Raw genomic sequence first — 52,662 nt, 5'->3', positions numbered from 1 at the left:
CAAGTGTTCTACCTCTTGGCTACACCCAAGCCCTGCCAAAGAGCTTCTCTACCATTTTCCCATCTACACTCTATGCATATCATTTTGAGGGCCAGCAGGTCCTTTGGGGATCCCAATTCTTCCATTTTTTTTACCTAAATTATTTCCCCAAATTGAAAGTCTGAGATTGAAACCAGTAATTAATTGTGATTATTATTAAGATCATGTGGAGGACAAATGACTCTGAATTGTCACATCTTAATCATTTTGCTGTTGCACCTGTACAACATACAAATAACTGAACATTAGGTAAGCGTTGACACTTGGCGTTGTCAATATCAGGGTACAAGGGCATGGAGAATAGCAGATGTAGTTGTACAGTGACCCAGTAAACACTCTAAAATGAAGACAGGGTGTTCTCTAGATCCTGTGAAAATGGGGAAAGGTGAGAAGAGGGCAGAGAAGGCATCCCCAATAGGATAAGGATGTGAACAGTGCCATAGAGGGGGAGGACTGCAGATGACAACATGTACAGAGAAATAGCACCAAATTGCCATCACATTTATGTTGAGTGTAAAACAACGTGTGAAAGCTAGAAAAATAATAGGAAAGCTCATACTATAATGAAGGAATATTTAGTAAAACGTTGGCATGAATATGGAACTCAGTAACTTTTTGAATGTTACATGGAAGCATCCAGACAGTCAGGAACATGTGTGGCAGAGAAGCAAATGCATGGGAAAATGTATTAGGATCAAGTCGCTTCACCACAGATTTCAGGTTAAAATGCTGTACAATACTAGTCAAGAACAAACACAGCTCCATGAGGGCCAGGCCCTCTTCTACACATATCTGTTTTCCAGATGATAAAACACAAGGACTGTGACTCTGATGATCACTCTGTTTCTAACCGGCACTAAGAGAATACACAGTAATTGTTTGAGGAATAATTGGATGGATGGAATTATGGCTGGACAGCCAGATAGGCATAAGTGCAAAGGATGACAGATTGCTAATTATCTAATATTTCATCTTTTTATAAATATATTTTTGTATTCTTTTTAGATATACATAACAGTAAATTATATTTGACATGTTATATACACAAAGTATAACTTATTCTAATTAAGATGCTAATTAAAATTTTATTCTTGTGGTTGTACATGATGTGGAGTTTCACTGTGATGTACTCATATGTGAACATAGGAAAGTTATGATTCTTTCCTCTGTAACATTTCATCTTAATAAGTGTAACATTCAAAAAGTTACTGAGTTCCATATTCATGCCAACATTTTACTAAATATTCCTATGTTATAGCTGCTCTTTTGACATTTCAAGTTTCCAACTATATTTTCCCAGAAACACAACCACATTGCTTGTGATTCCTGTTCCCAGTCGAATGTTTCATTAACCTTTTCCTCATCTTTCATACCCTCTATGCACAGTCCTAGTTATACCTACATTTTATCTGTCTGCAACACACCAAGTACTTTACATTGTTGTATCATGCTGTTCCTTTTGTCTACAATGCACTTTTCTTACACAATTGCAACATCCAGGTCAAATTTCATTTCCTCTTTTCATTCTTTGTGATTCTCCCAAACAATAAAATGTTACCATCATTAGTTTTCCTCAACATAATATTTATGATTTCATTGATGCATAGAACATCTGGACACATTGATTTCCATTTATTTGTTTATCATCCTGTTGTGTTGAAATGTGATTTGAAGAGAGGTCTCTGTCCTTGTGATTGTGGTATCTACAATGCCTGAAGTAGAGCAGGCACTGAAGTGGCAGAATCAAGGAAGGAGATTCTATGGCCAGAGACTCAGCACACACAATGCAGGTGTGCTGATCCAGTATGCATGACACATGCTCATCACTGGAAGAAGAGAAGTGTGCTCTGTGTTCATTTCAGGGTGTCCTGGTACATCCTGACCTTCCTGATTGAGAACAAATATCCTCTTCTTGAGGTACAATTACACTCCAAAATGCTCTGCCTTTTCTTCTTTTCTATTCTGTCCCTTTTGAGGCAGCTCAGCTGTCATTTATACTATTACAGTGTTGCTTGATCCATTTTATGCTTCATAGTGGCCTATGAGAGGGTGCAAACCTGGTGTCTTCTCACATATAACTGCCTCTACCCCAGCAATCTGTGTGTAAGGGTCTGGCGAACGACGGAGGAAGAGACCACTAAGAGACTGACTCATGCAATTGCAAAAGGGGGTTTATTGAAGAATCCAGCGTGCTGGGGCTCCGTGCTCACTCAACAAGGGAGAGCAGCCCAGAGCCCTGAGCAGGGGTTGAGCAGTGCTTAAGTACACTTTTTGGGGAAGGCGGGGGCTTTGTATACATCAGAGCAAATCATCATGAGGCACGGGAAAATCAAACAACAATTCTCAAACATGATTAGTACATTCATTGGCAGGAACAGATCGGGTGGGAGCGATAGATCAATCCTAAGGAGGGGGATACATTCAAATTGATTGGTTTGGGCCCTGAGATGCCTACGTGCCAAGCTGCACAGGGTCCCAGGTTGTTAAACAACTAGGTGGTCAGGGGAGATTATCTAATGGGCAGTCCTGGGAATTGTTTTAACAGCTACAGGAATTTCAGGTTTTGGGGGTAGCAGAGGAACTTAACAATACCTGGTCCTTTACATTTTAACTCAGGCTTTGCAGCTTAGAAGCTTTACAATACCCGGTCTTTTACACTTTAACTTCAATTTCTTCTACTCTTACATGTGCTCCCCTCTGTCACAGCACTAGTTCTATTGAATCTCAGTGGACTGATTACTCATCTGCTACCCCAACTGGGTAGGAGGTTATTGGTGCTGATCTCTGCTATTGGAGACTTTTATATCCATAGCTGAGCCTGGGTTATGGGTAACACTACTCCAAAGAATCAAGTTGTGAAGTGAGATCCTTTCTCCTAATGAGTGAAGGGAGCCTTTATGGGTTTTACCTACTAGGGGAGACTTTTGATACCTCTGTGATGTATATAAATGAAGGATACAAACACTTCACACTCTAGCTTTCTTAATTTGGGAGCAATGTGTCATGTCAAAATTAAACTCCCACTATTCTGACCCATCTCTGAGGATGGATCATCATTAAGGGAAGTCCATGGGCATTGGAGCATGCTCCTAATCATCTACAAAGAATAATTCTACTAGATCCAAGGGGGCACCATGTAAATTCCATCTGATTCCAGAAAGATATCCGAAGCACTTGGAAATTAGTTTTCATTACCTGATGAGGAAGGTATGAAGTAGTCACTTTTTTTTTCTTTTCATTTTGTCTTTTTCTTTTAAAAAGAAAAATTTTCTTTCAGACAGGTTTAGTGCATCCATGCTACAATGAAGGCAGGTTTCAGCAGTTTTATTTCAAGCCTGCACTGATATATAAATTTTACATTATTTGGGAATGTTTAACATCTCCTAAAACATAGATTCAATCCAATATTACACCAATTTTTACATTTATTGGGGATTCTATATTAGTACTAGATGTTAAATTTTCATCACCAAAAATGAGAATAACCTTAGAGCTACCTACCATGGTAATAAGCTGTAAAATAAGTTCTCTAGTGATGTTTTGAAAATGTATCCCCAGGTTGTTAAGATACATTCCAACTACACCCAAATGTATCTAAGTGGGATTCAGTCATCATTAGGGTTCACTTGATTGTTACAGCTCTTCTATCTGACCCCGACCCATTAAATGCCTGATTAGAAAGTGTTGAAGAGCTGTGAGATAACAATTCTTGTCAGTATTCCAGTGACAGAAGAATATCATAGAGATAATTTAGTGTCTACATTCTACCTGTGACTGTTCATTTTATCTCTTAATTCTGAATCAAGGCCAGAAGTGTGACAGCATTCTGACTGCCCAGGGAGAAGGATCAATACTTTCTGAAAAGAGATGTGCAGTGACTGAAATTCTACATTGGTTTCATGTATAATATCTCAAACTTAACATTTATTTGACATTCCAAAGACACCATGAAGTATTCACAAGATGTAAGGAAATGTAACAAGACCCACATCAGGGAACATTTATAACAATTTTAGAAACTAAGCATTATCTTGACATCAAGAATCTGACAAGATGATTTTGAGAAAGAAAAATTATAGAGCAAAATACCTTTGGATTCTAAATAGAGTTGTCATGAACAATGTGGATTGGATCAAATTCAATTATGTATATATACCTAAAATATGTGTATTTACTGAGGAAAAACAGCCAATATACACAATCATGATAATATATACAGAGAACATATTTGATAAAATTGTACACACACACACACATATCCAAAAGTCATATAAAAGTAAGAGAGCAAACTTTCTTAATCTGATAAGGAATATCTATCAAAATCTACTTAAAATATCATTTTAAGCATTGATATGTTAAACTTCCATGCCTTCCTTCAGATCAGAAATGAAATAAAGTTACTTCTATCATGAATTCTGTTCACTATTATGCTATAAATCCTAGCCAGGGCAACAATGCCATGAAGAGAAATTAAGACATGAGAATTAGAAAATAATAAATGAAAATATAATCCTGAGAGCAGGAAAATGCACTTTGAAATTCCAAACACTTCTACAGATAATCCATAAATTTCACAAGGATTCTAAATGTGAGATCAACTGAATGATTAAATCAATCATGTTTCCATATACCAGGTAAAGAGAAATGGCAAAGCCATTGTAAAAATTATAATAACACTTTTTTTTTCATTCCAGTAAATCCTAATAGAAAACTTACAAGCCACCACACTGAAAACATAATGTTACAGAGAAAATGACAGGAAGCCCAAATGACTGGCAACCACCTTACTCATGAGTGAACAAAACCATTGGTTTAAGATATCAGTTTTTTTCAAGTGCATGAACAAATTTACTGTCACCATGATAAAAACCCCAGCTGAGTCCTGGGGAAATGGACAAAATGAATGATAAACATTCATTTGAAAATGTAAACACTTAAGAAGACCTAAAATAATATTGAAGTGGCAGAACAAACATAGAAGATTCATACTGCCAGATATCATCTCCTATTATAAAGATTTATAGCCCAATGTAGAAACAGCACAAAGTCCATTATGCAGACAAAGATAAGGTTGGTAAGGTTTTGACCCTTTGATCTTATGTAGTAGAGGTTTGGAATCATACTGTGAATTTGGGGACATGGAGAGCATTGTAGTGCAGCATACAAGAAACCCACACTGGGAATGTAGTCATTTCTCAATTTAATATTGGAAGTCCCTGCATTGGAAGTCCCTACATGCGGCAGACCAGTAGGAATGAAGTCAATGTATCTCTGGATCTTTTGCAATATAGCACCTGTCTAAGGCATGTGGCTTCTGCCCTGCATTCAGGGAATCCAATGTCTGCTAATCACATGGACAGTCTCTTTCTGCACATTAATGATAGGACACAAGTAAGAAATAATAGGACAGGGCAAATATATCATGTTTGTGATAGCACGAAGTGTGACATGGAGTATAATGAAAGATGCCAAACTGTAAATGGAAATGATATGCCCAGATGTACACTTCTACATGGAAAGAAAGTTTCCAAAAAATAGATGCATATTACTCTCCTATAAACTATGCATTGCAAACCATCAGCAAATACCTGTACATCATCATCCATGATGAATAACATAAATAGAGTTAAATGTTCTGAAAAATAAACAACACAATTATGTCAATAAGGTAGAGTCTTGAAAAAAGATATACAGGAATAAGATATTAAATTTTTAGAAAAGTAATCCATGGTATTAAAAATTAAATAATAATGAATCAATAGATATTTGTTGGTTTTGTTTGTGTGAGCAATTTGCAATGGTGCCCCCAAATGTGGTCATGCTGAACCTTCTCTCAGCTGCTTCCAAAACATTCTGAAATTTCATGCTCATATTTTGAAACAATGAGTGTTTCTTATTTGTCAATTTTTTAGATATTTTTTACTGATTTCCTGGTATGGAAGATAAGAATTTTTATCTCTTAATCCATCAAATATAAATACAAATCTACAAATGTACACACACACACACACACACACACACACACACCATAGACTTCCCCTCATCCATTTAGCAGAATCTATTAGACTATAATTTTGTTTATATTAAGACTGAGTGTTTAAACCATGCTGACTACATAAATATTGTTTCTTACTGAGAAAACTAAGATCATTTTCATATTTCTTTGAAAGTTGTCCTTTTGAAGATTGTTGGGTGTTTACTCTTCTTCTCTCCTTTTACCTTCAAAAAGGACCAGTTCTCATTCATATATTTTTATTTCCCTGGAACGCAGAGAGAGGCTGGAAAGAATGCTCTATGTGTGCTGCACCACTGGACCTCTTGAAAAGTGAATTCCGATGGTATATTTTTCATAAAATATAAAATTACTGATCCCTCTCTCTGACATCCTTAATTTCTTGAAATGAACTTATGGAAACATACTTCTGCAGTAATAAAAATTCCTTTAGGTTTATTGTCTGTCTAATGGGGAATAGCTTTATAATGGATCTTAGTTTTTAGAACATTTCTTAGAATGAAAATCATCTAGAAACTCACTAATTTCTCAGATTTTCACTTACACTTCAATAAGGAGAGTTTCCTCTTTTCTACTCCAGAATTAGAATTACCAGAGTAGGGGAAAGCATCTGTAAGAATTCATCTGCTAAACAAAGTGGCACTTTCATAAGAAACCTGATGCATAATCCCTGCTAATTTGGGTCATCTGTGCCAGCCACACAGATGGCACAAATGTGTCCCTTGAAATCCAGACACTGCACCACAGGTCCATTGCCTCTCCTACTGCCATACTCTCTTCATTTCTCTCAGTCATTCTCCTGATTATAGCTGGTGAAACAGAAGGTTGAAAAGTGAAGCTTCTCTAAGACAAACAAGAGGAGCACACTAGCATCATCTTCCCCACATCCCTCTGAAATCCATATCACTCATCATCTATGGTCAAACCTCTGACGTGTGTGCTTCATCAAGAGCAGAAATTCTATTGCTGAGGTGCTTGTTGTCTCTATCCCAACACTAAACACATCATCCACAAGCAATTACCAAACAATCCTAAACAATCTTCAACTGTTGATTGTGCTTTTCCTAAGAATAATTTATTTTGTCAAATTATTTGCCAACTTATGTAACTATAAAAAATCCAAAATGACTCACAGTGATTTACTGGTTAATACAGACCCTGGAGATCACAGGATCAGAAGAAACCTCTATATGGTATGGTAGAAACCGTGATCAGTTGACCAGATTTCATTAGCTTTACCCTTATTCCTTGTTGGCTTAAATTTTTCAGTTAAGAGATTCTTTACTGCTAGAAGTCCCATGAGGACGTTTATTTTATAAAAAGATATAAGCCAAAAAACTATTGGTGTTCCTTCTCTATTTCTCCTTCTCATTTAAATCACAGATAAGATGAGGAGGTAGAATAGACATTATCCTGAAACATTTTCTTTAATCATGAAAATGAAAGTCTACATGCTAAATAGGGAAAGTATAGAAAAATAGAAAGTACTCGATTTCTAATGTTTTGGGCTATAGTACTATTCCTAGAATTAAACATACTGAGTCTCCTTGTATTTGAAGTAAATAAACACAATATTTGTTTAACACTTTAATAACTAGATTTTATTTTATTTTCAGAGAAACAGAAACTTACTTAATAGAAATCAGGAAATTAGGGACATTTCATGCTAGATGTTATAAGCCTGAAACATGAGTCGGCAGTTCTTCTCTCTGTCAAAAATTTAAATGAGCTCAATCTTGTCTACAAACCTATTATGAAGTTGAAATTGAGAAAAAGCTACTAGGGCAGCAAAACCTACAAAGAATCATAGTGTAAAATAATGGGTAACCAACGCAGGATGTGCCACCATTGCTGTGATCCAGGTGGGAGGCCACTGCTACTTAGTCCAGGGAACAAGCACAGGAATAAATAGGAAAATACAAACTGAAGTGACACTCATACACACACATACACACACACACACACACACACACACACACACAAATTTGAAGACAGATAATTGATGCATCAACTGCACAAATATGATAAAGGAAAGAGTAGGAGTGATTCCAATATGAAAGCCAAGGTTTTGTACTGAGAAGGTGATGTGACACAGTATTGTCAACAAGGCTGCTATTTATATAATGAGTACAGGGGAAGATTAACACTATATATATATAATTTTGAAATGATAATTCTTGAATAATGCATGAATTGATAATACTTTTATAACTTCCATTTCACTTGTAATGTGTCCAATATTTTGTAAACCAACACCCTTATCAAGAATTGAACCTTCTCAATATGTGTACTAACTAGAAAGAGACAGTCATCTCCTGTGTTGATGTCAACCTCAAGTAATTTTCTGAGCTCATGGAGTTACTCTGAAAAATTAAGTCAAGTTAAAATTACTTCAAGCAGTGCACTTATAAACCAAGGTTAATATTTTGATCTATTGAAGTGAAGTTGGAGATTGAGCAGTTACAGATATGTAGATTATCATAGTTAAGTTAGGTGAAATCAAATTTGCTGAAAGAAACTAAACAAAATATAAATATGTGGAACTGCATTCCATGCCAGAGGTTGAAATATTAATATCCTTTAGTGTTATTACTAGAGTAATGTCACAAAGATGGTAGATCCAGATATTCAGGAATTTGTCTCTGCACCATATCAGTCACTGACTTCGTGTAAAGAATCTGAAGAAATTATTTTAGGAATGTAGGCAAACATGTACAGCTTCCTGGGCAGTACTTGATGAAGAAAGTGTCTGACAAGTGCCAGTAATTGGGTATCTCACAGAGAGGCTAACATTTCCCATACCCAGCTACATGGGAGGCAGGGTGGTGGTAGTGTACTGTGTTTCTGTTCAGCTTGATGACTTCCAACAAGGCAATGGGGACTTTTTCCTTCAAACATCAAAGTTGCAAGTTTGTTTTTCTTTGTAGTACTGGGGATTGACCCCAGGGCACTGTACTCACTGAGTCACATTCCAGCACTTTTTACACTTTGTTTTGAGACAGGGTTTTCCTAAGCTTCCCAGGATGGCTTCAAATTGCAATCCTCCTTCCTCAGCCTCCAGCATCACTGGAATTATAGGTGTGAGCCACCATGGCTCACTAAGTTTGTGATTTGGGGTTGCTGATGGACCAGCCCAGATACAACCATAGTTTCATACTTTTGCGGACGAGAAACTTCCTCAGTGACATCAAATGAACTATTTTAAAAATTAATAGAATATCTTTTTTTCCCACTTTTCCTATTGGATCCAGGTATGTAAGGAAATTTCCATTAGGTTGCTAACTGGCTGCCAGAATAGAGATTCAGTTGATCACAGATGACAAGAAATAGTCTTTGCAACATATTTGGAAAGTCACTGAATACATGGATTATTGAAGCCTTCATCAAATAATAATGGTAACTGTTGAGAGAGTAAAAATAACTTATTTCTTGAGTTAACTGATCATAACATTTTAAATACCTAGTTCTCAATTATGTCAATAAAATTACACAATACTAAAAAGCCAGTAATAAGGTCTATTTGTAGCTAAAATAAGAATTTAACAAAAACAGTCTGAGGCGGCCAGATACCAAACTTACTCAAAAAATATTCCATCTTCCAAAAGTTGAACTCATCTTGGTAAAGAATTGAAGGGTTTACAAAAATATGACCCCACAACTACTGGGTTTCGGCACTAACGGGGCATGAGCTGGATATTCAGTGACATCAGCTTTGTTATATTGTAATTTATTCATCCAGAGCAATGCACTTCAGGGAGCTTCCTTGATCTTCTGCACAGGAAATGATGGTGTCAGACTACACCCTGCTGAGGATGGCCTTGCAGGCGGTGAACAGTGCCCTGGACCAGGCATTACATACATGGTTAAGTCCTGTTGGGCTTGGCTATGAATTTGTTATGTGACATGGAGCAAATAAATTCTCCTTTTTGTGCCTCCCTCTCCTCATCTACAAAACAAAAGGATTGGCTGAGGGATGTCTAAGGTTTTTTCAAGTCCCATGACCTCCTTTATAAACTAGTTCATCTGTTTCTCTTTCTATCAGGGATCAACATAATAGCATCCCTGACTTCCATCCTGCATGTTGTCAGAGAGTTTCCCAGCCCAGAGAAGTTTGACCCTGGCCACTTTCTGGATGAAAGTGGCAACTTTAATAAGAGTGACTACTTCCTGGCTTTCTCAGCAGGCAAGCAAGCTCTGTTTTCATGTGTGCATCAGGGGTCAAGTGGGGAGAGGGAGGGCTTTGTGTGGAGGTTACTTGGCTATGAATAGTCATTTCTCTGAGGCCAGAGGCACTACTCCCCATATCCAGGTTGTTAGGTTTTTTTCCTCAGTGGTTTGGAGGCTCCACTGATTCTGCTTCCTGGCCATGCAGAGATTCTCAGGAGCTCCTAGAATTCCACTTCTACCAAGACTTTTCTCATTTACCTGAGAAGCCAGTTCAATCAATAACATTACTGAGCACATCATATGTAGCAATCCCAAGCTCAGATCCAGGGCTACAAATGTGAATTAGAAACAGATCTTGCTCCTGAGAGGAAGATGAATGAACAGTCAATGAAACTGCAGTGTGACCAATGCTACACTAGAGGCCGCTGTAGGAGCCCAGAGAGAGGATCCTGCTTCTGCTTGGTCTTTTTGAGGCAGGGGAATGGCAGTTAGAAGGTAGGGGAGATGTTTTTCAGGAAGTAACATTTAATTGTCATCTCGTAATTTGTAAGGATCTTTGAAAGAAACAGGTGGCACACACTCAAAATTGCTAATTGAAGAATTTAAAGAAGCGGCTGTCTTCAAAGGTACGCAAAGGACAAGGGAAGTGGCCAAGTATGCCAAAGGATTCAGTACTAGTATCAGCAGGAAGATGTTACTGTCCCGGGTTGGAAGGTGCAAGGGAAGAAAGGTGTCCCTGGAAACCAAATAGACATTTAGCCAAGATACAGTGGACGCCTAAACTGCGAATGCATGTATTGGTAGATGAATATAGTCACTGCCAGAACTGTGACCTGGGAAGGTGGGACTGAAAAAATAATTACTCTGAACTTTTTAGCACCCGGTTTTCTAAATTCCAAGGATCTGGCTCCTGGCTTAATGTAGTCCCTAGAAGTCAGTTTTCAGAGAACAGGTAGACACAAGGGAAGGAAGGAATGAAAGGAAGAAAAGCAGATTTGTGTAGGAATAGAAGCCATAGGTTAGTCATTTATTGATATATTTATCAATCCACATTTATTTAACCACCCTTTCTTGCAATATAGTCCTGAGAGCAAAAGCTACATCTGACTTTCAGTGAATACCAAAAAGAAAGCACATTATAAATTTAATATTTTTAGTAAAAATATCAGAAATTATTCTAAGACTTCAAAAATATTTAAAATAAAATATAAATCTACTTGCCTCTCACTCCTATGTAACTTTCCAGGGGAATAATTGTTTGATAGTTCATCATGTATATTTTTTTGTCTTTTCCCAATGCACTACTAATTACCCCTGCACTACTTCACAAAGTTTTCTTAGATATGGAATGGCAGCACCACTTTATATAAGTTTTTATTTTCAGAGACAGTGAATATAGTGTATTAAATACTATTTAAGTTTTTTAAATTTTCTATTGTGAATAGAATTAAGAACTATATTCCCAAGCCCTTGTAAATACTGAGGATCAAATTCTTTGGAAGACTTAGTATTTCATGGATTTCTGAAGTAGAAAATCGTATAATCTACAAACTATTTCATTACAATGAAAAAAAATTCTAAAACTAATGTTTATACCTGTGTCAGTATCTGTTTCTCTCTCTGTCTTGCTCCCTTGGTGACTAACACACACACACACACACACACACACACACACACACACACACAAATGAATATTTATTTGTGAGCACAGAACAATAACAAATGTTGTAAGCCTTTTTGGGAAAAACATAACAGAGTGATTGGACAATCCACAAGGGGAAGACTGTTATTTGATGTGATTTGAAATGTCTGTGGATTTGAAATCAGGAGGTAAAACACTTGAAAGACTGACTATAAAATACCATTTGGGAGATTTAGAACTGGAAAATAATTTTTGTTAGATTCTCAAAGACAAAAAAAAAAAAATGGAATTGAGATCACATCAAATAAGAAAAGCAAAGTAAACACCTAGACTTCAGTTGAAGCCTGAAGGTTACTATAAAGGTCAATATCCAAGGGATATATCTCAACTGGAAAGTGCTTGCCTCACATGAACAAGGCCCTGGGTTCAATCCCTAGCACCACACACACACACAAAAAGTCCATATCCAAAAGATTCAGAATAAGCCTGAAGTTGAAGGATCTGAAAACCAGTGTTTTGGCTTAAATAATTGTGTTCACAGTTACATTGATCCACACCTAAACATGCTTCTTGAACCCATGGTTCTGGCAGAAGAAAAGTCATCCTGAGTCTCAACTACTCATTATATTATTTGATGTACAATGTGCAGCATGAAGAATCCCCCCCAAATTTTATCATCCCAATAAAGTTGAAACACTCTTAAAATAATAATCAAAACCTATTTATGATAAACACTTTCAGCAAACCAAGAAGAAAGGGACCTCCATATTCTAAAAGAGGATTTCTTTTAAATCTTATATTTTAATCAATGGTGAAATATTGAACTGCCTATAAAATTGAGATATGGTAAAGATATTCACTCTTATTATTTATACTAAATATTGTAGAGGTCGGGCGAGCGTCGGAGGAAGAGACCACCAAGAGACTGTCTCATGCAACAGCAAAGGGTTTATTGGGGGTCCAGCATGCTGGGGCTCAGAGCTCACTTGAATAGAGCAAAGAGCCCTGAGAACAGCTTAAGCAGAGCTTATATACTTTCCTTGGAGAGAGCAGGGAGGGAAATTACATTCTGCAGTTTGGCAGTTAGGAACAGCACATTTTGGGAACAAGATTAGCAAACAGTTCTTAAGATTTCAACAGTGTTTTGTTAAGCATACAGAAAAACGGAGTGACAAGTACCTATTTTATTAACCTTTCAATATTAGACTGGGAAAAGTCAGCAAAAAATGTGGAAGACTCCTGAAAATTCTCTCCAACATGAAACAATGAGAGCACAGTGAAAATTTTATGGACATTTTTTTAGGCTATTAGAAATTAACCAACTTCCCAGAAACCTTTCAAGTATTTATTCAACATAGGAGAGTATGAGTGAGAAGTGAGAATAGTGATATCATCTTGTTCTAATTTTTCTCATTCCCTCCCTACATCTCCACAGCACTAAAGTGGAACACTAAAAAGAGACAGCCTATCATCACGGGTGAAAGCAGAGGTCTCACACACACTGGAGCTCTATTCCAGAACATTGTCATTACTCGACTCGTCTCCTAGAACTCTGGAAGTTCCCACATTCAGAGCTGTTTGTAGCAACCTGACTCTAAGCTTGGCCAGTGTAAGTGTCATATGTTGAAGACAATTAGAGGTAATTTTTGAGCATTGTATATGCCTGATAGGGTGAATAACAGATGAACAAATTAGTGGGTCAAAAAAAAAAAAAAAGCTTAAAAGGCTTAAGAGCTGTTCATAAGAGATATTGAGAAGATCTAACATATTCCAGGGGAATTAGACAATCTTTTTTTTTTCATTTCTCACCCTATCAGAACCCAAAAGATTTTCCTTTGCTTACTAATATCTAAAATTCCACCATTAGGAGAATCATTGCTTTCTTTAATTTATTTTTAATTTTTTAAAATTTTTATGTTCTTTTTAGTTGTGTTTGATAGTAGAATGTATTTTGACATATTATGCGTACATGAAGTATAACTTTTTCTAATTAGGATCCCATTCTAGTGGTTGTACATGATGTGGAATTTCACTGGTCATGTATTCATATATGAACATAGGAAAGTTATGTCCATTCATTCTACTGCCTTTTCTTTTCCTATTCCCCATCCCTTCCCTTAATTCCCAATTGTATAATCCAATTACCTTCTATTCTTCTTTCCCTACCCCCTCTTATTCTATATGAGCATCCACATATCAGAGAAAACATTCAGTCTTTGGTTCTTTGGGATTGACTTATTTCACTTAGCATAATGTTCTCCAGTTATATCCATTTATTGGCAAATGCCATAATTTCATTCTTTTTTATTCCATAATTTGCATTCTTCTATATTCATTGTGTATCACATCCTCTTTAGCCATTTGTCTCTTGAAGGGCACCTGATTTGGCTCCTTAGCTAAGCTATTGAGAATTGAGCTTCAAATATTGATGTGACTATGCCACTATAGTATGTTTATTTTAATTCCTTTGGGTATATGCAAGGAGCAAGATAATTAGCTCAAATGGTGGTTCCATTCCAAGTTTTCTAGGAAATCTCTATACTGTTTTCCAGAGTGGTTGCACCAATTTGCAGTCTTACCAGCAATGTATGAGTGTACCATTTCCCTCACATCCTCGCCAACATTTATTATTAATTGTACTCTTGATAATTGCCATTCTGACTGGAATGAAAAAAATAGTATAAGATTTTAGTTTTTATATGCAGGAAATAATGAAGATTGATAGAGTAATCCTAAATATATAAAAAAGATATAAATATATTCTAAATTAACCTTTTGTAAAAAGAAACAATCAAAGTATGGCAATATCTGATAGGCCCTTAAATACAGAGATTAATTCATTTATTTATTGGATTTTAATGATATATGAAATATAAAATAAGCTAAGATTTAAGATGATAGATTAGAAGAAGTCTGCATTCCTCATTGCTCTGTGGTATAGGATTTAAGCAACAGGAGTACTACTTCATAGCAGGTGAATGAAAGAGGGATTTTTATTAAACTCAATATTTGTCAGAGTGCCTTGCAGACTCAGAAATATCAAGAACCATGGCATGCATATATTCTACTGGATGATCTGGATGGAACCAATGTAATCACCAAGGGCATGAGGAAAGGGCAGATGTGATGGCTGAGGCTCGATTGATGTGACACAAGACTCACAAGCCAAAGGATTCTGGCAGCCTCTACAAGATGAAAAAATCAGGGAAATGGAATCTCCTCTAGAGCCTCCAAAGGAATCATCCATACTGGTAGAATCATCTTAATCCAAGGGAGATGATACTGGACCTTTGAACCCCAGAATTATAAGACTTTTAATCTCTGTTGTTTTGAGTCATTATATTTGTGGTAATTTGTTAAGGCAGTAGTGGTAACTAATACAAATATGATCTATCACATAGGTTTATGAGAAAGTATAAGTAAAAAAAAGAAAAAGAAAAGCATGCAAAGTGCAAAAGCAGAGTAAGGGGAATTAAAAGATGAATGATGGAAAGTGGTGGTGAAAGGACGATTACAAATTTTAGTAAGATATTAATAGTAGACATTGAGAAATTGACTTTCTGAATATAAGACTGCCTTTTGTTCTACACATTTTGTCACTACTTGATTAATATATTTTCATTTACCAATAAAGAGTGATAAAAATGGATAAAATGTAGTTTTCATTTGCACTTTTTGTTTTTAATCTACTTCCTTTTTTGTTGTTGTTGTTCACAAGTAGTAATCATATGTATTTGTGGGGTACATTTTGATAATGTGATACATGTATGCATGGAAGGTTAATTAAATCAGGCTCATTAACATGGTCATTATCTCATACCCTTGAACTTTCTTTATGGGGAGGATGTTTAATATCTCCCATTTTAGTTATTACAAAATATGCAAGGCATTGTTGTTAACTATAGTTACCATGTTCAGCAAGAGATCATTAGAACTAATTCCTCCTGTCTACATAAAATTTTGTACCCTTTAACCAACTTCTCTTTCCCCATTCACTCACACTGTCACCCCCTTCCACATTCTAGTAACCAACACTTATCACTATTATAAATGTGTAACTTTTTTATATACACATAAAAGTAAAAATCATGTGGTATTTGTCTTGTTGTGTGTGGTTTATTTCACTTCACATAATTTTCCCCCAGTTTTTTTTTTTTTTGATTCAACAGTGATGCCATAGGAAAAACTCACAAGAGTGTTAAAATACAGAATAGCTAATGCAAGTGTTACATACGTAAATAGGAAGCATGCATTATTTGTGAAAACTGAGGAAACTCTCTGGGGGTTTAGTGTTCACTGGATTTCAAAGAAATAAGGTGGTGAGAAGTAGATCAGAGAAGGCATGCCTGATAGGGAAGGAGGTGGAGCATGCCCCAAAGAGGAAATTCCAGATGACAGCAGTAGGCAGACAGACTTCTCTTCTTCAGACAGGAACAAAGCAAAGCTGGTATGTGGGTGGCACAGAGGCAAATCCCCTGGTAACGGGAGTGATGTCAAGATCCTTTAGGTCAACTACAGATTTCAGGTGAAAGTTCTGTAAAATGGTGGTCACAAATAAAAACAGTTCCATCCGGGCCAGGCTTTCTCCTGCACACATTCGTTTTCCTGAAAATAACCAAGAGGGAGAGGGTAAATACTCCTTGAACAGTATTTTTCGGACTTGCATCAGAAGAATGCAGAGTCACTATTTGATGAATGATTAGATGAATGGATAGATGGATGAATTGATTGGATGGATGGATGGATGGATGGATGGATGAATGAATGAATGAATAAAGAGCAAAAGTTGATTAGACTGAAGGTCACACTTGCTATCCTTCTAATATTTTATCAGCACAACTTATTCAACCAATATTTATTGGTTTATACTTATTAGCTGAACTCAAATAACTTCACAAACCATTCCAACATTAAAACTCTTTGGGTTTTTGTTGTTGTTGTTGTTGTTGTTGTTTTGACATTTCATGTTCCTTTCAATCGTTTTCCAGAAACACATACTCATTACTTGTGTTCCCTGTTCCCAGTCTGATGTTCCATGATCTTTCCTCCTATTTATCAGATCTGTTTAGTCTCATCAGCCTAAAACATACAATACAGTTTCAAGCTTTGTTTCATGCTATTCTTTTGACTAGGATGCACTTCTCATACTTCTTTCTGATCTTAGATCAAATGACATTTTCCCATTATACTCTTTATGATTCTTCCAGACAATAATTCTCATCTTCTTTGGTTTTAGTCAGCGATGAAACATAGATTATTTGAATTATTACTTTCTATTTTTCTAGCCTTCTGAAATAGGAGTTCCATTAAGGCAGGGTTCAGTCCTTGTCATATTTGTATCTGCAGTGCAAGACCTAAATGTAAGCTTGAAGAGCCAAAGAATAAATTTAGACAATGATATGCCAGAGACTCAGCATACAGTTCAGGTATGAAAGGCTCTGTATCCAAAGGAGGTACTAGATGTAGGAAGATCAAGGTGCTCTTGTGCCTTTAAAGGATAATCTGTTCTACTCCCAGTTTGCTGACCCTCATTTACCAGTCAGAAAGCTCTGGCATCCTTGATCAAGAGCAAGTTTCCTACTCCTATGATTCACTGTCTCTCTTAAAACTCCCTGCCTCTCTCTTTTTTTAAAATATTTATTTTTTAGTTTTCAGCAGAAACAACATCTTTGTTTGTATGTGGTGCTGAGGATCGAACCCGGGCCTCACACATGCCAGGCGAGTGCGCTACTGCTTGAGCCACATCCCCAGCCCTCCCTGCCTCTCTTATGAGGGAACTCTAATGTCCTTTTTTCTATTTGAATTTATTAAATCCATTTTATGTCTCACTGTGTGGTATGAGAGAACAGGAAAGATGTAGTTTTTTCCTTTGCCATCAGGAACAGCCAATCACTAGTCATAATGGATTACAACAATCCACTATGTTGTAAACCTCAAGTCATAGTGGATTACAACAATCTCTTTATTCATCTGTTTGGCTAACCAGGGTGTAGTCCCTTGGCAGCCCCTTCTGTATTTGCGGATACTTGCATTCCCACAGCTCAGCAGAGGCATAAGAGTCACCACTTGGGTGACATTCAACAAAGTTGTGGAGTTATATTCTTTATTAGGGCAGTTGAAGACAGTGGAGATGAATATAATCTTCTAGAAAGAGTTCTGGGAAATGCAGTCATGTATCTTGAGGCATAATTCAATCCACCCTGTCTGTAGTTTTCTTACTTTGGAAAAACTAGGTCAATTCCCCAAGCCCAATTAGTCTGACTCGGTAACAAAGTATCCTACCTGGGAAAGTGCATAGGCACTGAAAGTGTTGCTCCTATTCATGTGCAAAGAATGTGTCTATCAATCCCAAAACAAGCTTTGTGCAAGTTTACCTGATCCCATGAAGGTGTTTTTTCCCCAGAAGTACCAGTGGAAATAATTTCTATTACCTGTTGAGAAAGGCATGAAGTAGTCACTCTTCTTGAATTTTCCACTCTCATCCAGGAAATGGCCAGGGTCAAACTTCTCTGGGTTGGGGAATTCATTGCTGTCATGTAGCACAGATGTCAGTGATACTATTATAGTTGTGCCCTGCAATGAACAGACACAGATAAACCAAGGTGTAAGTAAATTGTGAAACTAGAGGAAATGTTGGAATTTATTTATGATCAATAGATAAGAGATGTTATGATCTATAGATAAGAAACCCTTGTCCAAAGAAGAGCGTGATATTTCCAGTGAGCCAATCAAGTAATAAAATACATGAGTTGAAAGTCAGTAGCAATGACTTTGCTAAAGTGCCCCCCAATAACATTTGAAGTAGAGAGTATTTGATTACTTGAGCACCAAATCTTCTCTTCTTGTTATCATCAAGCTTGGATGCTGGTGTCTGCCCCTACTTGATACTCTAAACCACTTCAGTTTTCACACTGCTTAATGGAATTCTGGTTTAAAATAGATCTCTATTGAATCCTGAAATATCCAGGATATCTCTCTACAGTTTTGCTGGGAATGTAAAAAGGAAATATCAACTACTAAATGCTTAACATTGTTTCGAAATTTGTGTCTTCTGATTTAGAAATATGGGAGAATTTTTTTCAGATGAATATCCCTCAAATGCAGAAGAGATGGTAATTTTTTGAAAAAACAGTTTTCAATAATTCATTAAAGATTGTTGATTCATGCTAATGTCTTAAAAATTGTTCCCTTTATATTTTAAAACAGTATGTGAAAATGTTTCTTTATTCTGTATTTTTACTAGTGCATCATCATTATATATAATAGTGAGTTTTGCTGTCACATAGTCATATCTGCAAATAGAAATGATATAATTTGATCAATATCGTTTCCCAGTTTTTCTCTGTTCTCTCCCTTGTGCTCTTTCCCTGGTCCTTTTCATCTATTAGATTATTCTCCCTTTGATTTTCATGAGATCCCTTTCCCGTTTTCTTCCTTTTTCTATGTCTGAGAAAAAAACATATGACTCTTAACTTTCTGAATTTTGTTTATCCTACTTGACATAATGCTTTCAAGTTTCATCTTTTTTCCCGAAAATGAAGAGGCTAAGGAAGGAGGATCACTTGAACTCAGAAGTTTGAAGCCAGCCTGGGCAATACAGTGAGATCCTATCTCAAGAAAAGGAAAGGAACACATGCATGACCATTATATTATAGCCCAAATTTAAATTAACTTGAAATGAATCACCAATTAAATTTTAAGAGCTAACACTTTCAAAATGTGATTAAATTGTGGTCTTGTGCTGGCAAATATTTTTTACATAGGTCATAAAGAACAAATTATAAAAGAAAAATGGAATTGATTCTGTGAATTTTGTATAAAGTTTAAAAACTGTGCAATGCTTCCAGTCTTATATATTTATTCAATAGGAAAAGGAAACATAGTCCAACTCAAACTTCACACACAAATGTTCATACTTCTTATATTTAAAAGCGCCAAACTAGAAACAACCAAGAGTACATATGTCCTATGAATGGAGAAAAAATTTCTGGTAATTCATGACTGGAAATACTACTGAATAAGAAAAGAGAATTAACTACTGATACATGAAAATGAAGGTGAATCTAAAACATATTCTTCTACATATTACAGTCAAAGGTACATGAAAATATAAGGGAGACAAGTAGGGTACAGGGAAGGCACTAAGGGGAAGGAGAAGGTAAGGGTAAAGGGAGGTACTGGACAATGAAATTGACCAAACTGTGTGATGTGCATGCAGAATTTTACCCCAGTGAAACCAATAAAGTAATTTTAACAAGATTTATATAAAAATAGTATTGTAGAAAGAATAAATCAAATCAAAATAATCATAGATAAAAGATTTGATAAATTCTGTATGTCAAATTTCATTGTATGATTTGATAAACCAAATCATAGGTACAGAAAACAGATCTATGGTGACCATGAGCTGGAAGCAAGGGAGTGTGATTGGTTGTAATAGGGGGACAAAGAAACTTTACAGGGCGATGGAAATATTATACACACACACACATACACACACAAAAAACCATTTTTTGAGACAGTATCTCACTATGTAGCCTAGGCTGATCTCAAACTCATAGGTTGAAGCAACCCCTCCTAAGTAGTAGAGACCATAAGTGTGCACCACCATACCCATACATGTTTATACCTCGATTGTTGAATAATTACATCACTGTATGTGTTTGTCAAAATCCATGGGACTATACACTTAAGAGAGTGCATTTTCATGCTGGGAACGTAACACAATGGTATTGTGCTTGCCTAGCATGAATAAGACCATAGGTTTGATCTTTAGCATTGCCAAAAAAAAGGAATTTTATTTTACATCACTTTACTTAGAACTCAGTTAAAAGTAGAACAATGCATTGTCTCAAAACTAGATATGGTAAAAAAAAATCTCATTTAACCACAGAACACAATTTGGAATTTCTAGGAACAGCTGTCCCCACCAGTTAGTGATATAATTTTCCCAAGAATATGTTCCTTCACAATTGTTCTATGCATGTAAGTCAAATAGACCTGGATTTGTTTATGCAACTTCTTATTTTATAAAGATCAAATCAGGCAAGTAGCATTGTCACCATTTTATGATTTCTTTGGGGATATTTGTAATCCTCTCTTTTGGTTATTTACAAGATATATAATTAATTGTTGTAAAGAACAATTCTTCTATTGTGCTGCAGAATAATAGATAATACTGTTATCTAACGGTATTTTATTATCCCTCACCCAACCAAAATGAAGTATTTATAATCCTGTTTAGGAAAATCCTAAGATCTGTGCTGTGCAACCCAATAAATTCTTGCCACATATATAAATTTAAATTAATTTAAACTAAATTGAAATTCAAACAATGGAAGTGAAACTAATATGACATAATATAAAATAATTAAACTAAAATTCAATTCCTTACTTGCACTAATTGCATTGGAGTTACTCAACAGGCACATATGGCTAGGGGATATTGTGTGGGGCAGCCCAGAAAGTGCAGTTTTTCTATCACTCAGAAAGTTCCACCCCACCGTGCTGACTCAGGCCAATCACCAGCAAACCACAACCCACCCAAATCTGTCCTCTCATCAGTTCATGTATAGACTTATCTAGGAATTTTAATTGAAAATTTGTGACCTACAAAAATTTTAAAAATCACCATCCACAAATAATGGAGCATACCATCTTCACTCATTACATACAATGACTGCTTCTGCGTCACAGTGGCGGAGCTGAGAAGTGGCAAGACAGACCCTATAGAGTAAAAGACTAACTAGATACTATCTGGTCCATTACAGAAGTTTGCCCAGTTGTCTGATAGCATTATGCCCACCCAGCTGGGTGGCTCAATCCTGTGATAGTAGAAGTTTCATGCAACAGCAGAAGTCTATCATAATCACAGGAATCTATCCTGTGATGGAATCCCTTAAATTATTAAGGGATTCAAATGACTCCATTAAAAACAATGAATGATTAGAATCAGCTACGCAGTGTTGAAAGTTCCTGTATTGAGTTGTCACATGCAGAAAGGAAAAGGCCATTCCCTTGGGTTCTGGGCTCTCTATACTCCACAGAGACCAAGCATCACATCATCTGCTTGCGTGCTCTATGCTGAATTTATTGTATTGACTTGGGAGGCTGAGGAAGGAAGACTGCAAGATCATTAGGTCATTTCTTGGGAAAGTCTGCAATTCTCTTTTCTCCAGAAGATGAAAATAATATTTTTAACTTTCCTAAATTCATATTATTCTTCCCACAATAAAAATAAAACGTTTAGTTATATCATTTATAATTTTCCTTATAATATGCGTTGGGCTCCAGTATAACGGAGTAGCTTGGAGCACACTGACTAGAAAGTCTCTTAAAAATATAGAAACCTTACGTTTGAGTCATTGGAAAGCTGCTGAAATAAAAATTGTTTACAATATTGTACAGCTGGGGAAAGCTCCCCGTTTGGCTGATGGTTACAGGCAATTTTTAACTGTGTTAGTCTTAACAACTCTCGAGTCAAGGCAGGAGGTGGTGTAGCATTCTGACTAGCTAGGAGGGCAAGGAAAAACTCTTTCTGGAAGAAGTTGAATATTATTTGAAGCTGAAGTTTTTATCATATAGCTAAACATAGGCAAATATCATTAGGCATTCCAAAGACAGAACAAAGAGGCCACAAAAAGAAGAATGGGAGGATAGAAAGGCAACAAAATTAGTACAAGGAAGGAAATATGATCTCTCCCTCATTTTATGTGGCCAGCATTGCATAGATTTCAGAAACAAGGAAATTTTAAGAAGAAAAACAGGAGAACAGTCTGACACAAATATGAATACAAATGTCCTTAACAAAGAGTAGAAGATCAAATCCTTTTGTGAGTATACTTACAATTACATATTTAGGGGAGAAAGGGAGACCAAAGCATATGACCATCAGTATATGATCAACAGAGGCAGAGAATCCATTTGACAGAATTGTACAGTAGTGACAAACAAAAATATACATTATGGGGAAATGACAAACAAAATGAAGAAAAGGAAAACTTCCCTCATGTGATAAAGAATCTCTGCCAAAATGTACATAAAATATCATATAAAATAGTGTGATGTTAAACTTTCACCCCCTGCCAGAGATAATAAATAAATAAATAAATAAATAAGCTCAACATATCACTTCTGTTCATTACTATTGGAAATCCCAGGCAATGCAATAATGCAAGAAAGAGAAATTAAGGTCACTAGCATCTGAAAGTAATAAATAAAAAAAGTGCTAATCCAGATAGCAGAGTAGTATACATAAGAAATTCCAAATGAATATAAAGACAAATTATTGCCATGATGAATAAATTTAACAAGAATTCTAGATATAAAGTCATTAAAATAAAAATTATAACTATGTGTCCACATGCCAAAAACAACAAAATGGAAAAGGCATTGCTTAAATTGTGAATTTATGTTAGCTTTTAAAATATTAATTACCTAATTAAAAAAAAACTTTCAAAAACTGTGTAAGCCCTCATTGAAAACAAAATAATACTGGAAAAATAAAGTCCAAATGAAGTGGGAACATATATACTGTTCATAAACCGAAATATTCCACATGTGAAGATGTCACTTGTTTACTAATTGTTCTATAGATTTAATATCATGCTGAAAATATCCCAGGAGAGTGTTTTAGGAAATTAACAAACTGATACTAAAATTTGTTTGGAAGTGTAAAAGCTGAGAGTAGACAAAACAATCTTGAAGGAGCAGAAGAAACTGGGAAAATTCACACTGCCGGATATCAGGAACAGTTATGGAGCTTGATGACCCAAATAGTTTGTTTCCAATAGTTTGTTGGCCCAGCACTGAGTCCAACAAACTACTATGTGGATGAGTTTTTTACTTCTCCAATTTTGTGTTGGCACAGAATTGAGATCATACTGCAAACTTGGGAACTTCAGGCGACTGAAGTGCAACATGGGAGAACAGTCTTAGTCTTACCTTGGGGATGAAGTAGTTTCTGAATTTAATGTCACAGGTTGTTGCACGGGGCCCGCTGGTTGGCAGGAGGTCAATGTATCTCTGGATCTCATGCACGACAGCCTCTGTGTAGGGCATATGGCTCTTGTCCTGCATGCAGGGGCTTCGGTGTCTGCCAATCACGTGGTCAATCTCTTCCTGAACTTTAGCTGATAAGATACAAATAAAAGATGATGGAAAGGAGAAAAAAATAGTATTGTGAGCATCTACAAATGAATTAAAACATGAGCTATATGCCCCACATATACCTGGATGAATAAAAAGACTGACATGTTATCTGTATCTATCTATCTAGGCTATATATACATATATATATTCATTCAAACATATATAATATGAGTCACATATATTTATGAATCTCCTATAAGCTAGATATTAAGACATAGCCATACAACCTAAATCTATACAAACCTAATGTATGATATCAGATAAAAATTGTATGATTAAATGTTTCAAATATGAAATTATCACATAATTAATCCAAGAAATATTGTCATTTCAGAAAAAGCAAGAATAAACTTTAATTTTATACTAAAACAATATATGACATTTTAAAATTAAATTCTACTAAAAGATCTAGATGAGATTGCATATCTTTGTGTGTGCGTGTGTGTGTGTGTGTGTGTGATTTTCAATGGGACCCTTTTCAATCTCCCACTCTCTAGATACAGCCTTTTGAATCATTCTAGAAATATCTTTAGAAATATTTATATATCCAAGTAATCATCTATTTATATTTCTTAATTTATCCAATTTTAGAAAACTCTTAATGATTTCTTGGTAAGGAAGATTAAGATTCATCTCTGCTTTATGCAAAATATACACCACAAATAGACACACACACACACACATACACACACACACACCTTACATACTTTTCCTCCTTACTGCTTCACCTATATATTTTGATAACAATTCCTGGCTATCAATATGCATTGTTTACACTACTAGGCTGGGGCAAAAGGACAATCAGTGTAGGTAATGAATGATTGGGTCAGAAAAATGGGGGCTGATTCAAGAGGAAATAAGTTACTAATACCTCCAGAGCCCCTTTCCCTCCTCCTCCACCTGTCACCCAAGGTTACCTGCCTCCAGGGAATTTTTCCTCCCTATAAGGAGTTGTTAATGAATAATGTCCCCTGTACCGCTCCCTTCCAACTTGTACCCCTGGATGGCTTTGGTCATGTCCTTGGATTATTTCACATTTTGGCCCACCTTTTGGTCAACAGTCACTAAACTTGGCCTTGATTCTCATCACCAATATCATTATGACCTGATAACTAGTTTACTATATGTAATGTTTCATTCTTTGCACATGTTTAACTTATATTTGAACAATTTATACCAATGTATACCAATTCCTAATTTTCTAATTGCTTATTTATATTGTATCCAAATGCTGAGGTTAATGTTTCACACTTCTAGTAATAATTTTATAAATGTTTAAACTCCGGATTATCGCTTTAATTTTTCTTATTTTCTATTACACTTGCTTTATCTACTTAATAGAGACAGGGGTTTATTTCCTAAGTCTCGTGCCCAAGACACTCCCCTAAACTCCCATCATAATATATAAGGTCATCTGATTTCTAAAACCTGTGACATCCTCTGCCTTGGTTTCAAATATTTGAATGGAACATATGTTTCAGTATTTTTCTTTGTCAGTGAAAAGGGGAATGAATTTGTTTAGCAAATGTGGATCTGAAATTTTCCTTCCTTCCTTCCTTCCTTCCTTCCTTCCTTCCTTCCTTCCTTCCTTCCTTTCCTTCATTCTCTCTTTTCTTTTTCCTCTCTCTTGTCCTCCCACCCCAGAGATCAAATATAGAGGCCTTCTACTACTGAACCACACCCAGAGCCCTTTTAATTTAATTTTATTTAATTTAACAAGTTGCCGAGGCTTACTTTCAACTTGCAATACTCCAGCCTCAACCTCCTGAGTAACTGGGATTACAGGCATGCAATACCACCAAGCTTGACTCTTATCTTTTCTCTAACCAAAAATATGGCAGTTGTTCTTAGGAACTCTGATGCCATTCTCATTCATAATGCTTTAAATATGACCTGACTTATTTCCAAAAGTTGAAGTGATTTTAACCACATTATTCCAAAATTCCAAGATCCTCTTTTCTGGAGTGGATGATTTGATTTTATTCACTCATCCAGACACTTGGAATAAATTTTCTACCTTGATGGTGTACATGCAAATATTTTCCTTTGGAGCTATGCATTTTCTGGATTCTTATATCTGATTGTTAAGTTCCAGGAGAGAGAAAAGAGCTAAGAGCATCTGATTTCAAGAAGTGGATTTCTATCTTATTTTCAACTCTGTGCTTTTACCTGTAATCTCTGGGTACTTCAACAGGAGCAGGATTCCATATTTCAGAGTGGAACTTACTGTTTCTGTCCCAGCTCCAAATAGATCATTCACAGTGGTTATCAAGGCTTCAGTGGTAAATTCAGTCTCTTGGTTGTACTTTTCCTAGAAATAATTCAATGCAATTATTTAACAATGAATTTGATATTTAATTATAACAAATACAAAGTAACTCAGATTCTTATAAAGTTAAGCCAACATAGAACATGGAGAATACAGTATTATAAAAAGTTACTGTGTATTGTGGTAAACTATAGAGGAGTTGATCAAATCTTCATTTCCTACTCTTTTACTCCTTGTTCCCTAAGGATTCTGTTTATAGCTAGGAAGGCTATGCAATATATTTCTTATGAATAAAATGTTTGTTGGCACCACTTATCTTTCCTTCTTTTTATTCAAAACATAAATGCAAGATATAGGTAAGACAATAATCATTTTGTGATAGCAAGATTTAAGCATGAAGGTAAAAGGTGGTATATTATGTTGACATTTTAGTTCATTTTCTGGTGCTATAAAAGACTACCAGAAAGTGGGTGAATTATAAAGAATAGAAGTTTATTTTGTCCCAGCCCCTCTTAGTTCTGTTACTTACAGAAAACTTTCAGTATTATTTTTGAATGAAAAAAAAAAAAACCCACATCCAAACTATAGCATATGGTGAAGGAAAATGTAAGGCATCTGAGTCTCTAATGTTAATGGACTCCTGTACTAACTCTGTTCTGGCCCATTATAAGACTGCATTTTATTTTAGAAGAATAAATTCACTATTTCTAAGGTGCTAGCATTGTTTTTATTATTTGTAGACAAAGATGATCATAATTGACAGAAATATGTAAATTGGTCCCATATCATAGAAGATATAATAATGTAAACCAAGAATATGCAGTTTTCTTCTACTGATATGAAATTTAGTTAGACTCAGGATTTCCACACATTGTAAACTTGAAAATGTGTAAAAGCTAATATATCAGAACATAATAAAATAGAGAATCAATTGAAAAGACAAAATGGGCCTAACAGTTGCTGTATTTTTATTTTGAGGTAAAATGTAACTTGACTTATAAAAAAATTATAACAATGAATTTACCATTAAATTAACAGTCTTCCCAATGTTCAGTTTTAAATGGCATTACAAACATGAGAACAGAAAGCTTATTATTAACTGTGTGCATAGGATTAAGAAAAGAGTAGGTAACATGCAGATTCTGAGAATAAGAGGCCTATCAAATAGAGCTCTCATACATTGGACATTGTAAAAGGAAAGCACTTGATAAGAACAAATAGGGTTGGTTTAGGATGAGGGGATTATTTGGCACAAAAATGACATCAACAAGAGTTATTTAATATTGATTAAAAGAGATTTTATAATATAAATATGAAAAACAATAATACAGGAACTATATGTAAAATAATAAGTTTTATAACCAGACCATAGGCAAAAGTTTATTTAATGGGGCTTCCATCTCCAGGCAGACTATAAAGTGCCTAAAAAGACACAACCAACATTTAGACAAACATTTACTCAATAGGTTCATTTCCTAGAAAAAGTAGCATTTCAAAAAAACTAACTAAAACAGAAATTGGTACCAAGAGTGAGGTCATTGCTGTGACTAACATAACCTGTTAGGTTCAAAAGACTTTGGAATTTTTTGGAATTTGTTGGAGAAATTTTGAGATGTGTAGCAGTACAAGCTGGAAATGCTATAGATTGTTGTAAGCAGAGCTTAAGGGCCAACTGTGGTTTGATCCCAGAAGACCAGCATTCCAATAGGACTGTGGATACTAAAGACATTATTCAAAAGGTTTTAGAGGAAAAGGAGGACACTATTTGTAATTGGACTAGAGGCCATTCGTGTTATGTTCTGGATGAGAAGTTGTCTGCATTTTGCCCTTGTCCTGAGACTTCCTGTGAAGCTAATTTTAAAAAGTGAAGGACTTCTTAATCTGGTTGAAGAAATTTCTAGGCAGCACAGCATTTGGACAGAGGCCTGGATATTGCTGGTGGCTTTTATCCAAGTGTATTGTGTTAATCAGGAGCAGAAAGCAGAGCAGAAAGACTTGAAAAACTTGGACTTGAAAGCCTAGATAAAACTGGGGCTAAGGAAGTTGCAGGTGTTAAAGACATTAGCACCACTAAATGCTAAGGACTTTGCTCAGAGACAGTAAGAAAGATGGCTTGAGGGCATTTCAGGAATTGGTAAGATCATATCCATCTCAGACTCAAGGAAATAAAAGAAAAAACTCTCTAGAGAAGACATAAGAGAGGCACAAGGGAGCCTAGAATGTTTTTCAAGATGCTCAGTCACCTAAGTACTCAAAGGCTACTGCAGCCAGGGTCCCTGATGCTCAGCTACTGCTCAAGATGGTGACAGACCTTGGCATCATCCCTGTGAGGCTGGTTCTGCAGGAATGCAGGATGCTAGAATTAGGGAGTCATGGAGACTTCCACCAAGATTTCAAAGGAAGGCCTGGGAGGCCAGGCAAAGTGAAGCAGGCTGTCCCTGTGGACAGCCCCTGAAAGGGCCATGAGTGGAGATTTGAGAAGAAAGCTCAAAAAATTCAGTGGAGACCTCTGAAATTAAGAAATGCCAGTAATGTGGGACATCATCCTTGGAAAAATGCAGAAATTGAGCAGAGACAAGACAACATAAAGGTCACTTGAGCTGCAACCAACAGGGCCACAGAGTGGATGTAGACAAGCCTTTTGGAAAGAACATAATGATGCCAAATATCCCAGATTCCAGATGTGGAGCTACAGAACTTGCTTTCTTAGCTGTATTTCAGTCTTGCTTTGGTCCTATTCCTTCTTTCTATGCCCCTAATTTTGTGAATGGAAATGTTTACTGGGTACCTTTATATATTGGATACTTGTAATCACCTTTGATTTTTACAGGTGCTTACAACACTCAAAACTTGTCCTAAGTCTCAGAGGAGACTTTGAACTTGAACTTTTGAACAGTCTTGGAACTATTGAGACTATGGGGACTCTTGGAAAAGGACAAAATATATATTGCATTATGAGACAGTTATGAGCTTTTGGGGACCAGGGGTGGAATGTTATGATTTAGATGCAAGGTGTCCCCCCATATCTCACTGTGAAACAATGCAAAAAGGTTTAGAAAAGAAATAATCGGGTTGTGAGAGTTTTAAATCAAGTAGTGGATTAATTCCCTGTCATAGATTAACCGAGTAGCTGAAGGAGGATACGGTGTGGCTGGAGGAGGTGAGCATTGGAGGTATGGCTTTGGGGTATATATTTTGAATCTGATGAGTGTAGTCTCTTTCTCTCCTTCTGAATCATCATTGTGTGGGCACTCTTCCACCGTGATGTTGGCGGAAAAGTAAAGCAGGGTGGAAATGGAGCCCTGAGGAATGGAGCCTGCTGTCTATGGACTGAGACCTCTGAAACCATGAGCTCTTAAATAAATGTTTTCTCCTCTACAATTGTGCTGGTTGAGTATTTTTATCACAGTGGCAAAAAAGCTGATTAAAAAAAACCTTATCTAGATTGATTTCTAAGTAGCAACAGAATCCATGTCATGTATTAAAACACTTAACTATTATTAAGATAGTTGTACGGAAAATAAAGAACATAGAAGATCAGAGGCACCTACCTTATCATTGCAATCCCCTGAACATGAACTAAAACATCAGTTCTACAGAGGCAAACTCAGGTGGGAAGAGACTGTAGGGAAATTCTAGAGAACTAGCAAAAAGGTCAAAACTAAAAACCATAGGGTTCTATAGTAGAAAGAGAATTAATAAAAGAAGAAGTGTCCAAAAAGTGGTGTCTCAGTGAGAAAGAGGAAGTTTCATCCAATGAGACAAAAGAATTTCTCACATCAAGTTTAAGGGAAGCAGATGCCTTTGTCCAGCCCTATCACATTTTGAGCAGAAAATAATCTCAGATGACAAGATCCTGTACTTAGAAGACATGTAGAGTTCCACCAGGAGACTTCTCCAGCTGATTAACAAATTCAGAAAATGTAATGGGATGCAAGATCACCATACAAAAATCAGTAATCTTTCTATACGCCAATTATGAATCTTCTGAGAAAGAAATCAGGAAAACAATCCCACTAATAATTGCCTTATAAAATCCAAAATGCCTAGGAATAAATCTAATAGAGGAAGTGACAGATCTCTACACTGAAAATTATAAAACATTGAGCAAAGAAATTAAGAAGACCTTAGAAGATGGACCAAACCTCCCATATTTTTGGATAAGCCAAACTGATATGATCAAAATGATCATGTTACCAAAATTTATCTTCAGATCTAATACAATCCCCTTCAAGATACAAATGATATTCATCAAAGAACAACAACAAAAAAATCCTAAAATTCATACGATGCACAAAAAACCCAGAAGAGTCAAAGCAATCCTAAGCTATAGAAGAGCATTCTGGAGGCATCACAATAACTGATCTAAAATTGTGCTACAAATTAATAGTAATAAAACTATATGGTATCAGCATAAAAACAAACATGAAGACCAATGGAATAGAATAAAAGACATGGAAAAGTTCCACAGAGATGCAGTCATCTAATACTTGACAAACTTTACAAAAATATACTTTGGAGAAAAGATAACCTTTCAAAACAATGGTGCTGGAAAAACTTGATATCCAAATGTAAAAGAAAGAAACTAAATTCTTATTCTCACTCTACATTAAAATGAATTCAAAATGGAAATAAGATCTAGGAATTGACTAGAAATTCTGCAACTGCTAGAAGAAAACGTACGCTCAACAGTCTAACAACATGGCACAGGAACTAACTTCCTTACTTAGAATCGTAAGCTCAAGAAACAAAACCAAGAATGAATAAGTGAAATGACTTCTACATAGCAAAGAAGAACATGATGAGAAAGACTACAGAAAGCGGGGGGTGGGGGGTGGGAAGAAACTTTGCTATCTATTCTTCTGATGGGATTAATATCAAGAATATATAAAGAACTCAAAGAAAAAAACCCCAAACAATCAAGTAACTCAATTAATATATTGGCAAATCAACTAAACATATGTTTCTCAAAGAAATTTTAAAAAAGAAGAAAAGAATCTCAGAAACATGAAGTTGAACTATTATGGGAGAAAGCCCCCAGAAAACCTCAGATGAGAGAGTAAAAACAGTTAAAGGGGAGAAGCTATAAAACTTTAAAAGACTCCTTGGTTTTCTTACCTGGCAGACTAAAAATCCCTGATGTTTCCTTTTATCTTTCATATTTTACTCCCCATCCCCCCACCTTTTCCCTTTCCCTTCTTTTACCTGTTTGACAGGTTCCTGGTATCTGTGATTTTGGAATACCCAAGACCAGTTTGCCATTTACTGCGCATGCTGTGACTCAGTCTGAATATGCAGAGGAGAAAAAAGCAGATTTGGGGAAAACTTAGGGCAGCCAAAGCACCAGCCAGATTTTTTATTTCAGCCTGCAAAGCAAAGAATAGTGAAGAACATCTGCATTTAATAGTGGTGATTTGAGCACTGGGACAAGGAGCATGGCTAATGTGTGAGTGGAGGAGTCTGGAGCTTGTCCGGATTAGAAAAAAGCAGTGATTAATGCACCGTTGTTATGGTTTAGATATTATGTGTATCTCAAAAGCTTGAAATTAAAAACTACATTACCATTTAAATTCACATTCCCAACCTTGAAATATCTTGGTGTAAGTATAATCAAATACATACAAGCAAGCACAGAAGACCACGTATGTGAAATACCAAGAACAGGAAGATTTACAAAGACACAGTAGATGATTAGTGGCTGCCTAGGATTAAAATATTTGCAGAGAAATGGAGGAAAACTAATAAAAAGTATGGGATTTTTCTCCAAGGTGATTAAAAAACCTTTGAGATTATGACAATGGTTTCACAACTTTGAAAATACAAAAAAAAAAAATCAAATTCAGACCTCAAGTAGGTTAATAATATGACGTATGTAGACTGTCTCAGTAAACTGTGAAAAAAAATGCTAGTTTCTATATAAAATAGAGAGATCAAGAAAAAAAAGTTGTTTTAAATATAGTACTGCAAAAATAGTTACTCGAATGAAAAAAAATAAAGATCTTATTCACTTCTTTGACCTGAGATTAATGAGAGCCTTTATAAACTTTAAGGAAAATATGGAGAACTGATGTAGATTCATTCTTGTGTTAATCCGACTCTCAAATTAATAGGACTCCAAAAAGGAAAAGAATCCTTGCTCTAGCATTAAGAGAAGGATAAGATTATTAGCAATTTGCTTTTTCCCCTCTCATTTCTTCATATCATTTCATCTTCATCATGTATTCCATCTAGAACACATGATTTGAAGGTTCAGCTCAAATTGCATGGATAATGCTTTAAGGGTCATTTTCTACACAACTCCTTGAGATGTTGGCCTTATGACTTATTTATCATGTTGTAATGGTTAATTTGCATTGTCAGCTTGATTGAGTTAAGAAATGCTGAAGATAAGAAATCTCATGGCTGTGTCAGATGCTCATTAAGCTCAAAATTGAAGACATAAGAAATTTCCAACTGCTCCTTGCATGGATTATCATCACAGGGATGATTCTGTAGAATTTGAAGAATTTCTTCTAATAATTATCTGAATTCCACTTTTTTCTGGCTCATATTTATTCCTGCTCAAATCAAAATGTTTCATGAGAACACCCATGCTTATAGCTTACTTGAAAATACATCTCCTTTTCTGTATAAATTAATTTTACTTATACTCAACTAAAACTTTCTTTTTTCCACACACCTAATCTCTTTGCCATTACACACTTCTGAACCTCTGCATAGACCATTTGACCCACCTGAAAGTCTTTACCCTATTCCTCATTGAATATATGTCAAGATCTGTTCAAATCTTAGAACATGCAGGAAAGTCAATTAGGTGAAATATATATATAATCAGCTTTTGAAAGATTCATGTGTAAAGCCGTACACTGAGTACAAGTAATCTTTTCAGTCTATATTTTATGGCTCCTATTTTGTTTTATAACTCTCTTACAATTGTTTCCTTTTCACCTTAAGTATGCATATGTATTTCCTGAGGTAGATTATCAGTACCTACAGAAGAGAATCCATGTATTCTAGTTTTTTAAAAATAACATTTTAATTGTTCTATGATAATTCATGCAGATCTATAAAGACAGGATGTGCTTAAAGTGCTTGTCAAGAATGTCTTGCCTGACCAATGAACTATCACTAGTAACAATAGAATTAAGCAATGAAACACGAAATGTAGAAGCAATCAGATAACTGAGCTGTGTTCACATTCTACCTCTTCCATTTTAATCAGGAAGCAGTCGATGAAGTCCCGAGGATTATTAATATCCAGGGATTCTTGGTGTTCCTTTATTTTCTCAAAAAAATACTGTTTCATATCGGCAATATTCTTAAGAAATATTTTATGACTCCCTGGGAAATAATCAATGAGAGCAGGAAAATTATTGCAGACCTAAAAGATAAAATATTCATTAAATGAGAATATGTAATAAAGATATATAAATATTATTCCTAGTCCATTTTAGAAACTGTAGCTTTAAATTTTTTTTTAAATGATGTTCACTTTGAGGGAAATATTTACTGTACATATATAATAATTTTCAAGCTTATAAGAATTGAGGGAAAGAACTTTTGACTAGATAATCACAAATAATAGTCATTTTCTATACTCATATATCATTTTTAGAAATAAAAATAAGTTTTTACAAATTCTCTCCTTTTTCAAACAAAAATTTCCCTGCAATTTGGAAATGTAAATTGGCATGAATTACCACAATTTATATTTTGTAGATGAGGACAGAACTTACAGCATGGGTAACCTGACAAACAGCACAATGCTGTTCTCTGCTGATGCTAGTATGAAGTAGCCTCAGAAATAGAATACTTTCTATAGAACAGGGAGGATTTTGAAAATACCATGAAATACAATTGTGTACAAAGGTCATTAGGGGATTTCTGAGCATCTCACAATAGCTATTTTGAAGAATGCAGAACATGTTCAGCATGGGGTAAAACTATGTTTGTTCAGGGATTGTACAGAGTAAAAACCAATTATTATATTGACTCTATTACCTTGTCAGCTGGGATCCTAATGAAGCATCAAAGTTCTCTTCTTTGTTTAGAGTTTCTGTAACATCTGTGCAAGACTGAGTTCTCCCTCCTTAATATCCTAAACGAAGACATTTCTTCCAAGTAAAGTGATGAAATTTCTAAGTGGTGATTGAAGGGCATCCCTATGAATGAGGAGTCCTTCACAGAAGCCTGGCTGTCTTTGCCATGGTCTGTCTTTGTTCATTCACCAAAGTACTTTATGATTGGGCTTTGGGAGTTATTTGCCAGAGAGCCAATGCACTTTTATATCATCTCTATATGTGGGCATTCATATTCCTGTACATAAAATAAAGGGCTTAAACATCTCTTCCTGATTCTCACTCCATAACATCAAGCTCTGGACTGGACGTAGTTTACAGACTCATTTCATTGCTTGAACCATTAGCAGTTTTGATTTTCCTGAGGAAAGACCATAAGTGTTTTCTCAGGAAAAAGAAATTTTGGTCTAACCTGGATCCATGGTGAGCTCAGAATCTTGAGGTTTTCATCAAATTTTTCCAAAAAACTTAGCAAATGCTGATCTTTATAATCAAAACGATTATGGAAAACAATGGAGCAGATCACATTGCAGGGAGCACAGCCCAGGTAAAGGGTGGGATCACAGGAAGAGCCTAAAGAATTGGAAACATTAAAAAAATTAACATTAAAATATATAAGTATATGTCTTTGAGGTAACAGGAAAAGGTAATTTTAGAAACTTTCAGCAATATCTATCTACAATCTGTTTACTGGGAACATATTCAGCATGCTAAGTCAGTATATTTCTTGAAACTTTAAACTTAAGTTAATTATTACCTTCCAGTTCATAATTTTTTTCATACTCCATTCAACGCACTGTCATTTTTTAACACATTCTAATCCAAATTCACTTATTTTTGAAAATGTTTTAAAAGATTATTCTTTCAAAAACACCTGCTAATTCAAGTTTGGGAAGAATCATATTTGTTATCAAACCATGTAGGTAGTTAAGAATGATATAGAATGAAAAAGTAGTCAGGGACATCCATTTAATATAATATAATATAATATATATATATATATATATATATATGTCTAATATAATCAGCTTTTGAAAGATTCATGTGTAAAACCAGCAAAGGGAAAAACTATCACAGCTATGGATGAATTTATATATCTGTGGATCCAACAAATAAAAGTGGAAAGCATCCATGTTTTATGAGAAAAAAAAAATATACACAATGACATGTGTTTGTCAAAATAAAACTGAGAATTTTTTTTTTAATTTTAAACTGAATCTGAAGTAACACAAACAAAAGGCTAAGTTGATAAATGAAATCTATTTTTTCATTTCATAGTGAGAAGGGGACATTAATTTTCCCACCTTGAGAAGTAGTGTCCATCATATCCAACAGCCTTAAGTTTAATTTATTTTGACAAATCTACCCTCTTTTGAAATTCTGGGATATTTTTATGAAGCATATATTCATCAATAACTCATTAATGAATTCAAATGTTGACCATCATTATTGTCAATCCTGTCATTTTAAGTGTAAAGAAATAAAAATAGGACAAAGTTTTTCCTTTTTGTGGGTGTTATACTTAGACAGTCAATATTCCTCTGAAAGCTAGTTTGTGAGATAATTCAGGAATGTTGAGGGGGTAAAATGGTTGGTTTCATTGTGAGAGTTGTAACAGAAACAGAGGATTAATTCATTGATATGAATCAGCTGGGTGTTAACTGGGCAGGTGGAATGTGAGTGGAGTACATGGGTCACTGGGGGTGAGCCTTGGGGATATTTATTTTTTGTTCATGGTGAGTGGGGTTCTGTCTGCTTTCCTGGTGCTGTGCCCTGAGGTGCTTTCCTCTATCACATCTTTCTGCCTCATCTTGAGCCCAGAGCTACAAAGTCAGCTGACCATGGACTGAACCTCTGAAACCATGAGCCAAGTAAACTTTTCCTGCTCTAAATTGTTTTTGTCATTATTTTTCATCAAAATGATGAAAAAGCTGACTAAAACGGTGGAAATGTATACAAATAAAATTATAATGAGATGAACAATAAACTTCATTTAGTAAAATGCATCCAAATTCACCACTACAGATTTAATTGTGACTTGATAAAAAAAAAACAAAGGAAGTGAAAAAAACTCCAATGAAAATTACAAACAAGGCACAGCCTGGGAACCCATCGTAGACGGGCGCAATTGAACATTGCAGAGTTCTGGCCACATAGAGACTGAGTTTCAGATCCTTGGAGATAGAGAGTGCTAGACTGCAACCCATATCTCTGCAGGGCACCAGACAGAGTTGACTGAAGTCTGGACTTAGTGGAGAAACAGCCCAGTTCCCTCCTCCTCAACGGATACCACGGCACAGAAACAGGCGGCCGCCATCTTGGAAAATCCGCTTCATCAGCTTTGAGTGGTTGTAACAGGCAGTGAGATTGGCATTGGAACAGGTGTGTGAGTCAGCACCCCCCTCCACCCAGCTGTGATAACCCAAAACCTTTCTCACCAGCTCTCGGTTGGCGTGGCTATCAGAGGGAATAAGACAGACCAGGTTGTCAGTCTCTAACTCCCCCTCTCCACAGCTGTAATGTCTTGGTGACTACCCAACACAGAGATAATGCTCAGTTGATCAGGAGTGCAGGGTGGCCAGGGTGCCACATGCCCAGAGTGAACCCAGAGCTGTGAAGAAGAGTCACAGTAATTGGGGCCTGGTGGGCAGGAGAAGTGAGGGGAATAGAGACTGTGAGCAACCCAAAGAGATCGGGATTGGAGAGGCACCTGGCAGGGGAGGGAGAGCCGCCTCACAAGGATTGTTTCCTACACCCTGAGGGCAGAGACTCAACCTGGAATGCACAATGCCACCCACTGGAAGAAAAGAAAACAGAATTCTAAGAGTGCATTATTTTTCTTTATTTTCCCCTCTTTCCTTTTTTCTTCTTATCTTTTTATTCTTTTTCTCCTCTCTCTTTTTTCATTCCTTTTTCGATATCTCTTCCCCATCTTTTCTTTTTTTACTTTCTTCTTCTTCTTTTCTTTTTACTTTATTTCTTCCTTCTCTTCCTATCCCAACTTCACAAGCGTTACTATTTCTACTACGTTTAATTTACTAAATGCAAATAGATGAATGTTTTATGCTTCTTATTGTCCCCCCCAAGTACTTAGCTACCCCAAAATACCTCCTGTTTATTCTCCTGTTAATAACCCCCTTCATTAGAGCTCTTGTCCAAAGTTGCTAAGATATATTAAACCCCATATCCTCACATCTTTCCCCCTAAACATAAAGTCCTACACCTGACCCTCAGTTCTCTATATGCCACCAGAATCTGTATGCCTTTTATGAAGCTAATGAATTTATTTTAAATTACAATTGAATCTGACATCTCTAGACATTGTCTCCCATCACAAAGGAGAAATCTCAGAACTATACAAAACCAATACAAATCTATAGGAGAAAATAATAACACAGCAGTCACACAGAGCTGGAAGGAAACATGAGCAGCATGAAAAAAAAAAACAAGGAAAAAAGCAACACAAACAATTCAGGACAACTCAACAATAGAGGAGTTATTAGCTACAGCAGAAAGAATGTCAGATAAAGATTTCAAAATATACATGCTTCAGATGATCTGGAGTGTCAAGAAAGATCTTAGACAGCAAATGCAGACAATGAAAGATCACTTTGACTTTGAATTACATACAAAAATCCAAGAAGCAAAAGATCAACTCTAAAGGGAGATAGAGGTTATACAAAAAAAAAAAAAAAAACAAAAACAAATAGAAATCTTGGAAATGAAGGAAATTATAAACCAAATTAAAAACTCAAATGAGAGTATCACCAGCAGAGTGGAACAATTAGAAGTCAGAACATCAAACAATGAAGACAAAGTATATCATCTCAAAAAGAGTCTAGACAGCTCAGAAAGGCTGATAAGAAATCATGAGCAGAACATCCAGGAAATTTGGGATAATATAAAGAGACCAAATTTAAGAATTATTGGGATAGAGCCACCGCCTGCGCCTGCAAGGTAGGCAGACCTGCGACCGACCAGCGGACCAGGCCCAGCGGCCCGCCGGCATGGTAGTCACGTCACCCCAATTGGAGCAGGGGCAGAGCAGAGCCGCCGCCCACACCCGGAACAGGCCCAGTGACCCGCCAGCGTGGTATTCACGTCACCACAATTGGAGTAGGGGTAGAGCAGAGCCACCTCCCACACCCGGAACAGGCCCAGCGACCCGCTGGCATGGTAGACATGTCGCCTCAATTGGAGTAAGGGCAGAACAGAGCCGCCGCCCACGCCTGCAAGGTAGGCAGACCTGCGACAGACCGGCAAAACAGGCCCAGCGGCCCCTCAGCATGGTAGACAGATCACTCCAATTGGAGGAGGAGCACAGCCACCGCCAGCCCCTGCAAGGGAGACTTTTCAACTATACAAGAGCAATATAAATATATAGGGGGAAAATTCAATAACACAACAGTTTCACCAAGCAGAAAGAAATGCGAGCAGTATGAAAAGACAAGGAAAGAAAGGACCACAAACAATGCAGGTCAACTCAACTTTAGAAGAGATAATAGCTGCATCAGATGGAATGTCAGATTAAGAATTCAGGATATACATGCTTCAGATGATCTGGAGTCTCAAGGAAGACATTAGACAGCAAAATCAGACAATGAAAGATCACTTCGAAAATGAATTACATAAACAAATCCAAGAAGCAAAAGATCAACTATACAGGGAGATAGAGGTTATAAAAAACAAACAAACAGAAATCCTAGAAATGCAGGAAGCAATAAACCAACTTTAAAACTCAATTGAGAATACTACCAGCAGAGTAGAACACTTAGAAGATAGAACATCAGACAATGAAGACAAAGTATTTCAACTGGAGAAGAACATAGACAGCTCAGCAAAACTGTTAAGAAACCATGAGCAGAACATCCAAGAAATATGGGATAACATAAAGAGACCAAACTTAAGAGTCATTAGGATACAGGAAGGTATGGAGGTCCAAACCAAAGGAATGAGCAATCTATTCAATGAAATGATAGGAGAAAACTTCCCAGACTTGAAAAATGAGACAGAATACCAAATCCTAGAAGCCTACAGGACGCTGAATGTGCAAAATCATAAGAGATCCACACCTAGACACATTATAATAAAGATGCCCAACATACAGAATAAGGAGAGAATTTTAAAATCTACAAGAGAAAGGAAGCAGATTACATTTAGGGGTAAACCAATCAGGATAACAGCTGATCTTTCAACACAGACTCTGAAAGCTAGAAGATCCTGGAATAACATATTTCAAACACTGAGAGAAAATGGGTTCCAACCAAGAATTGTGTATCCAGTGAAATTAAGCTTCAGGATGGAAGATGAAATTAAAACCTTCCACGATAAACAAAAGTTAAAAGAATTTGCAGCTAGAAAACCATCTCTTCAAAACATCCTCAGCAAAATATTACAGGAAGAGGAAATGGAAAATATCAATGAAAACCAACAGCGGGAGGTAGTACAGTAAAGGGGGGGGAGAAATAATCAAAGAGGAAAACAAACCATGTTTAGTAACATAAATAAACAAATATGGCTGGAAGAACAACCCATATCTCAATAATAACCCTAAATGTTAATGGCTTAAACTCACCAATTAAGAGACACAGGCTAGTAGAATGGATCACAAAACAAGACCCAACAATATGCTGCCTTCAGGAGATGCATTTAAAAAAAGAAAAAAATAATAATTATTGGGATAGAGGAAGGTATAGAGGTCCAAATCAAAGGAATGAGTAATGTGTTCAATGAAATAATTTTAGAAAACTTTCCAGACATGATGAATGAAACAGAAATCCAAATCCTAGAAGCCTACAGGATGCCGAATGTACAAAACCACAAGAGATCCACACCAAGACACATTATAATGAAAATGCCCAACATACAGAACAAGGAGAGAATTTTAAAAGCCACAAGGGAAATGAAGCAGATTACATTTAGAGGTGAACCAATTAGGTTAACAGCTGATTTTTTAACAGAGACTCTGAAAGCTAGAAGATCCTGGAATAACATATTTCAAATGCTGAAAGATAATGGGTTCCAACCAAGAATCTTGTATCCAGCAAAATTAAGCTTCAGGTTTGATGATAAAATAAAAACCTTTCATGATAAACAAAAGTTAAAAGAATTTGCAGCTAGAAAACTGGTACTTCAAATCATTCTGGGCAAAACATTACATGAAGAGGGAATGAAAAACAACAACAAAATCAACAGTGAGAGATAGTACAGTAAAAGGAAAAAACTAATCAAAGAGAAAAAACAAATTAAATAACAAAAATAAATAAACATGACTGGAAGTACAAACCATATCTCAATAGTAACCCTAAATGTCAATGGCTTAAACTCACCAATCCAAAAGACATAGGCTAGTAGACTGGATTAAAATAAAAGATCTAACAATATGCTCCCTACAGGAGACTCATCTGATAGGAAAAAGACATACACAGACTGAAGGTGAAAGGTTGTGTAAAATCATACCAGTCACATGGACCTCAGAAGCAAGCAGGGGTGTCCATACTCATATCAAATAAAATAGACTTCAAGCCAAAGTTAATCAAAAGGGATAAAGAATGACACCATATACTGCTAAGTGGAACCATTCACCAACAAGACATAACAATCATTAATATATATGCCCCAAACAATGGTGCAGCTATGTTCATCAAACAAACTCTTCTCAAGTTCAAGAGTCAAATAGACCACAACACAATAATCATGGGAGATTTTAACATACCTCTCTCACCACTAGACAGATCTTCCAAACAAAAGTTGAATAAAGAAACTATAGAACTCAATAACACAATTAATAACTTAGACTTAATTGACATATATAGAATATATCAACCAACATCAAGTGGATACACTTTTTTCTCAGCAGCACATGGATCCTTCTCAAAAATAGACCATATATTATGCCATAGGGCAACTCTTAGCAAATATAAAGGAGTAGAGATATTACCATGAATTTTATTGGATCATAATGAAATGAAATTGGAAATCAACAATAATATAAGGAAGAAAAATTCTTACATCACATGGAGAATGAATAATATGCTACTGAATAAACAATAGGTTACAGAAGACATCAAGGAGGAAATTTAAAAATTCCTAGAGATAAATGAATACACAAAGCAAAACAAATTGAAAAAACAGAAGTTCGCTCATATAGAGCTGATTAGCTCTATATGACACAACATGTCAAAATCTCTGGGACACTATGAAAGCAGTACTAACAGGAAAATTCATTGCATGGAGTTCATTCCTTAAAAGAAGAAAAAGCCACAAATAAATGATCTCACACTACATCTCAAAGCCCTAGAAAAAGAAGAGCAAATCAGCAGCAAATGCAGTAGAAGGCAAATAATTAAAATCAGAGCTGAAATCAATGAAATTAAAATAAAAGAAACAATTGAAAAAATTGACAAAACTAAATTTGGTTTTTTGAAAAAATAAATAAGATTGGCAGACCCTTAGCCATGCTAATGAAGAAAAGAAAAGAGAGAACCCAAATTACCAGCATAGAGGATGAAAAAGGCAATATCACAACAGGCACTACAGAAATTCAGAAGATAATTAGAAATTATTTTGAAACCCTATAATCCAATAAAATAGAAGATACTGAAGGCATCAATAAATTCCTTAAGTCATATGATCTACCCAGATTGAGTCAGGAAGATATACACAACTTAAACAGATCAATATCAAGTGAGGAAATAGAAGAAGCCATCAAAAGATTACCAACCAAGAAAAGCCCAGGACCAGATGGATATACAGCAGAGTTTTACAAGACCTTTAAGGAAGAACTAATACCAATACTCTTCAATCTATTTCAGGAAATAGAAAAAAAGAGACTACTTCCAAATCCATTCTATGAGTCCAATATCTGCCTGATTCAAAAACCAGACAAAGACACTTCAAAGAAAGAAAACTTCAGACAAATATCTCTAATGAATACAGATGCAAAAATCCTCAATAAAATTTTGGCAAATCGGATACAAAAACATATCAAATAGATCGTGCACCATGATCAAGTGTGATTCATCCCCAGGATGCAACATTGGTTCAACATTGGAATCAATAAATGTAATTCACACATAAGTAGACTTAAATGATCATATGATCATCTGGATAGACACAGAAAAAGCATTTGACAAAATACAGCACCCCTTTATGTTCAAAACACTAGAAAAACTAGGGATAACAGGAACTTACCTCAACATTGTAAAAGCTATCTATGATAAGCTTCAGGCCAGCATCATTCTAAACAGAGAAAAATTGAAGGCATTCCCTCTAAAATCTAGAATAAGGCAGGGACACCCTCTCACATCACTTCTATTCAACATATTTCTTAAAGCACTGGCCAAAGCAATTAGACAGATAAAAGAAATTAAAGGTATAACTATATGAAAAGAAGAACTTAAACTAGCACTATTTGCTGATGATATGATTCTATACCTAGAAGACCCAAAAGGCTCTACCAAGAAACTTCTAGAATTAGTAAATCAATTCATCAAAGTGGCAGGACATAAAATCAACACCTATAAATCAAAGGCATTCCTGTATATCAGTGACAAATCCTCTGAAATGGAAATGAGGAAAACTACCCCATTCACAATATCCTCAAAAAAATAAAATACTTGGGAATCAACTTAACAAAAGAGGTGAAAGATCTATAAAATGAAAACTATAGAACCCTAAAGAGAGAAATAGAAGAAGACCTTAGAAGATGGAAAGATATACCTTGCTCATGGATAGGCAGAATTAATATTATTAAAATGGCCAAATTACCAAAAGCACTATACAGGTTCAATGCAAATCCAATCAAAATCCCAATGGCATTCCTCACAGAAATAGAAAAAGCAATTATGAAATTCATCTGGAAAAATAAGAGACCCAGAATAGCTAAAGCAATTCTAAGCAGGAAGAGTGAAACAGGTTAGGTATTGCTATACCAGATCTTAAACTATACTACAGAGCAATAGTAACAAAAACAGCATGGTACTAGCACCAAAACAGGCTGGTAGACCAATGGTACAGAATAGAGGACACAGAGACCAACCCACAAAATTACAACTACCTTATATTAGACAAAGGTGCAAAAAGCATGTAATGGAGAAAGGATAACATCTTCAACAAATGGTGCTGGGAAAACTGGAAATCCATATGCAACAAAATGAAATTGAATCCCTATCTCTCACCATGCATAAAAAGTTAACTCAAAATGGATCAAGAATCTAGGAATCAAACCTGCATCTAATAGAAGAAAAAGTTGGCCCTAATTTCCATCATGTGGGGTTAAGCCCCAAGTTCCTTAATAAGACACCTATAGCACAAGAATTAAAACCAAGAGTCAACAGATGGGATGAATTCAAACTAAAAAGTTTTTTCTCAGCAAGAGAAATAATATGTGAGGTGAATAGAGAGCCTACATCCTGGGAACAAGTTTTTACCTCTCACACATCAGATAGAGCTCTAATCTCTAGGGTACACAAAGAACTCAAAAAATTAAACATCAAAAAAAAAAAAAAAACCAAATAACCCAATCAACAAATAGGCCAAAGACCTGAATAGTCACTTCTCAGAAGAGGATATACAATCAATCAACAAATACATGAAAAAATGCTCACCATCTCTAGCAATCAGAGAAATGCAAATTAAAACTAAGATACCATCTCACTCCAGTAAGAATGGCAGCCATTATGAAGTCAAACAACAAAAGTGCTGGCGAGGATGCAGAGAAAAAGGTACACTCATGCATTGCTGGTAGAACTGCAAATTGGTGCAGCCAATTTGGAAAGCAGTATGGAGATTCCTTGGAAAGCTGGGAATGGAACCACCATTTGACCCAGCTATTCCTCTTCTGGTCTATACCCAAAGGACTTAAAAACAGCATCCTATAGGTACACAGCCACATCAATGTTTATAGTAGCACAATTCACAATAGGTAGACTGTAGATGCCCTTCAATGGATGAATGGATAAAAAAAATATGGCATTTATACACAATGGAATATTACTCAGCACTAAAAAATAACAAGATCATGGCATTTGTAGGGAAATGGGTGGCATTAGAGTAGATTATGCTAAGTGAAATTAGCCAATCCCAAAAAAACAAAGGTCGAATGTCTTCTCTGATATAAGGGGGTGACTCAAAATGGAGTTGGGAGGAAGAGAATGAGAAGAAGATTACCTCTAGATGGGGAAGAGGGGTGGGAGGGAAAGGGAGGGAGAAAGGAAATTACATGGAAGATAGAAGGTGACCCCCACATTATACAAAATACACGTATGAAGATGTGAGAAAAAAAATTTTAAAAAAGAATTGTGTCACCTTAGATTAGGTAGAGAGAAGTGATGGGAGGGGAGGGGAGGGGGAGGGGGGAAAGGAAGAACAATAGAATGAAATAGACATTATTATTGCTGTGGGTATATGTGACTGCATGACCAATGTGATTCTGCAACCTGTATACTCAGAATAATGAGAAATTATATCCCATCTGATTCAAATATATGATGTCAAGGTCATTGTACTATCATGTGTAACTAATTAAAATAAATTTTAAAAAATGAGAAATTAATATCCTTAGTCAAAAGACAGCAAGATATGAAAAACAGTCTTAACTGAAGATAAGGATTTCAAAATAGTTTCAAATTTTTAAAAAAAGAAAATTACAAACAACTGTTGAAAACAATTACAGAAGACATAAAAAGATAGAAACATCTCCCATGCTTATAGACTAGAAAAACTAATATTTTTAAAAGTTTATACCACCCAAAGTATTTTGTAGATTTGACTTAGTCCCCATGAAATATCAATGACATTCTTCACAGAAGTAGAAAAAACAATTCTAAGGTTAATATGGAGGCACAAATGATCATGAATAGTCAAGAAAATCTTGAGAAAAATGAAATGTTTTATTCAGCATTTTTGGCACTGTGACCAAAATATTTGACAAAAACAATATATATATATATATAACCCCTATATTTTTACCTTTATTTTTTTTTTCATTGTCCATTCATGAGTTTTTGATATCTAAACCATAGTAGGAATAAAGCTGGAGGTGGGACAGTTCCTGCCACAGTGAGCAAAAAAACATGACACTGGCACAAAAACAGGCAACTAGAACAGTATTAGGGAATAGAGATCACACACACAAAAATATTCCTCTATAGCCAATCGATTCCCAACAAAGTTACCAAAACATCCGGTGGAGAAAGGAGAGCTTCTTCAATAAGTGGTGCATGCAAAAGATTGAAACTTGACCCTTATCTCTCACCTTACACAACATACAACTAATGCCCTAATGCACTAATGCCCTGAGAGCAATTAACTTGGTGGTAATGATGGAGATACAGAAGGGCTTAGGCAGCCAGGGAAAGATGGCAAGTGAGGAGGTTGCGGGTAGGGCCAGAACAAAGGAGCAAGGAGGGGTCTTCTGATAAAGTCAACTTCTTGGCTGACAAAAGGGCTCATGGACACAAGCAGGGAACCCAATCAGACAGACACTTCCATACTCATGATCCTAAGGTAGGGATCTGATAGAAAAACTAAAACAGAAGCATGGACAGAGAGGATACCAATCAATAATAGGGAGGAGCATGTGGACAGGGGAGGAGATAAGGAAAGAAGAAAGTTCCAGAGACCATAAAAAGAACAGGCCAGAACTCACCAGTTTGAACAGGCCAAAATTCCCAGGCTGGGTCCCTTCTCCTCAAAGAAGTCTATCTTTGCATCTCTGTCTCTTTTCAATAAACACACTTTTATTTTTTCAATAAATCTACTTCTTGCTTGCTATTCCTGTGTCCTGTTCTTCAATTCTTTGCTGAACGGACGCAACAAACCCAACACCCCAAGACTATAACTATAACTCTAGGCAGGCAGGGTGTGGCTGGAGGAGGTGAGTCTCTGGGAGTATGCATTTGGGTTTTATATTTTGTCCTTGTTGATTAAGGCTCTCCTCCACTCCTCTTCCCTTCCTGGTGTCATAACCCCAGATGCTTTCCTCTACCACACACTTCCACTATGATGCTCTCCCTCATCTCAGGCCTTAAGGAATAGAGTTGGCCATCTATGCACTGAGACCTCTGAAACCATGAGCTCCGAAATAAACTTTTCCTCCTTAAAGTTGTTTTTGTCAAGTCTTTTGGTCACAGTGGTGAAAATACTGACTAAATACACAAGGAAATCATATTTTGCCATAAAGAACTAAATCATTTGTAGCCAACTGGACAGAACTAGAGGGCATTATGGTAAGTGAAAGAAGACAGACACAGAAAGGTAAGTATTCACTGTCTCTCATTTGTGGACATTAAAAAAATTAATCTGAAGTTAAAATAGTGATTACTAGAGATGGAGAAGAGTATGTGGTGGTGGTTTGGAGAGTAGATGAAGAAAGGATGGATTTGATCAGTTTATGCTGTATGCCTGTGTGGGATTATCATACTGACCACCAATAACATGTACAAACTACATGTTCATAATAAAATAATATTTAAAAATTAATAAACTTTAAAAAATGATGTAAACAAAGAATACAGAATTGGAAAATAGCAAACCTGTAGAGTTACCTATACCTCTACCAGACTCCTTTAATTATTACAGAGTTCCAAGCTTTCAGAAAAAGCTTTATTTTAGCTAAGGAATTGGAAGACAATTTGGGAAGTCTGGGAATTTCTTTGTGTCTGTCATTCACTAGCAAAGTCTAATTTTCAGTCTTTCCTTTTATTATGTTTGGAAGAGAAATTTATAAACAGAGCAATCCGGATCCAATCTAAAAATCAGAGACAATATAAAAAGAAACACTTCACAGATCAGTAGAGGACAGGGAGAGGTAAATAATTGCCATAATGAAGATTAATGAGACTTTCCAGGAGATATGCAAGTCAATATGAAACCTTATATTAGTGTAATTACTGGTGGAAATTGCAGACACCAGCCTTGGAAGAAACCCTGAGAGATGTCAGTCAGTAAGGTTGTCCGCATAAACACAGTCCCATTAATCACACACAACACTTGCTTCATCTCCATAGGATCTAAGGTGGGTGTTTCCACTGTGTCCAATGGACAATGGTGAAAGTTGTGAATGGGAAGCTCACAAATGTGTCATGGATAAAACCTCCTCTTTAACTCTTTAAAAGAAAATGAAACCTTGTATCTTCATGATGCACTGATTTGAAAACAGAAAAAAAGAGTAAGATGCTGTGAACTTTTAGACCCACCATGCACACCCAGTTCACGCTCAGGCAGCACAGATACACAAACTCTGGATCTCTGCTTTAAATCATCCCTCCTCCACATGAGGGCTGACAGACAGGACCCAGAACAAATGTCTCTGTGTGGAATGGATCCACGGGCCTTACTAGGGAGGAGATAGTCTGGTAAAGGCAGTGATAACCAATCACCCACACTTGGTTTTCCTCAACTCCTCTACAAGGCAGCGAGCTTCCTCTTGAACACATTGCTCAATGCTCCTCTTCCCCATCCCAAAACTTCGCAGGGTCGCGACTGAGAAGCGCCTCATCTCTTTCCATCTGTTTCCATTACTTAAAATGATTCCTAAAAGAGAGGGAGCAGAAAACAAAGAGTGAGATCCCAGGTGAGGCAGAGGAAGCTAAAAGTGTCAGCCACAAAGATGGCCAAACTTAGCCTTAGGAGATCATCAAGTTAGTCTCTCTCTCTCTCTCTCTCTCTCTCTCTCTCTCTCTCTCTCTCCCTCCCTCTCTTTGCCCCCCCCCTCTTTTTTTTTCTTTTTTCTGTGTTCCACATGCCCACTATCCCACGCACATGCACCCTTACCAAGACCTGTACTTGTTCTATCAACCACTGGGAAACTGCCTCTTCCAGAAAACTCTTCTCCACGATCAATCAGGGCTTCCTTCACAGCTTCATATCCGTGCAACACCACAGTGGGCTTCTTACCCAAATACAGAGTGAACACAGGGCCATAGACTTTTGACAACTGTAAACGGGAAAGAAAATAGAAATGTTAGCCAAAGAAATAAGTACTTGACATACATATTTTGAAATTCATACTGTTATTCAGATTATTCTTATTGTATTTGTTATATTTTATTCTGCCATCTGAATCTTAAAATATTTCTAAGTTTTGCTCACAGATATGATGGTAATTATAGATGTTACTTATGGATGGTCTTTGATGTGCCTGGCTCAGGCAATGGATACCTATGATGTAATTAATTCTCACATCGATTCATTTAGAAGACTTGTTTGTCCTGTTTTACATTTAAAGTAAATAAAGTTAGAGAGTTACAAAACTCGTTTGTAGTATGTCGTGATTAATAAACAGAAGACCTAAATTTGAACTTTTGTTTTGTCTGAAGCTTGAACAATTTATCAGCCCTCAGTTCACCTTAATTTCCTAAGTACACATACCAATCTCACCATTTATCCAAGAGCACTCTATAAGAAAACAGGGAAACACCCAGTTACTGAAATTCCTCCCCTAATTGCACCATTACCCAACTGATTTCTTCAGGGGCACTAGCAAGGCTCATGCCACAGAAATTCAGATAAAGTAAGCCAGCGATGAATACTGTAAGTCTATATTTTTATGTGAGTATAGATTATCTTAACACTCTTTGTAGTTGAGGCCACAGCTATCATTAACACACAGGACACCGGGTACCAGGGAGTAGTGCCATGCAGCATCTCATGGAAGAATAATTTCTCTCACCCCACAAAATTCATAGGGCACAGACAGCAACATTGTTCAGAATCCACAAGGATCCTATTACCCCTCGGTGGACCCTGAATGGTTAATTCTTTTCTTCTCTTATACTGATTCCCAGTCCATAGTTTTCTTTTTTAAAAGAAAATTTAAAATTTTAAAAAATTTTCAGGCATGTTTGAAAAATTTAATGTAAATGTATAAAATTTGATGTCTTAATTTATTTTTGCATTGCAAAATAATTATCACAATCAAACTAATTAACATACAACACCTCAGTGTTAACATTTTCATGGGTATGTGTGATGAGAACACATTAGCAAATTTTGGATATAAGATACATAATTATTTACTGTAGTTACCATGCTATGCCTTAAGTCTCCATACTTATTCACCTTGTAACTGAATGTTTGTTCCCTGGGTCAAAGTATCTCACCTTTTTTTTCCCACATCCCAGCCCCATTACTATGCATTCATGTCTTTTTGTTGTTGTTGTAAGATTCCACATGTGAGATCATTAGAAATTATATGTTAATAGTTAATTATCTCAAAACAAACCCCAATGTTATGTATAACTAGAATAAACTAAGGAAAAAAAGAAAAAAGTTATCTACACTCCACATAATTAAACAAGCATTGAATATGATTTGCTCTAATTCGTTCCCTAGGACTTCCCCCTTTCCCTTTTTTCCTCTCTCCCCCTGTTCTTTTCCCTTTATTCCACTGTTATTTCTTCTATTTATTTACAGATTTTTTTTAAAAAAAGTAATGCCTTCTGGATATACATGAAGGTGAGATTGGTATGTGTACTTAGGAAATTAAGGTAAGATACATTCAAACATTTTTCCCTTTTCCCATCCTTACTTCCTCCTCCTTAATCTCTTTCCTCTGCCCAACTGATCTCTCTTCTATTTTCATGGATTCCACCCTTTTCTTCTTTCCCCCTTATTTTGTACTAGCTTCTTCATATCAGAGAAAACATCTGACTTATGACTTTCTGCCTGTGGCTTACTTCATTTCACACAATTCTCTCCAGTTCCATCAATTCACCAGAAAATGCCATAATTTTATTCCTCTGTATGACTAATAATCCATTGTATATATACAACGTTTTCTTTTATTATTCATCTGGATACAGGCACATAGGTGTGTTTCAGAGCTTGGCTATTGTGAATTGTGCTACTATAGCCATTGAAGTGGCTACATTTTTATAGTATGCTGATTCAGTCATTTTGGATATATACTGAAGAGTGGGATGTCTGATTCATATGATCTTTCTGTTTCTTGTATTTTGAAGAATCTACATTCTGTTTTCCACAGTGGTTGCACTAAAATTTGTAGTCCCATATGAGTGTACCTCTCCCCCAGATCCTCACCAAAATGTATTATTATTCTTATTATCCATATTCTTGATAATGACCATTCTGACTAAAGTGAGATAAAATTTCAGTATAGATTCACTTTGCATTTTCCTTATTGCTAGAGATGTTGAACATTGACAGACGTATAAAAGCAATGGAAACATCAAGTCCACCAGGAATATTTGCTGTGCAGCAATCTCTTAATAATTTGCTCCCATGCATATGTTTAAAAATAAGAATTAGTTCACTTACCCTTTGCAAGCCACTGGAGGAACATGAGCATACTTACATTGCTTAAAGATCTGCCAATGTTTTTAGCATCTATTTGCAAGATATTTCCAAGAATTGGGAGAGGAGTGGGGCCTGGTGGGAGCTTCCTTCCCCCAGAGTTCTGTCTCCATAATGAAAAGAAAAGCAGACAACAGAGACTGAGCACCAGGATGACCGCTAGATCCATTGAAGTCTTCTCTTTTTACTGAAACAAATGTGAGCTTGCAATCAATATAAAGCTTTTATAGTTCTCCCTCATAATTCAAAATATGTCCTATTTACATATAAAATGCTGAATCAGTCAAAAAGAAAAATTCCATTTCCTTCTGAGAATACATTTGTCAGCTGATAAAGTTAAAATTAAACTGTTATTTACTTTAGCCCTATTTTCCAAACTCTATTCTGGGATAGAGCAGAGGAAGAGACAATTTACAGTAAAGAAACAAATAAGGACACAACCCTCTGGTTATACCAATGTGCAACTAGGATTAAGAAAAAAATGAAACATTTGATCAAATATATTGCTTAACATTCTGGATTCTCAGACTGATGACCCATTGGAAATTAATGACTTTGGGAAAATCCACTTTATCTCTGACTTTTAGACAGCAATATTGAACTTGTAATACTTCATTAAACAATAGGATAGTTTGTGTTTGAAAATAAAGTCTTTTAAATAGTTTAAAGAATTGAACTAACATCACAACTGTCTGAACTAAAGTAAGTAGCATAATTTATACATTTTGAAAGACAAAACGTATATCACTACTTAACTAAGAATATATACCTAGAATTTGTCATTTCGCCTATACTCTTCTTTCTCCCTAACCCCACCAAACCTGAAGGGCAGAAAGCAGAGATCATTATTATTTTTTATTTGTCAAACTGGTTCAGGGAGATTCTGGAAAAACAGGAGACCATCATTTCACACAACTCACTGGGGGTAGTCTAGAAATTTAAATGAACTCAAATGGCCATGGTGTACCATGGCTTACACCATAGCTGCCTAGAAAATCACATTAGAAAAGTGAATAAAAAGACCCCAAACACTACTCTGAATGTACACTGTATTGTGTTCATAGCCCAACAAGCTTCCCTTCAAATTAATACCCATTATTTCACTCCAAAGATAACTGAATTAGAGATTCCATAAAAAGAGGACATGCAGATAGGGCTTATCGCCTCTCCATCAGTACAGGGGTGAAACTTTCTCCGCAGAAATGAATATGAGCCAAATCCAGGGAATTGGAGGAGTAAGGCTTGAGAAACTGACAGATGTTCCCTAGTCACTTACACATGGAACTGTTTCTGTTGCTGTTTACTATTTAACTGTCAGATGTAATGGGATGAAATATTGGATCACAAGCAATGATAGTGGACATAGAAAAACAAGCATGTGCTTTGGAGGTAAATGGAAGCCAGGGACTACATCAAGACTCCCTGCACAGGAGGAATAATATGCAAATCGAAATAGAATACTTTTGGTAGTCATGATTCAATACATCATTGGATTGATAGATACTACTAGATCAACAAATTGGTTAGCCTAGTTACTTCTAAGCTATTTAGTAAAGAGAGCTAAGTTGTTGACATAAGATCATAGTTACAAAATGTTCAATTTCCATGTTTACAGAGATGCTGACAATGAACAAAAATTTTCACACCTATCATATCACTTTTAATTTTCTTAATTATATTTAGAAAGTAAAATTATTCCCATTGAGGAATGAGGAATCTGGGCCTCAGAGATTCCATGCCATGGCCAAGGGTACACAGATTGTAGATGGTAGTACTGAGACTGGACCTCATATAACCTGACTCTCTTAGACTTACCTCAAAAAAAAAAAATTCAAGCAAGTTCAATGTTTACCAAGTGTGTATTATTTTGCATTATTCCATGGTGACACTCATAAGTGACTTTGGAACTAGAAATTGATTTAATAATTGCAGCATTCATTGGTTAAAATGGTGGTCAGAAAAGTTTGACTTTTTTACCTTTAGAATT

At 36.0% G+C, this 52,662-nt stretch overlaps 1 protein-coding gene across 6 annotated transcripts; it reads right to left on the bottom strand.

Annotated features, from left to right (window-relative positions):
* Positions 1–16,284: 16,284 nt before the first annotated feature.
* LOC143380942 (cytochrome P450 2C18-like) lies at positions 16,285–50,844 on the bottom strand. 6 transcript variants are annotated; one of them, XM_076834099.1, is made up of 10 exons: positions 50,677–50,844; positions 48,135–48,297; positions 47,747–47,894; positions 41,083–41,084; positions 34,771–34,931; positions 33,485–33,661; positions 26,181–26,322; positions 23,805–23,992; positions 18,293–18,434; positions 16,285–16,466 (listed from the first exon to the last, which is right to left on the bottom strand). In XM_076834099.1, the coding sequence occupies exons 1-10, from the start codon at positions 50,842–50,844 to the stop codon at positions 16,285–16,287; spliced, it is 1,473 nt and encodes a 490-aa protein (XP_076690214.1). The 6 variants fall into 6 exon arrangements, with proteins under 6 accessions (XP_076690214.1, XP_076690213.1, XP_076690215.1 ...); XM_076834098.1 differs by lacking the exon at positions 41,083–41,084 and having other exon boundaries at positions 47,745–47,894; XM_076834100.1 differs by lacking the exon at positions 41,083–41,084 and having other exon boundaries at positions 34,771–34,903.
* Positions 50,845–52,662: the final 1,818 nt, after the last annotated feature.

The sequence above is a fragment of the Callospermophilus lateralis genome, chromosome 15 (genome assembly GCF_048772815.1).
Source record: "Callospermophilus lateralis isolate mCalLat2 chromosome 15, mCalLat2.hap1, whole genome shotgun sequence".
Classification (NCBI taxonomy): Eukaryota; Metazoa; Chordata; class Mammalia; order Rodentia; family Sciuridae; genus Callospermophilus; species Callospermophilus lateralis.
The sequence above is the reverse complement of the archived record's forward strand: the minus strand, read 5'-3'. Positions and strand labels throughout refer to the sequence as shown.

Coding starts and splice junctions, on each gene's coding strand:
- LOC143380942 (XM_076834098.1), bottom strand. CDS start 50,844: ATGGATCTAGCGGTCATCCTGGTGCTCAGTCTCTGTTGTCTGCTTTTC. Junction 33,662..34,770: donor TGAGCTCACCATGGATCCAG/GTTAGACCAAAA, acceptor TTTATCTTTTAG/GTCTGCAATAATTTTCCTGC. Junction 26,323..33,484: donor TCCTGATTAAAATGGAAGAG/GTAGAATGTGAA, acceptor AATTATTTCTAG/GAAAAGTACAACCAAGAGAC.